The 72,089-nt window shown below is 46.2% G+C and overlaps 1 protein-coding gene across 1 annotated transcript; it reads left to right on the forward strand.

The window, feature by feature from the left end:
• Nucleotides 1-3,473: 3,473 nt before the first annotated feature.
• On the forward strand, nucleotides 3,474-47,761 carry TADA1 (transcriptional adaptor 1). The gene is made up of 8 exons (XM_073571519.1): nucleotides 3,474-3,674; nucleotides 5,839-5,930; nucleotides 7,694-7,759; nucleotides 7,842-7,924; nucleotides 14,892-15,101; nucleotides 25,325-25,476; nucleotides 45,808-45,970; nucleotides 47,444-47,761. Exons 1-8 carry the CDS (start codon nucleotides 3,601-3,603, stop codon nucleotides 47,591-47,593), a joined length of 990 nt encoding a protein of 329 aa, XP_073427620.1. The 5' UTR covers nucleotides 3,474-3,600; the 3' UTR covers nucleotides 47,594-47,761.
• The last annotated feature ends 24,328 nt before the right edge of the window (nucleotides 47,762-72,089 follow it).

A 72,089-nucleotide genomic window follows, 5' to 3' on the forward strand; every position in this document is an offset into this window, starting at 1 on the left:
CAAAGGATTACTGGGAACGGCTGCGCGGGACGTCGGAAGGTAAGAATAACACCATTTTTTATTTTTTTTTACATTTTATCTTTTACTACTGATGCTGCATAGGCGGCCACAGTAGTAAAAAGTTGGTCACACTTGTCAAACACTATGTTTGACGAGTGTGACCAACCTGTCAATCAGTTCTCCAAGCGATGCTACAGATCGCTTGGAAAACGCTAGCATTCTGTAAGCTAAATACGCTTGCAAAATGCTAGTTTTTCCGCAGGAAAATCGCGGGAATTTAAAATGCGATTTTCCCGCGGAATGGAATTCCGGAATTCTCGCGGTAATTTCCGCGAGAGTTCCGGTACGTGTGAACTTAGCCTTATACGACTAGGGGGAACTTTCCTCAGTCAAGGCTTGATCAACAAAAAAGGAGTAACACGGGTTGCTCTCGCAGGGGCTCGATACAAGCAAACACAAAACGTTAGAACACGACTACTCCCGGCAATAGCTGGTCACTATAGGGCCGCGGTATGGCCGACTACGGGTCCGTAATGTTACAGTCACTTAGCTGTCCAGACGTCCCACGCCATTCGGGATGGCGGTCCTTCGGCGTAGTAGTTGCTGGGCCCAGTTGCTGAGGCGTTGGCGGAATCTTCGCGCGCTCTGGCGTGCTGTTGACCCTGGAGCCCCACGGGCCCTGGCGGAGTCCTTGGACGGATAGGCCGCAGCCCCTGGACTGGGTCAAGCGGCAGCGATTTCGGGTGCCGAATGACGGGCCACCTCCGCAGCTAACGGCTGCGACGGGGAATCCGAAGCTAGCCGAGGCTCAGCTCCTGCTCTGGAGCGGGACAGTGGTGGCCGCCAACGACACTGTACTTGCCGCGGCCACTGGTGAGAGTGGGGCGGCTGTGGGTGGCAGGGGACAGGCCGCAGCCGCGTGCTGAGGAGAGGCGGCAGCGGCCACGGGCGACCGCGGGCAGGCCGCAGCAGCGGGCTGAGGAGAGGCGGCAACGGCCGTGGGTGACCGCGGGCATGCCGCAGCCGTGGGCTGAGGAGAGGCGACCGCGGGCAGGCCACAGCCTCGGGCTGTAGAGAGGTGGCAGCGGCCGCGGGTTGGACTGGGGCTGCAGTGGCCGCGAGCTGTAGCGGGGTGACGAGTCTCAGCTGTTCGTCTTGGCGCAGTCTCTCTGGGGCCCTCAGTGAGCGTCTTGCCTGGCCCTTGTAAGTTACTCTCGCTTGCAGTTGCTCCCTTCGTCTCCAGCTGCCTCTGTCCCGGGCTGCTGACTCATCGCCCGGGGAATTCCCTGCCCTCTTTATACTGGTCCCTCCCCTAGCTCTCCTGTCTGTCACAACGGTCCGTTCCTGAACCCTGTCCCCCAGGAACAGTTTCCCCCGGAACCTGGATGACGGCTCCTTGGGTTCTGGCCCGGACACTCGACGGGGGGGGACCGTTCCTCCCACACCAGCATCGCTCCGATGGTCCCAGCATCGCTCCGGTGGACCCAGCCGGTCTGGCATCAACTCCATGGTAATGCAGGGACGTTTTAATTTTGCCTCACATAGTTTTGGTAGCTATGAGTTCGCTATGTCACATGATTGCTGCAGCCAATCACTGGTGATATCCGCATGCCCATCATGTGACTGGGTGTCATTGGCTTCCGTGGGCAGGTAGATGGGACATCATTACCTCCGATGCTGTCCCTGTGACAGACAATTCAAATGACAAGAAATGGTTTATTATTTTTTTCATTTATTTATTTTTAAAGACAGTACACAATTTTCTGAAAAATCTGAAAACCCCTTGGGATCACGTGATGCCATGTGATTTGTACAGAACCTCTTTGAGGAAAAATAAATCATTGTTGGATTAATGTGCACACGTTGCAGATTCTGCTGCGTTTCCGCAGCGTTTTTGGCCCTGTGGAAACGCAGCAGTTCTGCAGACATGGTACAGTACCATGTTAGCCTATGGCATTTCAAATCCGCTGTGGTCACGCTGCGGTTTTTTCCACGCGGTTTTGCTGCGGTTTACAAACTGCAGCATGTCAATTCTTTGTGCGGATTCCTCAGCGGTTTCACACCTGGCTATGTGCCCACGTAGCGTTTTTGTCCGGACACTGAAAACCGGACTCCTTCCCAGAAACCGCGCGATTTCACCGTGATTATGTTCGCGATTTTCGCGTGCGATATTCAAGCACTTTCCAAGCGATTTGAAGCATCGCTTGGAAAGTGATTGACAGGTTGGTCACACTCGTCAAATATAGTGTTTGACAAGTGTGAGCAGCTTTTTACTATTGAGGCTGCCTATGCTCCATCAATAGTAAAAGCTAAAATGTTAAAAATGATAAAAAAATAAAAAATCGGGGTATATTTACCTTCCGATGTCCCGCGCTGCCATCCCGGCCTCAGCGTTCCCAGTAATGCCTTGCGAGACCTGTGATGACGTTGGTCTCGCGTTGCTATAGCGATCTCGCAAGACCACGTCATCACAGGACCTTGCCGCAAGGCATTACTGGGAACGCTTAGGCCGGGAATGCAGCGCAGGACGCCGGAAGGTAAATATACCCCGATTTTTTATTTTTTATTCTTTTTTTTTTTTTTTACAGGGGATTGGTACCCAGGGCCTGGAGGACAGTCTCCTCTCCTCCACACCGTGGGTACCAACCGCACATGAGACGCTTAACTTCCCGCATGGTGGGCATAGCCACATACGGGAAGTAAGCGATTCTCATGCATTCCTATGGGTGCGGAATTGCGGCAATTCTTTGCGATTCCGCACAAAAGAATGATCATGCTGCGATTTTTTCCGCGATGCGATTCCGCCACGGAAAAAAGTGCAGCATTAGCACAGCATGTGTGGAATGCCATAGGAATGCATGGGGGGCGTTCTGTACACGATTTTTAAATGTTTTCGCGCCGAAAATCACGGCAAAAACGCTTAAAAATTGCATCGTGGGCACACAGCCTTAACATAGTAGAGGTGTGAAACCACAGGGCAAAACCGCAGGCTAATCCGCAGCGTGTGCACATAGCCTTAGTGTGATCCCAACATCACGATGTGTGAAGCGATTTCACGCTCATGCTATGTGCACACGTTGCGGATTCCGCTATGGTTTTTTCCGCGCGGAACCGCAGGTAAAGTGACCTGCTGTTTTCCTGTGGTTTCACACCTCTACTATGTTAGGTGTGAAACCGCTGCGGAATCCGCACAAACAATTGACATGTTGCGGTTTGTAAACCGCAGCAAAACTGCGCGGAAAAAACCGCACCGTGAGCACAGCGTTTTTGAAACCCCATAGGGTTTCATTGTACTGTACCATGTCAGCGGAACTGCTGCGTTTCTGCAGGGCCAAAACCGCTGCGGAAACGCAGCAGAATCCGCAACGTGTGCACACAGCCTCTCAGTCTCCAATCACATTGTTCATTGTTCATTTTAATAAAGATTTTTCATTTAAAAAAAAGAAAAAGTGAGTTTCGTACATGTGTATGTGGGGCGCCCTCTCGCGGCTGTTGTCGGTATAGGCGGGACTCTGAATGGCGGCTCCTGTGGTGGTGGTGAGCCCGCACAGATGATGTCCTGAGCCGCCGGCCGGCAGCCTGCTCCATAGAGCTACCGCAATGGCGACGTTTGTCAGCGAACTGGAAGCGGCTAAGAAAAGCCTGAGCGAGGCGCTGGGAGAGAACGTGAAGCAGTGAGTGCAGTGTGTCACCCATCAGTCCGAGAACCGGAGGCCTGCACATCCCCGGACTAAAGTTACCGGGCACCCCGGGGTAGTGAGGGCGAGCTGGGCAGCCACTGACTGTGCGATATGTGACGTAATGGGGAGAGGTGACGAGTTATCAGCTGCTATATAGTGATCACATCCTGGACTGTGTGTGTGTGTATATATATATATATATATATATATATATATATATGTGTGTGTGTGGTCATATAACTATGCGTGTACCTTCTGAGCATAATGTGACATGAGCATCCGCCTTCACGTGCGGCCCCATGTGACGGGGGCAGCCGTCTCCGCCTTCACGTGCGGCCCCATGTGACGGGGGCAGCCGTCTCCGCCTTCACGTGCGGCCCCATGTGACGGGGGCAGCCGTCTCCGCCTTCACGTGCGGCCCCATGTGACGGGGGCAGCCGTCTCCGCCTTCACGTGCGGCCCCATGTGACGGGGGCAGCCGTCTCCGCCTTCACGTGCGGCCCCATGTGACGGGGGCAGCCGTCTCCGCCTTCACGTGCGGCCCCATGTGACGGGGGCAGCCGTCTCCGCCTTCACGTGCGGCCCCATGTGACGGGGGCAGCCTCCTCCGCCTTCACGTGCGGCCCCATGTGACGGGGGCAGCCTCCTCCGCCTTCACGTGCGGCCCCATGTGACGGGGGCAGCCTCCTCCGCCTTCACGTGCGGCCCCATGTGACGGGGGCAGCCTCCTCCGCCTTCACGTGCGGCCCCATGTGACGGGGGCAGCCTCCTCCGCCTTCACGTGCGGCCCCATGTGACGGGGGCAGCCGTCTCCGCCTTCACGTGCGGCCCCATGTGACGGGGGCAGCCGTCTCCGCCTTCACGTGCGGCCCCATGTGACGGGGGCAGCCTCCTCCGCCTTCACGTGCGGCCCCATGTGACGGGGGCAGCCTCCTCCGCCTTCACGTGCGACCCCATGTGACGGGGGCAGCCTCCTCCGCCTTCACGTGCGACCCCATGTGACGGGGGCAGCCTCCTCCGCCTTCACGTGCGGCCCCATGTGACGGGGGCAGCCTCCTCCGCCTTCACGTGCTGCCCCATGTGACGGGGGCAGCCGCCTGCGCGTACAGCAGTATGTGAAGGGGAGGACTGTATCATCTCTGAGTCTAATGCTGGGGTACTTACTGGATTTCAGGTCCATAATCCTCACTATTCATGAGCTCTGGCTAGTTCTGCTCCCTACTTTTTACTTGTGGCTTTCTACCTATGCGCAGGAGGTAGAACAAGTCGAAGCCTATGAGTTCTACAGGACAATGAGTGACGGAGCATTACAGTCAGGGGTTCTATCTCTACTCTATGCTGCTCTCAGATTAGGCAGCAAAAAACTGGTGACCGTTTCCCTTCAATAAAAGCAGACCATGGTTAGACATCTGGGGTGGAGTTCCTCTGTAAGACCTCAACCCTACGACATCCGTTCCCAGTCCTCTACAGCAGTCCATCCAGCTTTAATTGCAGAAAGATGCAATGAGGTCCCTCTAAGTTGTGAGTCAGTGAGGTTCTTTGTTACCTTGGGGTCCTGCGGCCTCTGGCAGCGCCCGCTGTGTGACAGGTCCTGCGGCCTCTGGCAGCGCCCGCTGTGTGACGGGTCCTGCGGCCTCTGGCAGCGCCCGCTGTGTGACGGGTCCTGCGGCCTCTGGCAGCGCCCGCTGTGTGACGGGTCCTGCGGCCTCTGGCAGCGCCCGCTGTGTGACGGGTCCTGCGGCCTCTGGCAGCGCCCGCTGTGTGACGGGTCCTGCGGTCCCTGGCAGCGCCCGCTGTGTGACGGGTCCTGCAGCCTCTGGCAGTGCCCGCTGTGTGATGGACCCAGCTCTGTGCTGTGGTTTTCATTATAAACAGACCAAGTGGTCTCGTAGCTGGAGAATCTGTTCACTGTCGTGTGTGGACCTAGATCAGCAATATCTGGATGTGTGTCCTAATTCACACATGATGGATTCAATGTGCCCCAAGTTAAAAATCTACAACTTCTTAAATTTCTGTTTTTACATTAATGGGCACATTGGGAGGTCTAGTTTCAAAGTAAGTATATTGTAAACTGTTATAGCCTACTATTTTGTTATCATAGATCATAATTTTGATTTTTACAGAAAAACCTCTTTTAATAGATTTATTTGTGTTTCAGATATTGGGCAAACCTAAAACTGTGGTTCAAGCAGAAGATAAGCAAAGAAGAGTTTGACGTTGAAGCTCGGCGGCTTCTCTCACAGGAAAACGGTGAGACTGAGTCTGCGCATTTATTACCTGAAGCCATATTGGGTTATCTGAGAGTGCTTACTCGCCTTGTTCCTGAGGAACAGAAGGTTCAGCCTTTACATCCACTCTGTGTACTTGCTTCATGCATAAAAATGTTGTGATCGGAGGTGTGATCCATCTTCCCCATGCTTTCAGTGTGTGTAAATTGGTCTGCACTCAGATGTAATCCGAGTGCAGACCGATGGTTTCTATGGACTTATTGACTTGCATGGCCGAGTGCTATCTGAATATTGGATGAAATCCAGGCATGCAGTGATTTTTGCCGTGTGCCCGGCCCTATAGAATAATATTGGTCCGAGTTCGATCCAATGGCTTGTAAAATCTCACTCTGATCAAAAATATGGTCATGTGCACAAGCCCTAAATATAGGTAATAATGTACTCAGATAGAAATAAGTCTTTTAAAGGGAAGTTGAAATAGAGAGGCAGTCGTGCATGCACCCTGCGTCCGGTCTCTATGGGAAGGATGGAAACAGATAACTTCTGCTCCATTTAGGGGGATCTGTCACAAAGTTTTACAATACACCATTTTGCTGTGGTTGTGCTGCATAAAGGGATATTGGTGTCTTCAGTTGTAGTTATTGGTGGGGGCTCCTGCAATCGAATCCCTACTGATCTAATATCATCACTCATCCAGTGGCTGGAATACGCCTCTAATAGTGATGAACGTGCTGGGATAAGGGGTTATCTGAGCATGCTTGGGTGCTGACTGTCTGCAACGTGCTTAAATAATATGTTTGAGTCCCTGCGGCTGCATGTGTCATGGTTGTTCTACAGTCCCAACACATGCAGGGATTTCCTGTTTTTAGGAAATCCCTGCATGTGTTACGGCTGTCAAACAGCCGCAGGGACTCGAACATATTATTCAAGCATGCGTCAGACAGTTGGTTAGCACCCTAGCATGGTCGGATATCACCTTATCCCAGCACGTTTGCTCATCACTAGTCTTTAACACTTAGATTTTAGACTTTAGCATAAAGGAACAATAAACAGGTGTCTGAAGCAAAGACCCACCTACAGGCTTGGGGGTTTTTAGGCACTAAGTCCATAACAGCCATTCTTGGTCCTACTTGCTGAGGTCAAACCGCACACTTGTGCAGACTTATACAAAGAAAGCTGTCAGTCACTGATAGGGACCGCTCACTGGACTGAAAATCCCAGAAAGAGCAGAGGATTAAAGGGAATTTATCAGCAGGTTTTCGCTATAAAATCAAAGAGCAGCACAATGCAGGGCAAGGAATCCTGATTCCAGGGATATATCACTTACTGGGCTGCTTGGTGCAGTTTTCATAGAATCTGTTTTGTCTGCAGTAGATGTAGCAGTGGTCAAAAGGCTGAGCTGTGTATATCCCGGCCCACAGCCCTTACTGGTGTTTTGTCAGCAAGCTGCTACTCCGTGGTGGGGGCGGGATTACACAGATTAGCTCGACTGCTAGTCATGTGAGCTGTAGTCCTGACATTTTCAGTCTGCTGATAAAACACTAATTGTACTGAAATGGTGACACACAGCCTACTAAGTGACACATCCCTGTAATCATGGTCTCTTGCACTATGTTGTGCTGCTCACAGATTAAATAGCAAAAACTTGCTGACAGATTCCCTTTAAATGATGAAAACGCTGGTTAAACTCCATTTCTCCATGCTCTATAACAAGCTGCCGGCAGATTGGGCTGCGTTTTCATGGTGACAAGTTCCTTTTAATATTAGTGTGTATTTTTGTTGCAGTTCACTCCCACAATGATTTCCTCCTGGCTATTCTTACTCGATGCCAAATTCTTATTTCTTCTCCTGGTAAGTGACTGGATGAAAAAGTTGAGTTGGTGATGTGGATGATATGCAGTGTTGTAACCACACAATATTTTGCTTGATTTAGAGGGAGCTGGAGTATTACCCTGCACCACCAAAACTAAGCCCAAGGGAAAGAAGAAAATCACATCTGTTCGCCAGAAGTTTGATGTAAGCCCATGTGCACACTAGAAAATGATGTGTTTTCTAATGCTAATGTAAAACAAGGTCCGGCTATTACTGCATCTCCATCTTCTCTTGGGTTATACTGTGCCCCTATTATTGTGAACGATCAGTCGGGTGGTGATGCCGATGTAAGATGGCAGGTCCTGGACACATTTCCCTGTAATGGCATTCCTGACCTTGACTGATTCCTACATGTGTAAACTTGTTGTTTTTGTGACTCTGGTGGCCAACCGTGCCCCCCAGAATCGATGATTAATAGCATCAATATAGTCTGATATGTGCAAAGCCTTTTTTTCCAGTTTGGCCACTTGAGAAAGAAGCAACGGTTTACTTATCTCCTGCCGCTATTTTACTTTTTTTTAGCTAAAGGGATTCTGTCAACAGGTTTTTGATACTCCATCTGAGAGCAGCATGATGTAGTGCTGACACAATCAGTGCTTTTAGATTTAGAATGAAGCAGAGCTGAGAAAGCTAACCTCGCCCACACCAGGCTCACACTGTAGAAAGTCCATAGACAGTGAGGTGTTTATCACAGGACGAGGTGTTGACAAGTGACACATCCCTGGATTCTGTTTCATCCTCTATCTCATGCTGTCTCCAAAGGATTTCGGTCACCATGTCTTTGCTACCCCATCTGAGAGAGAGCAGCATAATTACACCTCTTTCCTCTGCGGCCCATTTTCATTTTTGCATTCCTTGTTTTCCTTTCCTCCTCTTTTTTTTTTTTTTTTTTTTTTTTTTTTTAGTTTTTTTTTCAAAAGCCATAACTTTTTTTATTCTTCCGCCTACATAAAAAACATATCAAATGTAGTGAAATTAGAGAAAAAAATGTATTTCCGCCATTTCTTCTTTTTTTTTTCGTGCTTTGATTTTACGACGTACATTCTTTCGTAAAAGTTAGGATTCTCCAGGTCAGTACATTTATGCGACACCAAACTTGTATAAATTTTATTTTTTATAAGTGTAGAAAAATCAGGAATTTAACAAGGCAAACCTTTTTTCATTTCCGTCCCTATATTCCAAGACCCGTACTTTTTTTGTTTTCCCATCGGATGAGCAGGCAGAGAACTTGATTTGTTGTGTGATGATTGATACCATTTTTGACTATACAACATTACGATTTATTTTTATTGCATTTTTTGACAGATCGGACTTTTATGAACACGGCGATATCAAACATGTTTTTATTTATCTATATATTTTTTTTTCTTTCGAATGGCGGGAAAAGAGTGATTTTAAATTTGTTATATATTTTTTTTCACTTTATTTGTTAGTCATGAACCTGTGATCATCTGATTGCTTATACTATATACTGCAGTTTCATAGAATTTTGTGTAAGCCTTGGTCTCCTTTGAAGTGAACTTCAGAGATGCACCGAGGTGGCGGCACCTTGCTGGCATAGCGACTCAATGCTGATTATTTAACATAGCGAATATCTGCCTCGTGGTGAGAGCTTAGCTCCTGAGCGCTCTCAACACACAATTGCCCATGCAATCACATAAAAGTATGTGACATTCAGTTAAGGCCAGAGACCTCGAATAGAGATCTAGCAGTTCTCTGAATGCGGAGCTGTGTATAACCCCGCCCACACCACTGATTGGCTGCTTTTTGTGGTCACTGTGCAAAGTCAGAAGGCTGCTAATTAGTGGTGGGGTCAGGGTTATTCGGAGCTCCTAAAATTGGAGGACTACCTGGCAAACAGGGTTACTAGTCCTCCACTGATCTCCTACTGATAAAACAGATTTGTCAAAACTACTGCAAGCAGCCCTGTAAGTGATGCATAACTGGAATCAGGGTTTGTGTTTCTACATTATACTGTTCTAATTACATGATAAAAGCCTGGTAACAGTTTCCCTTTAATGGGACTGAGTCTGGAATTGCCTTCTGTTTTAAGACTTTCCAGATTTTGATTTTCGGTCATTCCATGTCAAGTGGACCAGTTTTAAAAATCGTCCCCACTCGACCTTCTCCGATTTTGTTGAAAATTTATAAGGATGTACATGTATGTTTGAAAAGAGGTTCTGTAAATATTTAGGGCCAGATCTCAAACACATTGAGCACTGTTGACCTTTCACTGGAGGTTCCACCAAGCCTGCGACTTCAGCTATGAGGATTTTGCAAACTTTGGCACATAGCCATTAGAGTTCTATACTGGCTATGATGCTGAAATTTGGCATACTAGCTCAACTTTTGCTGCTAAACACGATAAAATTATTACCGGCTATGACAAAACAATATTTCGGCCGCAATTTTGTGTCAAAGTAGCTTGAAAAGCGCGTCTCATAAAATTTATGCCTAACTTTGCCCATATATAACTCAAGACCAAAAACCAATAGTAACTGGTGTTTTGCCCTGTACACCAAACATCTACATGACTTTGCATTGCTGCAATATCACGGTCAAAGCATATGTATTTGTGGAAATATTCACACCCACATATGATGAAAAACTTAAAAAAAACAAAAAATGAATTTTACCTATTTTTAGGTCAAATTTCTCAAAAAGGGTACCCCTAAAATATATTAATTCTGATATCATTAGAAAGAGCACATTTTTCTCTACAAGGATCATTTTTTTTTTTTTTTTTTTTTTTTTTTTTGGAGTCTCTCAGTTTAAGAAAAGAAAAATGCCACTGAACATGGTGTTATTTATTAATACGCAATGAATGGTAACTGCACTATTCAAACCCTTGCGTTGGTCCATGGTGGTTACACCACAACCAATTCCCTAAGAATTGGTATTATAATCCTATTAAGAATTGTAATATTGCTGTCTTTCGAGAATTGGCAGCCCCATCGCCTAGGAGCCATGGCCGATAGCCGTGCAAGGCCAGCCGCGGGCGGTCTCTTTATCGCAGGTTCCGAAGCCTGAGGGTGGGTGTCTTTGCCTAGGATCCCAAGCCTAATATTGGGTATCTTTTGTTGGTTCCCAAGTGATAATGTTCAGTCTAAGTGGTCTGGAATTGTTGCTGAATTTGCAACATAATCGGTTCAGAGAAGCTGTATTGTCGGCCCATTGCTGTTGCAGCTGGTGCTGGAATTATTGCAATGATTGACTGCTCGGGAATCCAGCATGTATCATTTCTCACAGGCCAGTGAAAGAAGCTAGCTGGTCCATGAGGATGCATAAAATTTATTAATGCATCATGGTCGTCTACTGAAATTTCAGAAATATTTCCAATCCACCAGTTCCTATCGTAAATGCAGGCAATGTATTGCCCTGGCTGAAGGTTTGCAATTGGCACAAAAGGCATTTCTGATCTGACAGATCTATCTACATGGGCAATGAAAGATGATGGGTCATTTGACACCCTTGAAATGCGAATCTTTTTGTCATCAATTGGCACAAACTGGTGATTTTCTCTTGTTCCAGCAATTGTATGTCCATATTTGAACCTTTCCTCTTGAACTACCCGTATTTCGTCAATTTTTTCTTTTGGAACAAAAACAAAATTGATTCCATGCAGTTGCTCGTTGCAAAAGTTGAATAAATCCACCGGGGTCAGTATTTGGTTTTCAGTTGGGCGTTGAAGACTGGCATGAGCTGCCAACCTCTTTGTTGTCCCTCCAATCCCATCACAGGGCGACTTTCCATGACTGGTACCAAAAAAATTCCATTCAGCGCTGATATTGAAATCAGCATTGTGGTGGCACAAGTTGAGAAAATTTTTGTACTGGGCTGCAGATCCATCGCTGAAGTAGTGGATATGACGAATCCCATAGATGAGAGTCTTGAGATTCTTAACAGTATTTGTGGAGTAAAGGTACTGTCACACTTAGTGATGTACCAGCGATCCCGACCAGCGATATGACGCGGTCAGGATCGCTGGTGCATCGCTAAGTGGTCGCTAGTGAGCTGCCACACAGGCAGATCTCACCAGCGACATCGCTGGGGACGGGGGTCGCTACTTACCTGTCACACTAGGCGATCCTGCGTCCTCCCGCCCGGCTCCACGCGTCGCTCGCCTTCACAGCAGGAAGTGCCGCAGGAAGCTGACGGCGAGAAACGGTCCTGAACGTTCTCGCGCGATCAGCGATAACCAGCGGGGGAGCCGGTCGGAGGTAAGTATCAGACATAGCGATATCGCTAGCAATATCGCTATAACGTCACTAGTTATAGCGATATTGCTAGCGATATCTCTTAGTGTGACATGCCCTTAAGTGTGGACTGCAACTGTGTCATGTCGTGAACAATCACTGATTATGCACAAGCTGATGTTCTGCACAGCTTCACCATTTAACTCCTTGAAGTAAATTACAAATGGGTGTACTGTAGCTTGACTATTTTCCCAGTGGAAACCTTGAATGGCATCTTGAACAATAAATTAGTAATTTTCAGCAAAGTCCATGAGGATCACAAGCTCTCCAGGTCTCAGATTTTCCTTCAACGATTTCAGATAGCAACTTTGATGCTTGGCGATGTAGTGATGGCTACAAAGTTTAGAAATTTTCAAAACCAATTCTTCAATGAAATCTTCTATAGTCAGTTGTTTGGTATCAAGCATGTCTCGATCAGTGTGAATCCATTGTTTGAACTCAATAATATCTTCAGGGTCACTGTTGACAAACACATTGACTAGAAATTCTTTTAAAACTTCAGGACCCGGGCATTTATCACAACGGCCAAGCATACAGTCCTTGGATTCAATTCCACAGACCATTTTGCATATGAGCTCTTTGTAGTCATCATAGATTTTGCATGCTGCAAGCATTAGTTTGACATTTTGGTGAAGTGTACACACACAAACGGAATGTGTTCCAGCAGATCCAACGGTTACGCACCACTTTGGCCGAAGCTCACAAAACTTGGAATTTCCAATTTCAGGGCCATTCCGATCCCGATAGGCAACAAACATTTCCCTCATATTGCTCCGTAATAGTCGCTTTTGCATCTGCTTTTTTTCTCCTGCTATTCGCACTGATACATAGTCTTTTTTACCAGGGCACATTTGACTGAATTCATCATCCTCAAAAAATGCCTGCACCTTTTTCTTCACTTCCTCAGAAACTTTCTTGCCACACTTGATTCTAGGTAAGGCTAAGATCCCATGTTCACATTTAAGCTTTCAAGCTTGTTTGACCATTAGTTCAGAGACACCGAATTCGTCTGATATAGCCTTAATGGACCAACTTTTAGGTGCCAATGTCAAGATTTGGACCTTTTCTGCCCGACTGGACACCTGCAGCTTTTGCTTCAAATCTGCCAAAAGGTGATTGTAATCCAGACACATTTTGCACTGTGCTGTTTTTGTTTGCTCAATGTCTTTCGGCTCAAGCCCTCCAATTGAAGCAATCTTGCTAGAAAATGCATTTTGTACCTGGCTTATCTTTCTCCTTGCATATCCAAGTGAATCCCGCTGGCTTACCCGTGGATATTTCAGAGGAGAGATGTCAATGGATGTTAAGCTTGAATTTAGGCTTTCAGGAGAACATTCCATTCCATCTGGATCTGATTCAGAGGAAACTGGATCAGCTGATTTTTTCCTGTTAGCAAATTCTTTTCGACATGATGCACACATCTTCTGGCCAGGCTTCACATCATCCTTTGTAAATTCGTTCAACTGGTCAGCTGCTAACAAATTGATAGCTGGCAAATTCTTTTTGGTGTTATGACCTTTCTTCCCAAAAGGATTGCAACACGATTTTTGCAAATGCTCATATTTGGTCAAGAATGAAGCTTCATGGTGTAAACAGATTTGTGAATGTTCGTCAAAATTTAGTCCCTCTCGTCGACGCAGCAATTTCTGTTCATCCAATCCAAAGCTTGTAAACAATTTCAACTCATCCTTGCTATGGGTGAATGTCTTAAGGTGGCACTTCGAATTGTTCGCAAGGCCGATAGAGCACTGGGCTGATTCTTCATCAATTTCATTCTCCATCGCTAAAAAATAAATAATATATGCATTAAAATGTACCAATAGTCAATAACTTTTCATAAATAAAAAGGTTTATAGGTTTTTGATTATAATAGACATTGCTAGCAACAATACAACTCTGTAACATGTGATAAGAATCTGAAAATCAAACACAAAATCAATGCATTACGCGCATAAATAACACCATGTTCAGTGGCATTTTTCTTTTCTTAAACTGAGAGACTCCAAAAAAAAACCAATGATCCTTGTAGAGAAAAATGTGCTCTTTATAAAGATATCAGAATTAATATATTTTAGGGGTACCCTTTTTGAGAAATTTGACCTAAAAATAGGTAAAATTCGTGTTTTTTTTTTTAAGTTTTTCATCATATGTGGGTGTGAATATTTCCACAAATACATATGCTTTGACCGTGATATTGCAGCAATGCAAAGTCATGTAGATGTTTGGTGTACAGGGCAAAGCACCAGTTACTATTGGTTTTTGGTCTTGAGTTATATATGGGCAAAGTTAGGCATAAATTTTATGAGACGCGTTTTTTAAGCTACTTTGACACAAAATTGCGGCCGAAATATTGTTTTGTCATAGCCGGTAATAATTTTATCGTGTTTAGCAGCAAAAGTTGAGCTAGTATGCCAAATTTCAGCATCATAGCCAGTATATAACTCTAATGGCTATGTGCCAAAGTTTGCAAAATCCTCATAGCTGAAGCCGCAGGCTTGGTGGAACCTCCAGTGAAAGGTCAATAGTGCCCAATGTATTTGAGATCTGGCCCTAAATATTTACAGAACCTCTTTTCAAACATACATGTACATCCTTATAAATTTTCAGCAAAATCGGAGAAGGTCGAGTGGGGACCACTGGTCCACTTGACATGGAATGACCCTTTTCTCCTTTCAGTCCTCTAAGCCCTGCTACCTCCTGTCATAGGTGATGTACGGGGAGTAGCAGTGCTTTGTAGGGAGCATTGATTCCACCTTATTCCCACTGTTCTTACTCCCAGCATGTTCGTTTTCACTAATTCTTTATAGGGAATTGCCCCTGAACGCTGTAAGACACTTTATTCCCTTTTTTTCCAGCATCGTTTTCAGCCTCAGAATCCTCTGGCAGGAGCTCAGCAGTTTGTGAGCCGGGACCCTCAGGAGGACGATGAGCTCAAGCTTTGCTCGCACACTATGACGTTGCCCAGCAGGGGGCAGCTGGAGGCGCGGATGATTGTTACGGCTTTTGAACATGGCTTGGACAATGTAACAGAGGACGCAGTAACCATTGTTATCCATGCACTAGAGGTAGGGTTGTCTTGTATGGGTTTATCTAAACTTCACAAAAGTAGCACAGGCATTGCATACTGCTTCCATGCTGTCAGCAGGCTATAGGGCAGGGGTTTCAAACTCTGCAAGGTATATAGGCTGCGCATGGGGCCGCAGGAGGATGAAGTGACATATTTAGTGGTAGCATTTCTGTCTATACACCATTTGATAATTTTTGTAACATTTTTGGTGTATTTATTTAAGTTTTTTTAAACAGCATTAATCGTTTGAATTATGGTACAGTTTTATAACTTGGGTCGTTGTAGATGTGGCGATAACAAACCTGCACTTTTTTTTTGGTTTACTTTAGTTTATATAAAAAACAGCGTTTAGTGACAAAATATTTTTTCATGCTTTATTTTGTTTCCCCCAATTGGCCACATACAGTAATATTGTCTTATAATTAGCACCATATAATAATTCTGGCAAACATCATGTAATAATGTGCCCCATCCAGTTCCCCATATTGTAGTAGTGTTCCCATATTGTAGTAATGCCCCGTCCGGGTCCTCGTAGTAATGCCCCCGTCTGGGTCCTCGTAGTAATGCCCCCGTCTGGGTCCTCGTAGTAATGCCCCCGTCTGGGTCCTCGTAGTAATGCCCCCGTCTGGGTCCTCGTAGTAATGCCCCCGTCTGGGTCCTCGTAGTAATGCCCCCGTCTGGGTCCTCGTAGTAATGCCCCCGTCTGGGTCCTCGTAGTAATGCCCCCGTCTGGGTCCTCGTAGTAATGCCCCCGTCTGGGTCCTCGTAGTAATGCCCCCGTCTGGGTCCTCGTAGTAATGCCCCCGTCTGGGTCCTCGTAGTAATGCCCCCGTCTGGGTCCTCGTAGTAATGCCCCCGTCTGGGTCCTCGTAGTAATGCCCCCGTCTGGGTCCTCGTAGTAATGCCCCCGTCTGGGTCCTCGTAGTAATGCCCCCGTCCTGGTCCTTGTCTTGTGGTAATGCCCCCGTCCTGGTCCTTGTCTTGTGGTAATGCCCCCGTCCTGGTCCTTGTCTTGTGGTAATGCCCCCGTCCTTGTCTTGTGGTAATGCCCCCGTCCTTGTCTTGTGGTAATGCCCCCGTCCTTGTCTTGTGGTAATGCCCCCGTCCTTGTCTTGTGGTAATGCCCCCGTCCTTGTCTTGTGGTAATGCCCCCGTCCTTGTCTTGTGGTAATGCCCCCGTCCTGGTCCTTGTATAGAATCATAGAATCATAGAATCATAGAATCGTAGAGTTGGAAGGGACCTCCTGGGCCATCTGGTCCAACCCCCTGCTCAAAGCAGGATTCGCTAAATCCTACAAGGCATAATAATGGGGTAATGCCCCCGTCCGGGTCTTCGTAGTAATGCCCCCGTCCTGGTCCTTGTCTTGTGGTAATCCTATTGTAGTAATGCCCCCGTCCGGGTCTTCGTAGTAATGCCCCCGTCCGGGTCCTCGTCTTGTGGTAATGCCCCCGTCCTGGTCCTTGTCTTGTGGTAATGCCCCCGTCCGGGTCCTTGTAGTAATGCCCCCGTCCGGGTCTTCGTAGTAATGCCCCCGTCCGGGTCCTCGTCTTGTGGTAATGCCCCCGTCCTGGTCCTTGTCTTGTGGTAATGCCCCCGTCCGGGTCCTTGTAGTAATGCCCCCGTCCGGGTCTTCGTAGTAATGCCCCCGTCCTTGTCTTGTGGTAATGCCCCCGTCCTTGTCTTGTGGTAATGCCCCCGTCCTTGTCTTGTGGTAATGCCCCCGTCCTGGTCCTTGTCTTGTGGTAATGCCCCCGTCCTGGTCCTTGTCTTGTGGTAATGCCCCCGTCCTGGTCCTTGTCTTGTGGTAATGCCCCCGTCCGGGTCTTCGTAGTAATGCCCCCGTCCTGGTCCTTGTCTTGTGGTAATGCCCCCGTCCTGGTCCTTGTCTTGTGGTAATGCCCCCGTCCTGGTCCTTGTCTTGTGGTAATGCCCCCGTCCTGGTCCTTGTCTTGTGGTAATGCCCCCGTCCGGGTCTTCGTAGTAATGCCCCCGTCCTGGTCCTTGTCTTGTGGTAATGCCCCCGTCCTGGTCCTTGTCTTGTGGTAATGCCCCCGTCCGGGTCCTTGTAGTAATGCCCCCGTCCGGGTCTTCGTAGTAATGCCCCCGTCCGGGTCCTCGTCTTGTGGTAATGCCCCCGTCCTGGTCCTCGTCTTGTGGTAATGCCCCCGTCCTGGTCCTTGTCTTGTGGTAATGCCCCCGTCCGGGTCCTTGTAGTAATGCCCCCGTCCGGGTCCTCGTCTTGTGGTAATGCCCCCGTCCTGGTCCTCGTCTTGTGGTAATGCCCCCGTCCTGGTCCTCGTCTTGTGGTAATGCCCCCGTCCTGGTCCGGCAGGCTATAGCGTCTCGTATATTTCATGTTTTTCTCTAGTCTCTTGACAAATTTTCAGTGCCGCTGTGGGGAATTTACTATTTTCACAGCCTGGTCTGCAATTTTTTTTCTCCTGCTGATTACTGAAATAATTTTAATAGGCAATGGAATAGGCTATAAATAAGTGAGTGGGGGCACCATTCCAAGAACCTCTGCCACCAAAACAGGAAGTGCTTGGCCCTCACCGCATGTCACTCCTTACCATAATATGGTCCAAATAGAGACGCGTCTGTCACTCTGCATCTTCCTTGCAAATAAACAGATACCAATGACCTGGATGCAGTGTGACATGACTAGGCACAGGCATGCTCCACAATTTCGAGCCATAATATGGAAAAGAACGGCATGTGGTCAAGAAGATGGAGATGGGCCTCGTAACCAGGTGGCTGAGTCATCTGATGGAAAGAAAACTGGAGCTCTTATAAAGATATATTTATTACTCCGTTTATTTAATTCCTATTTATTGAGATTTTCTTTCATTGGCCAATCCCTTTTTAAGACCTATCGCTTTGTTCCAAAGTTGACCCCTTCCCTCATAAAAAAGCAGATGACTAGGGCTGGGTTTGCATCGATGTGTTTACATTCTGTTTTTCCCTTCTTTTTCAGACGCCGTATGTGAATGATCAGCTCAACAACCTGTTTTCAGCGGTGGCGGAAGTACTCAGTTGGTGTCATTTTAGCAGAACTGACACAAGCAAAACATTTCAATCACTCATTGAAATCCATATGTTGTTGAACTGATCAAAACTGATGAAAACATATGGCGGATATATATATTTTTTTTACATTAAAGTCTCTCCACTTAAATCTGTTTGCATCCATGATGGCCTATTCTTGTAAATTACAGCAACAGATGCAAAAGACACGCTAGTGTGAATGTGGCCTAAGCTCTTGCAGATAAATCTCAAGTGCATTTAAAGTTTGGAAAACATTTTCTGTGTTGAGGATAGAAGCCTCTTTTAGGGGTGCTATGTAGTCTGCATAAAATGGGTCCACCCTTACCTGTGGGTAGTTGGTGTAGCACATGTCCTGTGCCGTGCTAGCAAGGCCCTAATGCCCTCTACGATGTGATGCTGATTAAGGCTGTGTTCACACAATGAGCTTTTAGTGGGTTTTTGATGCTGCTGAATTACTCTGTCGCCTAATTGGGGGAAACAGAACCGTGGGTGTAATGCTGCTGTCCACTAGGAGGCGACACTATGCATAATATGAAAAAGATTAACTTTGGCTCCTCCTCTGCAGTATACACCCCTGGACGGCGTCAGCATTCTCCAGTTTTTGCTTAGTGTCGCAAGGAGGCACACCTAAGATTTTTTTTTTTTTTTTCTCTCTTCCGTTTTTTTCCTTAATTTTTTTCAACGGATTACAGATGAAGAAAAGCGGGTCTCCAGTGAGACTCCCGGCATGGCTCCCTCCTCGGTCCCCTATTAAGGGGTACCCGGTTGAGGTCGAGATGGCTCTTCCCCATGTCGCTCCTTCCCCAGTCCCTCGGGTACTGGTTCGAAGTCGAGGCCCCCCCCCCCTTCCCCAGTTCCTTGGGCTCTGGGTTGAGGTCGAGGGTAGGATGAAGCCCCCTGACGGTGACAGCAGCACCCTCCCTAATCTCCCTCTGGGGGCATTAGGTCGAGACACCGCAGGTAGGGCCTGTACCAGGCACCATTCGGCCACTTACATGTCCAGGGACCCCAGCCCAGCTCCGGACTCCTGTTGGGACTGGGGGAGGTGCAGGCAGGCATGGCACTTGTCAGAGACAGGGCTCCCTGCGCCCCTGTCTCTGCGGCAGCACCAGCTGCATAGCGCCTCAAAGGGACCCCCCACAGGGCCCAGGTGGCGCTCATGTCCCCACAGCTAGCCTACTGTTCAATCTGGGGGGATCTGGTTGGAATCCGACCCTCCCCCGGACAACCGCGCCGTCCTGGAGCCCTTCTGGGCATGAGCTATCAAATTTAGGCCTCGGCTTCGGCCTAGCCGAAGTCGCAGCCTTATTCCCGCCCCCCCCCCCCCGATGACGAAAAATGACACTGCAGTGTCATAGAAGGGGCGGATCGATACAGGAAGGGTGCGCTTTTACATAGCTCCGCGCGCCCTTTTCAGCTCTCCGCCCCCTTCCCCCTCCACCTCAGAATCCGGTGGCCATCTTGGTGCACCTGAAGAAACTGAAGGCAGCACAGCGGTCTCTGGGGGGCACAGGACGTGGGATTTATCAGCGCTGGACCTAGGGGGAGCACCGGTGGGGTAAGATCACAGCTGGGTTCTTTGTACTCAGCTGTGAGTTCCTGTAACCTATAACGCTCCCCTACTCCTCCTTTCCTCTGCGTAGATACCCCTGTAGGGCCTCTGCGAATAGGTACTATGTCAGGCTCAAGGAAAAGGACCAGGCAAAACTGCTTTTACGCAGTCTGCACAGCCTGCAAGGCCACTCCCCAGCGGCAGCACGTACCCGCACTGCCGGGACTGTACCCAAAAAACAGGATCAGAACCCCAAGAAGTCCCTACCAACGCTTCTGCGGCCGCTACTGCGCTGGAATGGGCTACTCAGATGTCGCAGTCTATGACAAAGTCTATAGATAACCTGACCTCCACACTACTGCAGGCTCTGTAGGGTCATGTCTCGGCTTTGAACGTTACCCAGCAAAGGGACGTCCGGTCTCAGGAACAGGCCGCTTCCGACAGTTCGAGACGTAAGCGGACCCACAGGTCGCGTTCATCTGCGTCCTCACATAGCACTAGGTCGTCCCCCTTTTCCAGGGAGAGGCACAGTGGCTACAGGTCACCGAGACCGTCCCCTGATAGAGAAACACAATGCGGATCTCCACAACGATCCCAGACCAAAGAACACCTCCGCCCTCATTCGCCCGCTAGGGAGCTCCTTAGCGATGCGCAAGACTCAGAGGGCATATGTGACTCCAACTCAGATAACGAAACTGAGAACGCTCTGCTCCCTTGTCCCCCAAGCAATACTGCGCTAGTTGAGGATATAATCTCTTCCATCCTTCGGGTGCTGGACATTTCTGATCCAACCCCTGAAGTACCAGAACACAAGATTTCCTTTGAAAGTGTTCAGAAACCATCTAAGGTCTTTCCTAATCACCCGGAATTTCAAAAAATACTTTCTAAGCATTTTTCGCAACCTGAGAAAAAATTCGCTAATCGCAAATACTTGGAGGCAAAGTACCCCTTCCCACAGAAGGACACTAAGGATTGGACAGATCCGCCTGAAGTGGATCCTCCAGTCTCTAGGCTGGCAGCACAAACGCTTCTCTCGCTGCCGGACAGCTCAACCCTCAAGGACGCAGCAGACAGACAGGTAGAACGCATGGCTCGTTCAATCTTCGAGGCGGTAGGTGCCTCTCTGGCTCCCGCATTTGCTTCAGTTTGGGCAGCCAAGGCCATTATGGCCTGGGCTAATCTATTACAACAGGGCCTCCAAGCTTCAAATCCTCAGCTGGCGGACCAGGCGGTGCAAATTGCAGTAGTGGCAGATTACATGGTCCATGCAGTGTTGGATTCTGCAAGAGGGGTAGTGGGAATAGCATCAAACGCCATCACAATCTGGCGTATTCTCTGGCTAAGAGAATGGAAGGCGGATGTGGCCTCAAAGTCCCTAACAAATCTCCCGTACTTCAGTGGCTGTCTTTTCGGTGAAAAGCTGGATACAATGATATCCAATGCTACCGGGGGTAAAAGTACTTCCCTCCCTCAGCTAAAACCAAAATGCACGTTTAAAAGACGTAATCAATCTCGTTTCCGATCCTTTCGGAATTCTTCAGGCTGGTCCGTCTCGCGCCCGGCACAAAATCGTAACCGTTCCCCTCGCAGGGACAACACACGGGCGGCACAGAGGCCGGACAGAAACTGGCAGTCAAAGGCAAGCCAGGCAAAATCCAAAGGAGGAAAAGCTCAGACTTTTCCTTCATCATGACTCATGCCCTCCGGAAAACACCCCACTTGTAGGCGGACGACTGCTACTCTTTCAGCAGGTCTGGCTGCCTATTACAGAAGACAGGTGGGTCAAGGAAATAGTGTCTTCAGGATACAAGATCGAGTTTACTACCAGCCCACCGCACAGGTTTTTTCTCTCTGTCCCTCAGAAACCTCCACTCAAAGCTCGAGCCTTCCATCAAGCGGTTTCATCCCTCCTGCAAGCAGGAGTTATAATACCTGTTCCAGCAGACGAGCGCTTCCGAGGGTTCTACTCCAACCTGTTCGTGGTGCCCAAGAAGGGAGGCAGCGTCCGACCCATACTAGACCTCAAGCAACTCAACAAGTATGTTCGAGTTCGTCACTTTCGCATGGAATCCCTCCGGTCAATCGTTGCGTCCATGGAGAAAGGAGAATATCTCGCCTCCATAGACATACAGGACGCATACCTGCATATACCGATTGCTCCCGCCCATCAGAGATTTCTCAGATTCGCAATCAACCAAGACCATTACCAGTTTCTGGCCCTCCCGATCGGTCTCGTCACGGCTCCCAGAACATTTACAAAGGTCATGGCAGCTACCATGGACGTTCTGCACTCCAGAGGCATAGTAGTCGTTCCATACCTGGACGACCTTCTCATCAGGGCCCCCACCTTCAAGGACTGCGAGGTCAACGTCTCAATCACGATCGACACTGAGTCGCCTGGGATGGTTAGTCAATTTACAGAAGTCCTCTACTACCCCGAGTCAGTCTCTGACCTTCCTGGGGATGCTATTCGACACCTCCAGGGGTCTGGTGAATCCTCCCTAGGGACAAGGCACTGGCCCTCCGTTTGGGAGTTCACACTTTCCTCCGCAGGTTTCCCCGATCTCTCCGGTATGCCATGAGGGTACTGGGCAGGATGGCAGCGGCAATGGAGGCGGTACCATTTGCCCAGTTTCACCTCAGACCCCTTCAACTGGCCATCCTCAAGTCCTGGGACAGGAATCCGTTCTCCCTCGACAGGGAGTTCCGGTTATCAGCGAAAACCAGGAGGTCCCTGCACTGGTGGCTCCAGCCAACCTCGCTTGCAAGGAGAAAATCCTTTCTCTCCGGTCACTGGAAGGTTTTGACCACCGACGCAAGCCTTATGGGTTGGGGCGCGGTACACCTACATCACAGAGCGCAAGGCAAGTGGTCACCAATGGAAGCGACCATGCCCATCAACATCCTGGAAATTCGGGCCATCTTCCTGGCATTGAAAGTCTTCCATCACTTGCTAGCAGACTCTCATATCAGAGTGCAGTCGGACAATGCCACGGCGGTGGCATACGTGAACCATCAAGGCAGCACCCGCAGCATCCAGGCGATGAACGAAGTAACACGTATCCTACACTAGGCGGAGGATGCGAGGTCGGTACTCTCTGCGGTCCACATTCCGGGTGTGGACAGCTGGGAAGCCGACTATCTCAGCCATCAAGGAATGGACTCGGGGGAGTGGTCTCTCTATCCCGAAGTTTTCCGTCAGATCTGCCATCGTTGGGGGACCCCGGACGTGGATCTGATGGCATCCCATCTCAATGCCAAGGTTCCCAATTTCATGGCCTGGACGTGCGATCCGCGGTCGCTCGGAGCAGATGCCCTGGTTCAGGACTGGACCCAGTTCCAGCTTCTGTACATTTTTCCACCCCTCCCCCTGATTTCCAGAGTCCTGAGGAAGATCAAACAAGAGGGTGTTCCCACCATCCTAATCGCTCCAGACTGGCCCAGGCGTACATGGTACGCCGACGTCGTGCAACTCACAGCAGACGCTCCCTGGCGTCTCCCCACACGTCCCGACCTTCTGTCACAAGGCCCGTTCTTCCACCAGAACTCAGGGGCTCTCAATTTGACGGCGTGGCCATTGAGACCTGGGTTTTGACCCAAGCAGGTATTTCACCGGACGTTGTTAAAACCATGATCAGGGCTCGAAGGCCAACTTCAGCCAAGATTTACTATCGTACCCGGAAGGCTTTCTTCACATGGCGCGAATCTCGTGGGCACATCCCACTCCCCTACTCTCTTCCAAAGGTCCTCGGTTTCCTTCAGTCAGGCCTGGACGCCGGGCTATCCCTGGGCTCGCTTAAGAGCCAGGTGTCAGCGCTTTCAGTGCTCTGTCAGAGGCGTATTGCTAACAAGCCGCAAGTGAAGACTTTTCTCCAAGGGGTCTCCTGATTGGTTCCCCCCTACAAACACCCGTTGGAGACGTGGGACCTCAACCTGGTCTTGACAGCACTACAGACACCTCCTTTTGAACCCCTTAAGGAGGTCTCACTCCGCTTTCTATCACAGAAAGTGGTTTTCCCGGTGGCATTCACCTCGCTACGCAGGGTGTCTGAACTTTCAGCTCTTTCCTGCAGACAACCCTTCCTGGTTTTTCATCAGGACAAGGTGGTTCTCCGTACAGTGCCATCCTTCCTTCCGAAGGTTGTGTCCACCTTCCACCTCAATGAGGAAATCTCACTACCGTCTCTTTGCCCGGTTCCCGTTCATAGAGTGGAGAAGGCTCTGCATACGCTTGACCTTGTCAGGGCATTGCGTATTTACGTGTCTAGGACTGCTCCCTTCCGGAAGTCTGATTCACTTTTCCTTCTTCCAGAAGGCGTTCGCAAGGGCCTACCGGCTTCCAAAGCCACCCTTGCTAGGTGGATCTAGTTCACCATTCAAGAGGCTTACCGCCTTAACAATTCTCCTCTTCCGGACGGTATCACGGCACACTCTACGCGGGCGGTAGGGGCCTCTTGGGCCATTCGGCATCAAGCCTTGGCACATCAAGTGAGTAAGGCAGCCACTTGGACTAGCCTGCACACATTTACAAAACACTACAGAGTGCATACCCAGTCCTCAGCGGATGCGAGCCTGGGTAGACGGGTCCTGCAGGCGGCAGTACCCCAAATTTAGGGAACTGTCAGTACAATATTCGTCCACTGCTTCCCACCCAGGGACTGCTTTGGGACGTCCCATGGTTCTGTGTCCCCCAATTAGGCGACAGAGTAAAGGAGATTTTTGTGTACTCACCGTAAAATCTCTTTCTCTTAGCCTTTAATTGGGGGACACAGCTCCCACCCTGTTGCCCTTGAGGGCCGTTGTTACGGTTGGGTTCTCATATTGTTTGAGCTGGGTTCTCATATTGTTTGAGCTTGTTTATAGTAGCCTTCTTACAGGCATGGTTATGTTTCTGGTATATTCCTCCTAATGCTTTTGCACAAAACTGGAGAAGGCTGACGCCGTCCAGGGGTGTATACTGCAGAGGAGGAGCCAAAGTTAATCTTTTTCAGATTATGCATAGTGTCGCCTCCTAGTGGACAGCAGCATTACACCCACGGTTCTGTGTCCCCCAATTAAAGGCTATGATAAAGAGATTTTACGGTGAGTACATTAAGTAAAATGGGTCACTTGCATTTTTTTAAAATTACGCATCATAAAAAATTTACCTTTGTAACATAGCCTGAGAAGCAGCTTACCAATGAGATATACACACCAATAAGGTGGATACTGCAGGTCATCACAATCTGGGTCTAGTACAATGAAAATACCTGAGGCCAATTATTTGACGACTACGTGATAACAAGAAAAATATCTTTGTACCATGTTAGCCAGTAGAAAAAAAATAAAATTAAAATTTGAAAATCCTCAGTGGTTGATAAGTTTTTAATGTCTAACTGAAAAGATGGTAATAAATAGCTTAAGAGGCTACTCTGGTCTGCATCAGACATAGTAATAGTACTATATAAGAAAAAGCATTTTTATATATGTATAGGACCAAAAAAACGCCTGGCATGTTTGAGGGTTTTGGTAAGACTGTCGGTAGCAGAAATGTTCCATTAAGGCAAATAAAATCAATCTGACCTTTGATCAGCAGTCCTTCCTTACTTAATAAAAAAAGCTGTAATTATTTTGTGTTTTATAGAAACATTTAAAGAATCTGTTGACCTCCGTGGTGTCGCGCAGACAAGCATATCGCCTTAAAGATGGACACTTCAGATACGCCTTCGGCTGCAATATCAATCCCCAGCCATACCTAAGAAACAGCGTGGCAACCTACAATCAACTTCTTGACTGGTAAGTGCTGCCCTTCTGGTCTGTCCAATTGTTCTGTACGTTTTAGGCCACCATCATACAAGCACATGTGTTTGCGTGGGTAAATGCCATAAATTCAAGTTGTTTATTTTTTCCTTTCGCTTTTTTTTTTCTTTTAAATCCGTAAGTTGTATTCTCCCCACCCCTACCCAAGTCTTGAAAAAGAAAAAAAAAAGACATTTTAGGAAAAAAGCTGATAAAATATAATGAAAAATAAATATTCTGCTTTTCGATCAAACCTGCATCAGTCCTAAACAGAAACCATTTGAAGCTCACACTGATGAATTTGGCGACTCTTGCAGGGCGGCCATGGGCTAGAGTCAGAAATTTGCTGCAGTCTGAGTTTCTTTCGTGATTTACATCTTCATTGCACAAATTCTAGTAAATTTGTCTGGCAGAGCCTAGCCAAGAATCTGCAGCTTGAGTAAAAATGCCAAAGTTGTAAAACTTTTGCATAACTAAGCTTTGCACAAAAATGTGCAACTTTTCTAATCTAGTATTTCTGGTGTGAACTATTTGATGAATTATTCCCCCGAAGTGTGTGAAACCATTCTTCCAGTTTCTGTCACAAGCTACATTTACCAGAGGTCTTAACCATCATGGAGTATCTGTTTTCTACATTTACCAAGAAAATGACTAAAATACCACATCAGTAAGGACCGTTGTCCTTGTTCACTGCACAGCATATGTTGGGGAAGTACATTGAAAGCCAGTGGAAAATACACTGATAAAAAGGGACTGTCGCTACCTGATAAAGCGACTTTACTCTTATTACAGGGGAACTCCACCCCAGATGTCTAGCCATGGTCTGCTTTCATTAAAGGGAATCTGTCACCAGTGTTTTGCTGCCTGATATCTGAGGGCAGCGTAAAGTTGAGGCGTAGACCCTGAGTCTAAGGACTCGCTCTCACCACCGTGTTACCGGTCTGAGTGCAATCCTACAAATAATCGGCTCACAGTCTGACTGTCAGTCCATGGGCTGAGCACATGTCTGTTTTTTTCCCATTATTTTGTATCCCTCTCAGTCAAGACAGTCTGAGAAAAAAGTCACAGCATGTTTGAGTTTGATTCGAAAGTCTTATTGCACTTGGCCGAGCAAGTCAATGAGGTCGTGGAAAACATCTGACTGCACTTGGTTGATGTCCGAATGCAATCAAATTTTCGCACACTGACACAATGGAGACAATGGAAATATTTTGTTTTCCATGTTCTCACACCGTGCTCAGGTTCTCTCATCCGAGAGACTCGTACCACAGTGTGCTGACACTCTGATCATATTTTGATCGGATTGTCATTAGCGTAATCAACCCTATTCTCTTGGATGAGAGAACGTACGGTCGTGTGACCCTCCCCTTACTAGGTTAACTTACTGGCTTCTTGCTGTGCAACCCTATGTATTCATGGGCTTAGTCTTGTTCTGCCCCTCTGTGCATAGGCAGAAAGCTGTAAGTAAGAATCGGGTCAGAAAGAACTAGTACTCATGAATACTGAGGATTACGCAGCAAGAATCTTGTTAGTGCCGCAGCATTAGGATCATGTTCTCTGTCCCTACATTATGCTGCCCACAGTGTACTATACTTGGTGACAGATTCCTAGTCCGTCCATCATGGTCTGATGCCATGTCCATGGAAGTTCCTGAATGCACTAAGGTATTACATGCAGATATTGATAGCAGGTAGGTAATAGGGAATTCTCTAGCGGCCATTGCAGCCTGTGTCCAGGATATAACAGCCCTGTCCAGGAGCCTGACACTGGGTCAGCTGTGCCTGCTGTGCTATCTACCTTGTTCTGGGTAAAATCTGAACAGAGATCCTTTATTGTTACAAAGGGAAAAATACAGGTTTATCAAATCCAATTTGCGATCCGCGTATGAGATGGTAACCAACTGCTGTATATTCAAGGATAAATTCCTCCTTGACTCCAAATCTACAAATCAGAAAAAAATCCCTTTATAGTAAACCCAGGCAAAGGGTGGCCCACGTGCCACGTCCGGCCCTCTGACTGTTCCAGGCTGTTAACAGTGGCCCATGTGTTACACCATGCCCTCTCACTGCCCACATTGCACAGGATGCAGACAGCAGTGAATGCATTGGTGGAGACTGTGCGACTGAGATGGCAGAGGCAAAGACTTCATTTCACTGCTTTTGCTGTGCAGATAGTCAGTGCATCGGAGATCTGAGCGCCTAATAGGACCCTGTAACCAAGATGCAGATCTTTCTAGTGTCCTGAAAGATAGACCCTCCAGCTGAGACCTCCCAATTGGGTGAATCCTGCAGGTGACCCTGCAAACCAGAGGTTATTCTGACCACCTTTTAGAGTAAATCAGACCTACCAGGTGAGGCTTTACAGCTGGGTGAATCCCACAGAAAACCCTGCAAACCCAGAAGTTATTCAGACTGCCTTTTTGAGGGAGTCTAACTATAGAGTGAATCAGACCTACCAGATGAGACCTCACAGCTGTGCAATTTCCACAGGTGAACAATTCGGGCACTAGGTGGATCACCTTCCACAGCATGTAAGGGGGTCGTTTCTCAAAGATGATTTTAAGATAGCACGCTGCCTCTTTCCTTGGTGAGTCAACCCCGCTGGATGTTCTTTATAAAGCGTACCTCATATTTGGCAATCTACATATGCTCTAACCTTCTTCCTCAGTGGCTCTCATCCCCCAGCAGAGACTTCATGAAAGAAAAGGGTGGCGCAGATGACCCAGTGTGAGTGGTACCGTACTGTGCTCTGACTACTTTCCATGGTTGCTCAGACCTACATCCAGATTGTGCCCTGAGGGGTGTACTGTCTAGGCCTCCGTGCAGAGGGCAGCTATGCTGTGTACTTCCTTGGAACAGTTTGGGCTACCATGCCAGACGATAGTCTGAACACGTCACAAGTGCTGGACCATTAGTTCCGCTTTGGCCCTATCTTATCACTCGGGGTACTCTATCTGTGTGCTCCCAGAGGGTCGGATTATCAGACACAGCTCTGCAAGTGAACCTGACTGCACTCGGAGTGAGTCTGACCTTTAACCAGTGTCTTCTTTCATTTGTAGGTCTTATCGCAGGGTAAATGCCTCGTCAGAGAGGAGTAAGTCAGATTTAGACCGCCAGTTTGACGTGTTGCACAGGCATTATTCTGACCATTTATTTTTTATCAGCAGGCAGGCAGTCACCAAAAGTGAGGCCTGTGCCTGATTATGCAGGTAATCCAGCTGGCACACGGACCACTGTCCGAGGCGAGTCGCTGGCTAGTGTGGACTGCTTGGTAGATCAGTTGACACACATGAACCAGGGAATACTTTACACCGGCGATTGTCTAAACGCTGTGTCTAACATCATGTCCTCACTATATCTGAAACTGAACCTGTCAAAGACTGAACTCCTTGTGTTTCCTCCCTCTACAAATGTACCTATACCCGACATTGCCATTTCTGTTCCACTTTTACTCCCCAGCAACATGCCCGATGACTTGGGGTCATACTTGACTCCGAGCTTTCCTTTGCCCCCCACATCCGATCACTGGCTCGCTCTTGTCATCTGCACCTCAAAAACATTTCTAGAATTCGACCTTTTCTTACTTTTGACTCTGCATTACTGTTTCTCTTATTCATTCTCGTCTCGACTATTGTAACTCTCTTCTAATCGGTCTCCCTCTTACCAAACTCTCCCCTCTCCAATCTGTCTTGAATGCTGCAGCCAGGATCATATTCCTCACCAATCGTTACACCGATGCCTCTACCTTGTGCCAGTCATTACTCTGGCTACCCATCAACTCCAGAATTCAGTATAAACTTATTACCCTCACCCATAAAGCTCTCCATGGCTCAGCACCACCCTACATCTCCTCCCTTGTTTCAGTATACCACCCTACCCGCGCCCTCCGTTCTGCTGATGACCTGAGGTTAGCATCCTCAATAATCAGACCCTCCCACTCCCGTCTCCAGGACTTTACACGTGCTGCGCCAGTTCTTTGGAATGCACTTCCCAAGTCAATACGATTAGTCCCCAATCCCCACAATTTTAAGCGTGCCCTGAAAACGCATTTATTCAGACTGGCCTATCGCCTCAACACATTAACCTAATCTATCCCTGTGTGGCACAGCTAAAAGTTTTACCATAACCAGGTTCCCCGCATCATGTTCCCACATGCTTTATGCATCCATTAGCCCCCTGTGTCTGTACTGTTACACACTTAACATTATGGCTGGTGCATACAATCAGGGCAACTGTTACCACCCACCTTTCATGTCTACCTCTTTCCTCATAGCCTGTAAGCTGGCGAGCAGGGCCCTCATTCCTCTTGGTATTTGTTATAATCTGTGATTATTGTTATGCTGTAATGTCTTTTGTCTGTACAAGTCCCCTCTGAAATGTAAAGTGCTGCGGAATATGACGGCGCTATAGAAATAAAATTTATTATTATTATACTTTAGCTTTGTCCTTGGTGAGTATGTCCAGCTAATTCAGACCGCTTGGATTTCGGGTGAACAACAGGTCTATGATCCCGTCCTAAGTGACTCAGACCTTTCGAGAAAGAGCTTTTGATTTGGTGCAGTTGCAGGACTTCTGTGCACTTCGTCATCTTGGAGCCAGTATTTTTGTCACAGTAAGAGACTTCTCAGCTTAATGTATCCCTTAAGCAGTCCAAGTAGCCCTGCTCCAGCCTTTCCGCTGAAGGATGATGGCTCACTTTGAATTAATGATGCCAGTCTTTAGTAGGAACATTGTCTTTAATTCTTGAGGCAGGGGTTACTGACTTACCCAGCACATTTCTTTTCTTGGGCAATGAGGGGTGCAGGTGGCTTACTCATCTAAGCTTCTTCAGCGAATAGGAGACCATTGATCAGGATACACCAGGATGGATGATTCCTGAGTAGGACGGTACTTCTTAGATGTATTAAGTGACTATTAAGTCCTTCCTTTGGTATGGCTAGTTCACTACTTAGTTTGATACTTTATACTGTGTCGGTCTCCACCTCATCCTAGTTCTTTTCACCTACAGTCCTTGAGGTCTGGATTTCAGGGTCTAGCTGTGCTTCCATCCTTTCAACTATTATGGGAGCCCTGACCAAGTTTGTCTCACTTGAGGGTTAAAGCAGATCGTTCACATTATCGACTTCTGATACGTTTCCGGGACCGCCAGTGTGTGTGGAGATCTTGGGTCTCCCAAGTAGTTTCAAGGCAGAAACTTGGCTATCCTGGTCTGGTAGAATGTATCTTTTAGGCTAGAGGTCAGAACTGCCCGCCCGGGCAGAGAGAACTGACGGCCACCGTAGTATTCCCTTGGAGCCGGTGGACCTCTAGGGGGACCAGCCGTCCTTCGGTGCTCACCCTTTGTGCTGATCAGAGGGATATCTCCCCTTAGTTTGTTTTTGTGCTTTTTCTCTTTCCTCCAGGACAGAGTATTCGCATGTTCGGCTCCCTCTTTTCACCTTAGCAGAACTCCTTGCTTTTCCACTTTAATGAGGAGATTACTCTCCCTTCTCTAGGTACTTCATCTCCCTGAGAGGTTCTTATTCTTTCGGATGCATTAGGGTCATCCCAGTATGCACTGGCAGAGGTCCGACTGCCTTTGGTGATCTTTGCTGATTTGATGAGACATTAGCAAGGCTTTTAAGGCAGGTGCCAGTGCTCCCCCTTTCATGGTTAGACCACACTCGGAGTGGACTACAAGATCTTTCCGGTCAGTTCCTCACCAGGTATCGACCTTGCAGCTCTTAAAGCAGCCACTTGCTCATCAATGTATTCCTTTTCCAAGTTTTGCAGTTTCCACACTTTTGCTTCGGCAAATCCAAATCTGGGGAGAGAAAGATGCTGCAGGCAGCAATTGCTCAGGCAAATACTTGAGGAACGGTGGAAGACGTTCTCTGGTAACTGTATAATGTTTAAGTTCTTCCCACTTCTGGGACATCTTTGGGACATCCCACGGTTACTGTGTCCCCCAATAAGACAAACGAGAAATAAAGATTTTTTTGTTTGCTGTAAAATCCCTTTCTCGTGGTCTTCGTTGGGGGACAAAGCTCCCACCCTTATTTGCCCGGTTGGGCGTCCATTATTTTTCTTTGGCTTTCTCTCACCGCTTATTGACTATATTGAGGAGCTTGGTGCTAGCAGGCAAGGTATAGTCTGCAGAGGGGGAGCACATTTAAATTAGTTGCATTAATAGTCTCGTCCTCCAGGTGGCAGCAGACTATCCCAAGGTTACTGTGTCCCCCAATGAAGACTACGAGAAAGGGATTTTACGGTGAGTAAAAAAAAAAAAAAAAATCCTTCTATTACTGTGACAATCTCGTCTGGAGCAGTATAGCGTGAAGGGGAGAGGATAGCGGGGCTCTCGCTGGTCAGGTTTTTATTGAGAAATATTTGACTCGCTTTCAGGGAGAATTTACATGAATATTCATTATGTGGTAACTTAAGTGGGCCATGTTTTGGATTAGTGAGGTATCCAGGATCTTTGATTTTGACTGCAGGAAGTAAAAAGAATGAGGCTGTGTATTTGTGACCCTCCACTTTTCTGATAAATGCCTATAGAGCAGGGTCTGGCAGCAGTCTATGAGCCTGCCACCAGAGGGCAGTATTTGTCTATTGAGTAGAGCAGCTCTCTGGAGACCTTTTACAATAACATATTACCATCTTCTTAGATGGGTATTGTCAGTGCCTCTAAAAATAAGCACTTTAACTATTTACTGGTTAATAAAATTCCCTTTTCTCCTTCAGATATGAACAATTTTTTTTTGTTTACAAGTTGTTGTCTAGGAGACCGACCACCACTGCTGTCTAGCTTGTAAGCACAGAAGTGAAGCTGGCCGGGATTAGGAGGTAACAGGTACGATCCTGGCCAGCTTCAAAATAGTGCTCAGCAGCAGAGCGTGTTTGAGCTCTGCACCTCTTCTGTTGTGTAGAAGCAGTTGTCGGTCTCCTAGGCAACGAGCTGTGTGTAAAAAAAAAAAAAAAAAAAACCACCCAAAATGTTAATATCTAAAGCAAAACTTAAAATGTAATAAATTGAAAAGTTCAACATTTCTAGTTTTTACAGGCAGTATTCGAGAATACCAATGTATGAAGATGGGAGTGACACTTTATCAAGACTGTCATAATATAGCTTCCAAGCATTTCTACTTCATCTTGTAGTTTTTGTGTGTTTTTTTTTTTTTTTTGTCATTTTTTTTTTTTTTTTTTACTGAAGTAATTAGATTACATAGATGTGTATATAAATTTTGCCATACGCATACTGACGTGACCGACACATCTGACAGATTTTGGTCTGTTTTCATATGAAGGAGGCAGAATGTGATTTCTGGAGCAGTCTGAGATCACACGCCCCCTGTAACATGGCATACTATCCAGCTAACCATTAGATAATTGGATGATTGTTTCCAAAGGGATCCACATGAGCAGGAACAACACTCAGGCCAAGCTCCGATTCTTCATTGTTGCTTAACATGTTGAGACATTTATCTGTTTGTGCCAAGAATACGTCTCCCATAATATTACATCATGGACACGAGGTAGGGTGGATCCACAAACTTGTGGTTTATGACAGCCTACATTACTATTATCCGGCTACAGAAAATGTGACGATCTCTCAGATGAGATGTATTTATATTTTTTTTTTTTTTTTTTTTTTTTATTTTCCAGCTGTGTAGCTGTTAGGGTGCTTTGACACTGCATTTAGCCACTCGTTCAGTGGCCCCATCGGGGCTTATGTCTAAACCTCCCCCCTGCAAAACGAGATTCAGGCATATGTGTCGACAGGGCCATAGACGTAATGGTGCTGACAGAGTGAAGGTGCGCTCTGCCGTGCATCATGTTTGGGTGTGTGCGCCTACTAGAGGTGGACACTCACTTTTGCAGTCTACTACGTCTGGATGTCTGCCTTCAGTAAGCATATACACCCGAAAATGATGCACGTCGGCTCACGTTCGCTATGCCGCCACCATTATAGTCTTCTAGCTACTGACCCTGATCTAAGCCCTGGTGGCGAGCATTTTTATAGGTGTATTTAGAAAGTGTCTTCAATAAAATGGTGCTGAGATGGCAGTGTGCACACTTGCAGACTACAGCGCCATTTTATCAAAGTAATGTAGCAAGGCACATGGGCTAGCCATAAGGATAATGGCGATGGCCGGCCGTGCGCACTGCTGTGTTGACGTTGTAGTAGATTTCTTCAATAAAATGGCTTCTGGGTCAGCGCGTGTGCATACCACGCCATCAGGCGCCATATTTTTTTTTTTTTTTTAAAGACCGAGTGTCTGCGAATTTCCCTATACAGTCCCTTCAATAAAATGGTGCCACAATGTGGTACGCACATGCTCAGACTCCAGCGCCACACTGCGCAGACAACATAGCGGTGCGCACAGGCCGGCCATAAGGATAATGGTGACGGCTGGCTTGTGCGCACTGCTATGTTGATGTTTTCAATAAATGTTTTAGTACAATTCTTCAATAAAATTGCTCTGTAGTCAACGTGTGCATCCTGTGATATTCGGTGCCATTTTGTTGAAGACCCTATCTGCGTATTTGCATGCAGTATCTTCAATATAATGGTGCGGTATGCGCACACTCTAACTCCGGTGCCATACTGCGCAGGCACTGCCCCCTGGCTTCGGACAGAAGGACGCATCCACTGTTATATAGATGCCCGTCAGCGTATACGTCAGAATACTGTTTTGTGGGGGGGGAGTTCGGACTCGAGCCTGACGGGACCCACGAGCGTGTAACTAAACGCAGTGTGAACGCATCCTTACTGGAACACTGTTCATAGGTTATCATTTTGAGATTGCAAGCACTGAGAGTTTTTCTGGCAATAAGGCACCAAACACAGCTCCAAAAGAGATTTTGAAGAATACCAGCTATGGGAAAAAATGTCAACGTCACAGGTTTGTTCATAGGAACTTATGGCACAAGCATCTGCATTCAGCTGTTACCTGAGTGTTTCATCATATTGCTGCTTTTTGTAACCCGTTAGGCCACGTCCACACCTTCAGTATTTACATCAGTGTTTGTAAGCCAAAACCAGGAGTGGGTGATAAATACAGAAGTGGTGATGTGTTTCTATTGTACTTTTTTATGATTTTTCCTTAAAAATACTGATCAAAAACTGAACATGTGAACTTGGCCTTAAATGTTTTTTTTTTTTTTTTTAACGTAACCATAAATGGGTAAAATTGGAAAGTGGATATATACACACGCAACTTTGTAGTTTTACCTTTTATTAAAAATTCCTCTTTTCTCATGTAAGGAGGGAATTTTAAACTCTTGGTGACCCAGGTCACATTTTTTAAATCTGACATTTGTCACTTTGTAGCAATAACTCTGGAATGTTTCAACATATCCCAGGGATTTTTAGTGTGTTTTGTCATGACACGTAATAAATAGTTTTTGTGATAAATTTAGGTCAATATGTTTTGCATTTTATTTATAAAAAAAAAAAAAAAAGTTGACAAGTTTAAAAAAAAAAAAAAAGTCAGTTTTCAATCTGATTATCCCTTTAGTTGTTAGTCATGCTACACAAAAAACGGTAATAAATATATTGTATCTGTCTGCTTCACATTGGCACCAGCTGTAAAATGTTCTATATTTTGTTAGAACATTAGAAAATTTTAAAAATGTAGCAGCGACAGTTCTACATTTAGTTCTATTTTTTTTTTTTTCAAGGGAATTTGCAAAATGCATATTTTCGGAGCCTATTTAGTTTTGAAGTGATTTCGTGAGACCTATATACAGGGGTGGATTAAGGGTAGCCAGGGCCCGGGGCAGTTCAGACTCTGTGGGCCCCCCTCGTCACGTGACGGGGGTCACGAATCGTAGAGCCACACTCTACATAGAGAATAATGGGGCCTCCAGCACCGACCTCCACCCGCAGAGCCGCACTCCACAGAGAATAATGGAGCCTCCAGCACCGACCTCCACCTGCAGAGCCCCACTCCACATAGAGAATAATGGAGCCTCCAGCACCGACCTCCACCCGCAGAGCCGCACTCCACAGAGAATAATGGAGCCTCCAGCACCGACCTCCACCTGCAGAGCCCCACTCCACATAGAGAATAATGGAGCCTCCAGCACCGACCTCCACCCGCAGAGCCGCACTCCACATAGAGAATAATGGAGCCTCCAGCACTGACCTCCACCCGCAGAGCCTCACTCCACATAGAGAATAATGGAGCCTCCAGCACCGACCTCCACCCGCAGAGCCGCACTCCACATAGAGAATAATGGAGCCTCCAGCACCGACCTCCACCCGCAGAGCCGCACTCCACATAAAGAATAATGGAGCCTCCAGCACTGACCTCCACCCGCAGAGCCGCACTCCACATAGAGAATAATGGAGCCTCCAGCACCGACCTCCACCCGCAGAGCCGCACTCCACATAGAGAATAATGGAGCCTCCAGCACTGACCTCCACCCGCAGAGCCCCACTCCACATAGAGAATAATGGGGCCTCCAGCACCGACCTCCACCCGCAGAGCCACACTCCACATAGAGAATAATGGGGCCTCCAGCACCGACCTCCACCCACAGAGCCGCACTCCACATAGAGAATAATGGGGCCTCCAGCACCGACCTCCACCCGCAGAGCCACACTCCACATAGAGAATAATGGAGCCTCCAGCACCGACCTCCACCCGCAGAGCCGCACTCCACAGAGAATAATGGAGCCTCCAGCACCGACCTCCACCTGCAGAGCCCCACTCCACATAGAGAATAATGGAGCCTCCAGCACCGACCTCCACCCGCAGAGCCGCACTCCACATAGAGAATAATGGAGCCTCCAGCACTGACCTCCACCCGCAGAGCCTCACTCCACATAGAGAATAATGGAGCCTCCAGCACCGACCTCCACCCGCAGAGCCTCACTCCACATAGAGAATAATGGAGCCTCCAGCACCGACCTCCACCCGCAGAGCCGCACTCCACATAGAGAATAATGGAGCCTCCAGCACCGACCTCCACCCGCAGAGCCGCACTCCACATAAAGAATAATGGAGCCTCCAGCACTGACCTCCACCCGCAGAGCCGCACTCCACATAGAGAATAATGGAGCCTCCAGCACCGACCTCCACCCGCAGAGCCGCACTCCACATAGAGAATAATGGGGCCTCCAGCACCGACCTCCACCCACAGAGCCGCACTCCACATAGAGAATAATGGAGCCTCCAGCACTGACCTCCACCCGCAGAGCCCCACTCCACATAGAGAATAATGGGGCCTCCAGCACCGACCTCCACCCGCAGAGCCACACTCCACATAGAGAATAATGGGGCCTCCAGCACCGACCTCCACCCACAGAGCCGCACTCCACATAGAGAATAATGGGGCCTCCAGCACCGACCTCCACCCGCAGAGCCACACTCCACATAGAGAATAATGGAGCCTCCAGCACCGACCTCCACCCGCAGAGCCGCACTCCACATAGAGAATAATGGGGCCTCCAGCACCGACCTCCACCCGCAGAGCCGCACTCCACATAGAGAATAATGGGGCCTCCAGCATCGACCTCCACCCGCAGAGCCGCACTCCACATAGAGAATAATGGAGCCTCCAGCACCGACCTCCACCCGCAGAGCCGCACTCCACATAGAGAATAATGGGGCCTCCAGCACCGACCTCCACCCGCAGAGCCTCACTCCACATAGAGAATAATGGGGCCTCCAGCATCGACCTCCACCCGCAGAGGAGCACTCCACATAGAGAATAATGGGGCCTCCAGCACCGACCTCCACCCGCAGAGCCGCACTCCACATACAGAATAATGGAGCCTCCAGCACCGACCTCCACCCGCACTCCACATACAGAATAATGGAGCCTCCGGCACCGACCTCCACCCGCAGAGCCGCACTCCACATAGAGAATAATGGAGCCTCCAGCACCGACCTCCACCCGCAGAGCCCCACTCCACATAGAGAATAATGGAGCCTCCAGCACCGACCTCCACCCGCAGAGCCCCACTCCACATAGAGAATAATGGAGCCTCCAGGACCGACCTCCACCCGCACTCCACATACAGAATAATGGGGCCTCCAGCACCGACCTCCACCCGCAGAGCCGCACTCCACATAGAGAATAATGGAGCCTCCAGCACCGACCTCCACCCGCAGAGCCGCACTCCACATAGAGAATAATGGAGCCTCCAGCACCGACCTCCACCCGCAGAGCCGCACTCCACATAGAGAATAATGGAGCCTCCAGCACCGACCTCCACCCGCACTCCACATACAGAATAATGGGGCCTCCAGCACCGACCTCCACCCGCAGATCCGCACTCCACATAGAGAATAATGGAGCCTCCAGCACCGACCTCCACCCGCAGAGCCGCACTCCACATAGAGAATAATGGAGCCTCCAGCACCGACCTCCACCCGCACTCCACATACAGAATAATGGGGCCTCCAGCACCGACCTCCACCCGCAGATCCGCACTCCACATAGAGAATAATGGAGCCTCCGGCACCGACCTCCACCCGCAGAGCCGCACTCCACATAGAGAATAATGGAGCCTCCAGCACCGACCTCCACCCGCAGAGCCCCACTCCACATAGAGAATAATGGAGCCTCCAGCACCGACCTCCACCCGCAGAGCCCCACTCCACATAGAGAATAATGGAGCCTCCAGGACCGACCTCCACCCGCACTCCACATACAGAATAATGGGGCCTCCAGCACCGACCTCCACCCGCAGAGCCGCACTCCACATAGAGAATAATGGAGCCTCCAGCACCGACCTCCACCCGCAGAGCCGCACTCCACATAGAGAATAATGGAGCCTCCAGCACCGACCTCCACCCGCAGAGCCGCACTCCACATAGAGAATAATGGAGCCTCCAGCACCGACCTCCACCCGCACTCCACATACAGAATAATGGGGCCTCCAGCACCGACCTCCACCCGCAGATCCGCACTCCACATAGAGAATAATGGAGCCTCCAGCACCGACCTCCACCCGCAGAGCCGCACTCCACATAAAGAATAATGGAGCCTCCAGCACTGACCTCCACCCGCAGAGCCGCACTCCACATAGAGAATAATGGAGCCTCCAGCACCGACCTCCACCCGCAGAGCCGCACTCCACATAGAGAATAATGGGGCCTCCAGCACCGACCTCCACCCACAGAGCCGCACTCCACATAGAGAATAATGGAGCCTCCAGCACTGACCTCCACCCGCAGAGCCCCACTCCACATAGAGAATAATGGGGCCTCCAGCACCGACCTCCACCCGCAGAGCCACACTCCACATAGAGAATAATGGGGCCTCCAGCACCGACCTCCACCCACAGAGCCGCACTCCACATAGAGAATAATGGGGCCTCCAGCACCGACCTCCACCCGCAGAGCCACACTCCACATAGAGAATAATGGAGCCTCCAGCACCGACCTCCACCCGCAGAGCCGCACTCCACATAGAGAATAATGGGGCCTCCAGCACCGACCTCCACCCGCAGAGCCGCACTCCACATAGAGAATAATGGGGCCTCCAGCATCGACCTCCACCCGCAGAGCCGCACTCCACATAGAGAATAATGGAGCCTCCAGCACCGACCTCCACCCGCAGAGCCGCACTCCACATAGAGAATAATGGGGCCTCCAGCACCGACCTCCACCCGCAGAGCCTCACTCCACATAGAGAATAATGGGGCCTCCAGCATCGACCTCCACCCGCAGAGGAGCACTCCACATAGAGAATAATGGGGCCTCCAGCACCGACCTCCACCCGCAGAGCCGCACTCCACATACAGAATAATGGAGCCTCCAGCACCGACCTCCACCCGCACTCCACATACAGAATAATGGAGCCTCCGGCACCGACCTCCACCCGCAGAGCCGCACTCCACATAGAGAATAATGGAGCCTCCAGCACCGACCTCCACCCGCAGAGCCCCACTCCACATAGAGAATAATGGAGCCTCCAGCACCGACCTCCACCCGCAGAGCCCCACTCCACATAGAGAATAATGGAGCCTCCAGGACCGACCTCCACCCGCACTCCACATACAGAATAATGGGGCCTCCAGCACCGACCTCCACCCGCAGAGCCGCACTCCACATAGAGAATAATGGAGCCTCCAGCACCGACCTCCACCCGCAGAGCCGCACTCCACATAGAGAATAATGGAGCCTCCAGCACCGACCTCCACCCGCAGAGCCGCACTCCACATAGAGAATAATGGAGCCTCCAGCACCGACCTCCACCCGCACTCCACATACAGAATAATGGGGCCTCCAGCACCGACCTCCACCCGCAGATCCGCACTCCACATAGAGAATAATGGAGCCTCCAGCACCGACCTCCACCCGCAGAGCCGCACTCCACATAGAGAATAATGGAGCCTCCAGCACCGACCTCCACCCGCACTCCACATACAGAATAATGGAGCCTCCGGCACCGACCTCCACCCGCAGATCCGCACTCCACATAGAGAATAATGGAGCCTCCAGCACCGACCTCCACCCGCAGAGCCACACTCCACATAGAAAATAATGGAGCCTCCAGCACCGACCTCCACCCGCACTCCACATACAGAATAATGGAGCCTCCGGCACCGACCTCCACCCACAGAGCCGCACTCCACATAGAGAATAATGGAGCCTCCAGCACCGACCTCCACCCGCAGAGCCCCACTCCACATAGAGAATAATGGAGCCTCCAGCACCGACCTCCACCCGCAGAGCCCCACTCCACATAGAGAATAATGGAGCCTCCAGCACCGACCTTCACCCGCACTCCACATACAGAATAATGGGGCCTCCAGCACCGACCTCCACCCGCAGAGCCGCACTCCACATAGAGAATAATGGAGCCTCCAGCACCGACCTCCACCCGCAGAGCCGCACTCCACATAGAGAATAATGGAGCCTCCAGCACCGACCTCCACCCGCACTCCACATACAGAATAATGGGGCCTCCAGCACCGACCTCCACCCGCAGAGCCGCACTCCACATAGAGAATAATGGAGCCTCCAGCACCGACCTCCACCCGCACTCCACATACAGAATAATGGGGCCTCCAGCACCGACCACCACCCGCAGAGCCGCACTCCACATAGAGAATAATGCAGCCTCCAGCACCGACCTCCACCCGCACTCCACATACAGAATAATGGGGCCTCCAGCACCGACCTCCACCCGCAGAGCCGCACTCCACATAGAGAATAATGGAGCCTCCAGCACCGACCTCCACCCGCACTCCACATACAGAATAATGGGGCCTCCAGCACCGACCACCACCCGCAGAGCCGCACTCCACATAGAGAATAATGCAGCCTCCAGCACCGACCTCCACCCGCAGAGCCGCACTCCACATAGAGAATAATGGGGCCTCCAGCACCGACCTCCACCCGCAGAGCCGCACTCCACATACATGGCTGCTCTCAGTGCTGTGCGCACAGGACCTGTGATGAGGTCACAGGAGGGGAGGAGACGGGTCACATGATCGGGGGCCCTGACACCTTACCTCCTGTGATCTCATCACAAGCCTTTGCACGCTACCAGCAGCATCAGCGTTCAGGCTACTTGTAGATGCTGCTGGTAGCAGAGCACATAATGCCGCCCCCACGGTCACTCACTTTTAGGTGGGGAGAAGATGGAGTGCCATTGCAGCAGCCAGCAGGAATGTGGTGGGGGCCCCCTTAGAAGCTCTTGTGGTGGGGGCCCCGGGGCTGAAGCCCAGCCTGCCCTGCCTATAATCCGGCCCTTCGCGGTGGCGGATTATAATGGGGCAATTTACTGGCCTGGGCTGTGGGCCCCTTAACCCCACTGGGCCCGGGGCAACTGCCCAAATTGACCTCATTATAGTCCGCCACTGCCTATATATATATATATTGGAAAGCCCCCAAAAGTGATACCATTATAAAACATCATCCCTAAACCTATTCACAACTGTTGTCGGGTAGTTTATTAACCCTTCAGGTTCTTTATAGGAATTAATGTAACGTGGTATGACAGAAAAAAAAAAAAATGTTTTTACCACCAAAATGTTCATAGCTTCTGAACAGACCACTGTAGCCGGCAGACTGTAAGGCCATTATTTGGCCAAGAATTGTCACAGTAACCATCAGAACCACACAACCATGATTTTGGGGTGTCGATGGGGTTAAAGAGGGAGCCCCGCCATGTTCCTTTAACCATCTGGATGCCGTAGTCACTATTGACAGCATCTGACGGGTTAAAAGGCCAAGGTTTTTGCTAAGGGGGCAGATAGACGGCCATATTTCTCGTGCGAGGATCGCGTTGCAATTCTGGGACTGACCGTCGGCTCTTCTGATCTGAGCTTGACAGCTGCATAGAAATACATCACGCTGTCAAGCTCAGGTCAGGAGAGGTGCCGGACCAGTCCGTGCAGTGTGATTCGATCCTTGCACGATAAATATGGCCGTCTGTCTGCGCCCTAACACTGTTCGTGTCTGATGCAGCACGGTGTCAGCTGTAGTGTACAGCCAACAGCTGCTGCTGATGCTATTCTGTTATCACTCAGATTAGTAAAAATATGTATTGGTGGTCACTAAGGGGTTATTGCTAATGTTTTACTTGATCGCTGCCTAAGTTTCTGACCACCTCTGTAGTCTTTCAGAAGGGGCCAAATTCCTAGACAAGAAGCACAGAGTTCCCAAGCTCTTTTCTCTAGATCTTGCATGCGCTGGTCAAATCACTGGATCCGTCTGGCATCCGACTCTATGCTCCCCCAATGCTGCAAAGGTAAAGCTGCCTGTTCTATCAGCATTGGAGAGCAAGCAGCTCAGGACAGCGGCTCAGCCATGCCGCTGGCCCCTGCTGGCTTCAGGAGCGTACCACTGCCAGAAAAACAGAAAGCCAGGAGTCAAGAGTGTACTGTGCTCCCAAAGATTAAATATGAGAATAACCATTTGATTATCCATTTATCCTCCCACCCTTGCCACCTGTAGGCCACACTCACACGTTCAGTATTTGGTCAGTATATTACATCAGTATTTGTAAACCTAAAACAGGAGTGGAACAATCAGAGGAAAAGTATAATAGAAACACGTCACCACTTCTGCATTTATCACCCACTCCTGATTTTGGTTTACAAATACTGATGTTAAATGCTGACCAAATACTGAACATGTGAACATGGCCTTATCGGGATATTATTAAATTGCTTTAGTTAGACGGCATGATAATCAGCATGTTTGCAAAAGACTTGTGTTATATCTTCTGTAATTCTCCTGCTACGAGAGCTTTTATTGTTTATAGTGTACAGCTGGTTTCCATGGAACTCTGCCACCAGTTACATTACAGAGGAGGGGTATACTACCAATATCCCAGCCACCCATTTCCAGCCCATTGATTTCCATACAGTAGTTATTGAATTTCCTCCTCTATCAGCTCTTGACAAACTGCTGTTATAAATTTAGTTCAATCACTAGCCCCTACCATAGGCAGCTTTTACAGCAGGTCTAATCACAGCTCTCACTTTCCTGGGTCATGCCTTGTTCAAATGCCCTGTTATCTCTGTATGTAAGTATAGTAGTCATCAGTGTAGGCTCCACAACAGACCACTGCTAGTTGAAGTGTTACAGCAGAACTTGTGCTGAGCCTTATAGCTCTACTCATACTACAACTCTGCTGCTTACCAGAGCTGTCAATCAAGGAAGAGAGCCCGCCCGGCTAGAAACCAGGAAGTGAAGAGACTGTGAGCTGCTCAAGAGACAACTTGAGAATACCCCTTCACCTGTACTTGTGAAAAAGTAATCTAGCATTAAGGAATTATAAGATTTACAAAAATCAGAGATTAAGTATCCAATGAATCACAGCTTTTCAGCATCAGTACCCAGTTGGTCTTGCTGATCTTCGTATTTTCCTGGAGGGGTAACATGTGGATGTCCCCATGACTACTGCAGCCAATCACTGTCCTCAGAGGTTGCATGGTGTGATTAGCCGCAATGATTGCGTGGCTGTGCTGCATGACATCGCATCATGAAATAAATGAGGCATGATGGGGGCGACAGGAGCTTTTGCAGAGTATGTGTTTTTCATATGAAACTATATTACAGCAGGATGTATGTAGTCCTGCACAGCCATGCACAATAATACACAGACACTCGTCATCAGAGAACGTTCCTGTAGTGGACATTTATGGTAAGAACTGACCAAGTAAATTTTTCCAACCTTTACCTACTTACTCTATGAAGTGTAATCTCATCTCCAGTAACAGTCATATGTTACTTTTAGCCAAGTCCAGGCCTGGCCATCCCCTTACTGAGAGTGGTGGTAATAGAGCAGGGACTGTCCACTTGTTCTTGTTTCACCTGTTTTTTTTGTTGTTCGGTGGGGAAAGCATTACTCATGTGTGCTGATTTCGCTGTTACACTGAAAGATGTTATTGCCCTGTGGTGATGATGCTGCTTACAAAGAGGAAGTCTTACTCATGCCAATCTGCAATGAATGTATTCACTAGGTGCTTTACCTAGACACATTTTTTTTTCTCTTGTAGGTCTTCCATGAACTTTCTATTAACCAACTAATATTACTTAGATCAGAGAAAGTGAAAATTCATTTTTACATTTCTTTTTGGGATTTTGAGATGATCAGAAAGCACAATACTTCTCATAGCAAACCAACATTCGGCATTGTTATTTCTGTACCGAAAAAATGAACTTAAAGAGAATCTGTCAGTAGGATCTACCATTCTAAGCCGTTTATATGGACATGTAGGTCATAGAAAGTTTCATAAAATGATACCTTGAAATCTGCAATCCAATGTCTTATTCCATAGAAATCCATGTTTTTCTTAATATGCAAATGAGCTGATTATATCTATAGGTCAGACATAGATCTCCCCAAGACTCTGCCTCCAGCGCTTGTTGTAAATGAAAGGGGGTGTTACCAATGTGAGACAGGTAATGACTGACAGAATGCCCTTCTGATCTCACTGCCAAGTATTGTGATTATGGCTAACGCAGTTCATTAGAGCTGAGCTTTCTCATTACAAACATATCTGCAGTTGTAGCTCTCTTCTCATGCTGTCAGCTCAGCTGTTCTCCACCCGCGCTAGCTACCTGTAAGATGGAAGCTAAAGAAGTATTCAGTGTTAGTGATGAACAAACGTGCTCGGATAAGGCATTATTCAAGTCTGCTCGGCTGCTAATGGAGTGACTTTGGAGCGCTCGAATAATGTGTTCAACTCCCCGCGCCTGCATGTCTCACAGCTGTTAGCCGCAACACATACAGGGATTGCCTGACAAACGAACATATTTTTCGAGCACGCCAAAGACACTATTAGCAGTCCAACATGCTTGGATAACATCTTATCCGAGCACGATCGCTCATCACTATTAGGTGTAATCAGTTGCAGCTCAGCGCAGAGCTGACCACACTATGAGAGGAGAGCTACAGCTGCACAGGTGTTTGTAGTGAGACATAGTTCAGCTGTGCTGCACTGAATTAGTCTGTTCTCCTGATCTCACTGCAGATCTCTCATTACAACTGTCAGTCATTACCTGTCTCACAATGTTATCGCCCCCTTTCATTTATAATCATCTCCGGAGACAGATTCTCAGGGAGATCTATGTACGGCCCATAGATCTTAACAGCTCATTTACATATTAAGAAAAACGTGGATTCCTCTGGAATAAGACATCAACAGTGCAGATATCATTTTATTCTGCTTCCTATGACCTGCATGTCCATGCAGATGGCTTGGGAGGGTGGCTTGATTCTTCTAACAGATTCCCTTTAAGACATAGTATCACAGTCAGACAAAGGCTAGTTTCACATTAGTGTTTTTTAGCGCTGCGCTTCGTGTGCAATAGAAACGCATGCAAAAAACTCATCATGCGTTTTGCATGCATTTGCTTTTTTTTTAGGCACATGCGTTTTAACCAGTTTCTAGCCATGTTAACTCTTAAAATGCATGCGGTTTTAAACGCAGGCGTGCGCATGTCCATGCACATGCTTGCGTTCCCATAGACTGTAAAGTGATTTTTTTTTTGCGCATTCCGTGCGCAAGCGTACGCATGCATTTTTTTGACACAGGTTGGACGGACCAAAAATGCAACAGGTTGCATACGGCGCACACTACAAAAAAAACGCTTGCGCACGAAAACGCATGCAAACGCTAGACCATGCGCCCCCATGTTAAACATAGGGGCGCATGTGCATGGACGCGCACGATGCGCTGCACTAAAAAATGCTAATGTGAAACCAGCCAAAGAGCAATACATAATTTATTAGTTTTGTGTTTTTAGAGGGAATGCTTCTGAATTAATTTTTGGACATATTTTCAGCAGTTTTTATTTTAATATCACATTCCTTACTGGAAATTTGAATTTGTTCCCTTTTTGATAAAATTGTGTTTTCTGTGTTTCAGTCCGCCCATGATCCCTGCTCACAATGGAACTCAGAATCCTGGAACAAGTGTACATCCGGATGATGCCGAACAACAAGCTGCCCTCTTATTAGCCTGTTCTGGGGACAAACTACCGCCCAGCCTGCCTCCTGTTAACATGTATGATCTTTTAGAAACCTTGAAGGTAATGCCAGTGCATAATTTCATGGCCTTTAAAATATCTGTGCCATCTCATGAAAACATAATCGTCTCAGAAAATAGATTATAAAGTCATGGATCCAAGCTCACCGTAACAGCTTAATCCGGCTTACGCTCTTCCTATCTGGAGTCTGATAGACGATTCTGGGTGAATGCCAGGAGAACATTACTTTCCAGACTACATTGTGTCAACTAGAAAGTTTGGTGGTGAATGGATAATGCTATGGGAATGTCTTTCAGGGGTCTCAACCTCTGCCCTCTTGTTCCAATGAAGGGAAATTTTAATGCGTCAGTACATTAAAGATGACCTTTCACCAAATTTTTTGTGTTGAACTGGACACACCATGTAATAATGGCTATAGAGCAGAATAAAACTTATTTTTTTTTTGTTTGGTAGTTTTGGTTTCCATTGTGGGGATATTGGCAAAGTCTTTGACTCCTAATGAGTTAACTGTAGCTATGTCCGAGTGGGTGATTTCACTGGTGGTGTGGACTTCTCCCTGTATGAGTTGCTATCTGATAACACCCACTTGGACTTAAAAGATCAGACCACACATGAGGCCTATTCCCACCAAAGTAGTTATGATAAATTCAGACTATAAGACAGACCCTCACTTTCAAATTTAATTTATTTTTTGCCTGCTTGCCTATTATAAATTTGCGGTGCGTCCTACAATAAGAGTAGAAACTGGACACTCATCCTGGTGAACGTTTCTCTTGAACCTCTACCTGACATACTAATATGTCATACGTCTGATCCCGGTGTTTGGTGCAGGCTCACTGGCTGAGACTGCATCATACCTTGCACAGCTCCTCTCACTGCCGGCTATATAACAGCTAGAGTCTCCCAGGTGAATGCTGCAGGATCAGCTCCTGAACCTGCATTATATATGGGTAACAGGCATAGGAAGTGCTAGTCCTTCCAGTTTTGGGAAGTGGTTAAAGGGGTTGTCCATGGTGGTACATTCTTTTTTGGAAATCCTCACCATGTTGTAAAATCAGAGATAAAGCAAACGCTCCTTCATGTCTTCTGCCACATTACTTTGAGCGCTGCCTGAATCCTCCACTATTCATTACACTTCCCCCTACTTGATGGGCATTTGATGGGGCCAGAAAATGAAGTACAGGAACTGTTGGAAGGGAAGCCTCAGGGGACATGAAGGATGCATGTGCTTAATTTGATTTTTTTATTTTCTTTCTTTAATTTACAGCATGTGGGAAAGACATGAAAAACGTTTTTTAGGTGTGAACAACCTTTCTAATGATGTCTGGATTAGTGAATTGAATAGGGAAAGGCCCCATATAAATCCATATTTACTACTTGCATGCACACCCTATGTATGCATAATTGATGGTTAATAATGCCTTTCACGTGTGGATAGCTGGCACTTTTGAACACAACTTTCTGATTTAAATGTGGAAGTGAAGACCCTGACCTCGATTTTTGCCTCTTTTTCAGATTCACAGAGAAGTCATCCCTTCTCACACTGTTTATGCACTGAACATGGAGCGAATAATTATGAGACTTTGGCACCCAAGCCAAGAGGAGCTTCAACAGGACCAAATTCATCGACAGAGGTTAACAGCCAAGGAAGGACTATTCAGTTAAACACCGAAGCTTTTTTATGGATAAACCTCCCCATATCACATACTTTTTTCTGAACTGCTATGCCCTACAACTTAGGGACTGAAAACATTTTTAAGACCAATGTACAACTTTTTCAACTCAGGCTTATATCCACTTCATCATTTTTGTTAAATAAACAAAAAAGCATAATTTTGTACATCAGTCTTTAATTAAAAATTCTAAAATCAGATCAAAACATTGGCAAAACAGAAAAAAACAGTCCTGGTAAGAGAGAGCAGGCTGTAGCGGTAACTGCTATTTTGTCCCTAAAACATCCAGAATTGTGAATGCTGCATTTTTTTTTTTTTTTTTGTTCCATGTGGAAAAACTTTGATGTGCACTAGCACATTGTATGTAATTGGCCGTTAGTGGACCGAAAACATGCTCGTCTGAACTAGTAAATAGGGCTGGGTAGTTGAGTGAGTAAATTCAATTAATTTGTCGTTTAATGTCATCCTCAATTCTGGGTTCGTCAAGAATTGTGTATTTGATTGCAGCTATTCCCCAGTTCAGGAGGGGTGGAGGGATTTCGTTATCTGCACCACAGTATGTGCGGCCTCCTCGCCACAGTATGCGGCGCGGCTTCCTCACCATGAGCTGCAGCCTTAGTTTGGGAGGTTTTAGTCTTGTGAATTATAATGACCTGAACACTCTCAGAATCCATCCTAACCCATCCAGTGTGGGCTGCATTGTCTGGGCAAGTGTCCCAGCAGGGAGCATGGACATCTGGGTTCAATAAGTAGAAACTGATATTTTGCAGCTGGTCATTTAGTTCACATTGGGGACACCCTTTCCCTAGAGACTTCTTCACACATGTGGCAGCATAAATCTGAGCACTGCAATACTACCTCCTCATCGTGAGAGCAATGTAGTGTGTTCTGGTAAGCAGGGCTGTGGAGTCGGAGTCGTGGAGTCGGAGTCGGTGCTCATTTTGGTGGAGTCGGAGTTGGAGTCGGTATAAAATGGACCGACTCCGACTCCTAAAATATATAATAAATTGGGTACAGTAATTCAATGCAGGATGTGCTGAATATTTTTTCATAGGAGTTTGGGAAAGTTATGAAATGTCCTATAAATGGCTGTTATATTCCTGATCTAAGGCTACATTCACACACAACGTTTTTCCTGTGTTTTTTGAGGATACGTTTTTCAGCTGCAAAAGCTGATCATCTTTTTAAAAAACTGCATCACCTGAAAGGTTTTTGAGCTCATAGATAATGTTTTCAATAGCAAAAGCAGATTAGAAATCTGCTCTATCTATCCATTTATCCATATCTGTCTATCCATATCGTATCTGTACCAAAAAGAATGAAAACCGGGTAGTACACCAATATATATTCTGTTCTATCTAAATATCTTGATTATTGGATCATAAAAATGATTAAATGTCTGAGGTTCACATTGTACTACAATAAATTTTTCACTTAAATATAAGCAATATGTATGGGAGTCGGAGTCGGTGTAAGGGAAATTGAGGAGTCGGAGTCGCAGGTTTGGCTTACCGACTCCACAGCCCTGCTGGTAAGTGGCACTTAATCATATATGTTGCACAGCTAGCTTTCCAAATATCCCTACTGACTACTAGGAGCTGCCTATATAATTGTACTGTTGATATTATGGCTTCATAGCACAAATATAGCTATTCAGTGTCCTTCACAGCGAGTAAATGGCAGAGACTGAATGCAGAGGAAAGACAGAGGGATCTGATTCCCTTAATGAACAGAGGGAAGATCAGAGAAAGTCCAGTTTCATACAAGGATAATATGTTCTTAAAAAATCTTGAAACTTTATTTGTGCTTCTCAAAAATATTATCTTGTGCGGTGAAACTCCATAATCAGTGTGCATACAGGGAATCAAGCGACGTGTTTCGATCTGGAACAGATCTTTAACAAAGCTCTATACCTCCTCACAGTCATGGATACTTAAACGGTGCAAAAACCAATCAAACTGAGCTCAATTTCAGCTAATTATCTCACAGGTGCCACATAATAGCGGCTTGTAGAAGGTATCAGTTCTTGAGTGGTTTCTAAACAATTACTAAAACAGACAATAAGATAACATAAAATAAAACAACATATACATATAAAATGATGATACTTTAATAATGAAACATGATCTCGTTGCGCTTGTGTAAGCCATTTGGTGCTCTAGTATCCAGGTGATATATCCAGAAGGCGTCCCGTGTAAGGAGACGTCTTCTGATATTTCCACCACGTTCAGACCTGACAATTTGTTCTATCCCACTAAACCTGCAAAGAAGCTGTGCTTCCTCCATGTTCTAAAATAAAGTGCTTTGCTTCTCCTGACAAATTGCAATTTATTATTTATATCTCTCAAATGCTCTGCCCTGTGCGTCTTTAACCTGCGTGTTGTACAACCTATGTATGATACACTGCAGATAGAACAATGTATGAAACATAGGTTGTACAACACACAAGTTAAAGACACAATGCAGAGCATTTGCGAGATATCTAATATAATGCTAGGAGCGTCACTCTGTCAGAAGCCTTTATAGACTGTGCAAGCGCGACGTACCTACGCAGTCTGGACCCCACAGAGTTACACATCCAGGGATGTGGGTTGTGGCCCAGGAGATCACAGTATGTGAAAGCACTGAACGCATACCGTGATCTCCGGCACAGCACCACATGACAGGATGGGGATGCAGGATGAGAGCACCACATGACAGGATGGGGGCGCAGAATTAGAGTAGCACATACCAGGATGGGGGAGCAACATGGGAGCAGCACATGACAGCATAGGGGTATAGAATGGGGGCACAGGATGGGAGCAGCACATGACAGAATGGGGGCGCAGGATGGGAGCAGCACATGACAGAATGGGGGCGCAGGATGGGAGGAGCACATGACAGAATGGGGGCGCAGGATGGGAGCAGCACATGACAGAATGGGGGCGCAGGATGGGAGCAGCACATGACAGAATGGGGGCGCAGGGTGGGAGGAGAACATGACAGGATTGGGGCGCAGGATGGGAGCACATGACAGGATGAGGGCACAGGAAGAGAGTAGCACATAAGATGGAGGCACCCAAAACTGGATGAGGGTGCAGGGTGGGGGCTGCACAGGACTTGAAGGGGGCACAGGATGGGAGTTACATATGACAAGATTAGGGCGCAGGATGGAAGCAGCACATACCAGGATGGAGACCATATACCAATATAAATGCTCGCCACTTGGGCGTAGAATGGGTTCAATAGCTAGTAAATAAAATAAATCGCAATTTGTCAGGAGCAGCAAAGCACTTTATTTTAGAACATGGAGGAAGCACAGCTTCTTTGCAGGTTTAGTGGGATAGAACAAATTGTCAGGTCTGAACGTGGTGGAGATATCAGAAGACGTCTCCTTACACGGGACGCCTTCTGGATATATCACCTGGATACTAGAGCACCAAATGGCTTAAACAAGCGCAATGAGATCATGTTTTATTATTAAAGTATCATCATTTTATATGTATATGTTGTTTTATTTTATGTTATTGTCTGTTTTAGTAATTGTTTAGAAACCACTCAAGAACTGATACCTTCTACAAGCCGCTATTATGTGGCACCTGTGAGATAATTAGCTGAAATTGAGCTCAGTTTGATTGGTTTTTGCACCGTTTAAGTATCCATGACTGTGAGGAGGTATAGAGCTTTGTTAAAGATCTGTTCCAGATTGAAACGCATCGCTTGATGCCCTGTATGCACACTGATTATGGAGTTTTACCGCACAAGATAATATTTTTGAGAAGCACAAAAAAAGTTTCAAGATTTTTTTTAAGGAGCTGGAACACTCTTCCTTTTTCACTGTTGGAATCATGATATCAAGTCAAGATGGAGTTCCGTGCACCTGCGGGTCTAGTTGGTGAGCTGGCTGTGGTTTTGTACCACTTTTTTTTCCTTTTGTATAACATGTTCTTAGTTTTGCCCTGTAGTATGGCTGCAAGTGCCAACCTTGACTGCAGGTCTAGTGATCTGATCTGACCGCATCATCGTATGATACTGTAAATCAGATTATTAGGCGCTAGGTGCGGCTGGGACTTACGGCCATACTAGAGCACAAAGATTCCCTGATTACTCTCATGTAAAAATGACCAAATACAACATTGGCTCATATGACTTGGGTTCAGTTCACACAAACTTGTGAAGTCTCAAGATTATGGTGTCTGCAAATTGCGTATGTGAGTGCATTCATGTGGTTAGCCATGTGCTTGTCTGCATTGGAGATGGTTGCTCATGTGAAGTGGTATTCATCATAGTTGAAACTAGTGGACAAGACTATTGCATGCTGCAATTCTTTTTTTGACTTGAATTCATCTGTGAGCTTTCCATGTGTGATATTAGTGTCCACATGGATCAAAATTACGGTTGGCAAAAGCTGGTCCTTGTTTTGTAGAAAACTGGTAAGCAACACTAGTCCTCCATAGGGCTTCATTCAGATGTGGCTGATTTGCACTGCAAAATACAGTAGAATACTTGCAGATGGGGTTTCAGAAATTTTGGTGAAATGTGACTATTGGTGTGTCATCAGAGGCACGTTCATTGATGCTCCGTCCCACTCACCTGACCTCTACATCTAACTGCGGGCTCCAGCAATCTGATCCACAGGTAAGTGGGTACAAATAGTCAAGAAGGTCTGAAGCTCATAGTTCAAAGGAGAAAATAATTTATGAAGAGGGCAGGTGGTTCTCTGTAATTCACTTTATTATACTGTCTATAATTGAGGTATATGTGATGGCACCCCAAGACTCCGACTCCCATATTTGATTTTTAAGCTTTTTATTTTAGGCAAACATGAAAAATGTTTCAATCAAATTCGTTATGTACTGTGAGTCTGAGAGCAATTAATTTTCTAACATCAACCCCAACCCTATTACCCGCTTGTTACGAAGAGCGAGGCTAAGGGCCAGATTCGGCACATCTTATTAATGTGCCATTTCTGAGGCCGCTGAGGGCTGATGTTATTGGAAGAAGGGGGGACACTATCTATGGCGTCTTCCCTGGCTATTCTCAGCTGTCTAGCCTTTGTTGATTAGAATTTGTAGGGAGAACCTACATAGCTTTTTTTTTTTTTTTTTTTTCTTTTAAATGTGGTGGATCCTGGTAAGAAGTAAAGGCTAAGCAAACAGCTGTGCGCTGTTATTAAAGGGAATCTGTCACCCTTTTTTTTTTTTTTTTTTGCCTTTCAGCTGCCGGCATTGACATCAGGGGCTTATCTACGACATTCCGTAATGCTGTAGATAAGCCCCCGATGTAACCTGAAAAAGAAGAAAAACACGTTGCAGAATTGGCAAAGGAAATAAGAAAAGCTGGAACCCTACCCTGGCCAACTATTTTTTTGGCATGTTTGTTTTTTCATTTAGTATAATTTTGGAATCAGTCCTGTGTCTCTACAGCGAAATCTATTGGACAAGTGCTTTATATAGAGTATGCAGTTTTTGTTTTTTTGTTTTGTTTTTTTTTTTACTGAGAAATGGGAGTATCCAGCTGGCAAAGCAGTCAGTAATTCTCCATTGTTCAGATTTACTCCTCTGCTCAGGCAGGAAGACGGGTAAACGAAGACCCGTTTCACACTTCAGTTTTCTGGCGTCAGTCAAAATCCGCCGTTTTGACGGAATGACGGATCATATATGTTGCACAGCTAGCTTGAATGGATGCAACCGGATGCAACTGATCGTGTTTTTTTTCGACTGATCCGTCTAGCGGATCCGCCGAAAGAATGGATCCGTTTTATCGGTTGCATCCGTTTTTCCATCCGTTTGTTCCATTTTTTTGACGGATCCATTCAAACTTCAGATTTTGGAATTTAAAGGAACATGATTTGAGAGAGAATTTTTTGGTGCCAGAAAGGCTTTTGGGGTTAAATTAAAGGTACAGAAATGAAAAAACTGACTCCGAAGACGGATCCGTTTTTTGACGGACAGCAACAGATCTGGCGGCCATTCTAGCTGACGACGGACGGCGACAAATCCGTCACTGCCTTTTTGACTGAGACAAACGCTCCTGGGGACGTTGTTTTCGGCCGACGGACAGGTATTTTCTGACAGATCCGTTGTACGACGGATGAAACTGAAGGCCATCCGTCACTGAGACAAGTCTATGGGGAAAAAACGGATCCGCCAGGCAAATCTGTCAGATCCGTTTTTTTCTGCTAATGACGGATTGTGACTGACGCCAGAAAACCGAAGTGTGAAACAGGCCTAAGTAGAGATGGATCCAGTGAACTTTTATTTGTTCATATTATTAATTCCTCAAAACATCAATTGTCCAAAAGTGAAACATCACCTTCCCTGGTGCAATTTTTTTTTACTGACACCAAAAGACAGTAGAAACCAAATTAAATTGGGGTAGACTTACTAATCCTTAATGGAAAAATCAACTATTGAAAAAAATGTTCAGTGTTAATGGTTTAGTTTTTAACATTTCACAGGGTGATCAATGAGTGGAACAGGCTGCCACGAGAGGTGGTGAGTTCTCCTTCAATGGAAGTCTTCAAACAGAGGCTGGACAGACATCTGTCTGAGATGGTTTAGTGAATCCTGCATTGAGCAAGGGGTTGGACACGATGACCCTGGAGGTCCCTTCCAACTCTAACCTTCAAGGATTCTATGGTTTATTTTAATAGCATAAGATAGTAATATTTTTTTCTATTACTTTTGATATTTTCAACTTTTAAACAGTAAGGAATCAACTGCTGACATTTTCTGTGAAAATCTGGTGTACTGCTAGCTTTCATTATTACTGCAGTAAATGTAAGTGGGTTCTGCTCTATGTGTTTGTCACATGTACCCTCCCCTTCTGGGTATTGGCAAAAGTAGGAAGAAGGATAAAGTTTAGGATCACAGAGCAGAGACATTTTGTGAGTGACTGCAATGTGATACCGAGATGTGGACATAGTCACCAAGCAAAGCTGGCAGCACCGATGCTGTTACTTGGCTCGACCCTGCTCCCTGCTCTTTACAGAGATCTGAGCGTAGCAGTCATATCATTATACACAGTAGTTATATAGGTTTGAAAAAAACAAACGTAGGTCCATCAAGTTCATCCTTTCTCCACCACTTATATATTTTCTATTGCTAGATTATAACCCACAATGCAGTTTGTTGTGAGAAAAGCATCAAACCTTTTCTGGTCTGGCATTCCGCAGTACTGCTCTAACCGTAAAGAACCCTTTCCTTCACATGTATGTAATGAGTGCCCCCTGGTCCGCTGTTTGGCCTTTTGAATGAATAAGTCATGTGCCTGTCCTTTTTGTATGGACCACACATGTATTTATGCATGCATGAGATCCCTTCTGAGGCATCTTATTTTTCTAAGCTAAACAAGCCCATAATAGGATTAGATACATTGCTCAGCAGACTGTATAGCACATGATAGCAGAGCCATGTCTCTGTGGTTTTCCTGATGAAGAAGTAGTATACTTTGAAACGCGTTGATGAATAAACCACTTCCATCGGATTGTCATCCTCCATTCTTTCACTACCCATTTTGTTTTTTCCTTTTATGCTTATGTCTCTAATCCTATCACACAATCAGATTAGAGACATGGTTCTGTGGAGTGTATCACGCATGATAGAATTGGATATACAGTTCAGCGAATAATTACTGTGATCTTAGTCAAGCTGTCATGTCATTGTGGCTGCAGCACTCATATCACAGTAATGAACGCTCATTAGGTAACATAGTTACATAGTTTTGAAGGCTGAAGGAAGACCTTATGTCCATCTAGTTCAGCCTATTTTTAGTGCAGCTGTTCTGCATTGTTGATCCTGGGGAAGGCAAAAAACCCACAGAGTAGAAGCCAATTTTCTCCATAGGGAAAAAAATTCCTTCCCCTAAGCTGGGTCAACCATCTACCTATAATATTCTGTTATTCATAACCTTCTATACTGTTACAAGAAAAGCATCCATTCCTTTCTTAAATTCATTCAGTGAGTTGGCCATCACCACTTCCTCAGGAAGAGAATTCCAGAGCCTCACTGCTCTTACCGTGAAGAACCCTCTTCTATGCTGGTGCAGAAATTGTCTTTCCTCCAAATGAAGAGAATGCCCCCTTGTTCTTGTCACAGTCCTTGGTACAAACAGTTCATTGGAGAGATCTCTGTATTGCCCTCTGATATACTTGTACATATACAGTGGGGAAAAAAAGTATTTAGTCAGTCAGCAATAGTGCAAGTTCCACCACTTAAAAAGATGAGAGGCATCTGTAATTTACATCATAGGTAGACCTCAACTATGGGAGACAAACTGAGAAAAAAAAATCCAGAAAATCACATTGTCTGTTTTTTTTTCATTTTATTTGCATATTATGGTGGAAAATAAGTATTTGGTCAGAAAAAAAATTTCATCTCAATACTTTGTGATATATCCTTTGTTGGCAATGACAGAGGTCAAACGTTTTCTGTAAGTCTTCACAAGGTTGCCACACACTGTTGTTGGTATGTTGGCCCATTCCTTCATGCAGATCTCCTCTAGAGCAGTGATGTTTTTGGCTTTTCGCTTGGCAACACGGACTTTCAACTCCCTCCAAAGGTTTTCTATAGGGTTGAGATCTGGAGACTGGCTAGGCCACTCCAGGACCTTGAAATGCTTCTTACGAAGCCACTCCTTCGTTGCTCTGGCGGTGTGCTTTGGATCATTGTCATGTTGAAAGACCCAGCCACGTTTCATCTTCAATGCCCTTGCTGATGGAAGGAGGTTTGCACTCAAAATCTCACGATACATGGCCCCATTCATTCTTTCATGTACCCGGATCAGTCGTCCTGGCCCCTTTGCAGAGAATCAGCCCCAAAGCATGATGTTTCCACCACCATGCTTTACAGTAGGTATGGTGTTTGATGGATGCAACTCAGTATTCTTTTTCCTCCAAACACGACAAGTTGTGTTTCTACCAAACAGTTCCAGTTTGGTTTCATCAGACCATAGGACATTCTCCCAAAACTCCTCTGGATCATCCAAATGCTCTCTAGCAAACTTCAGACGGGCCCGGACATGTACAGGCTTAAGCAGTGGGACACGTCTGGCACTGCAGGATCTGAGTCCATGGTGGCGTAGTGTGTTACTTATGGTAGGCCTTGTTACATTGGTCCCAGCTCTCTGCAGTTCATTCACTAGGTCCCCCCGCGTGGTTCTGGGATTTTTGCTCACCGTTCTTGTGATCATTCTGACCCCACGGGGTGGGATTTTGCATGGAGCACCAGATCGAGGGAGAATATCAGTGGTCTTGTATGTCTTCCATTTTCTAATTATTGCTCCCACAGTTGATTTCTTCACTCCAAGCTGGTTGGCTATTGCAGATTCAGTCTTCCCAGCCTGGTGCAGGGCTACAATTTTGTTTCTGGTGTCCTTTGACAGCTCTTTGGTCTTCACCATAGTGGAGTTTGGAGTCAGACTGTTTGAGGGTGTGCACAGGTGTCTTTTTATACTGATAACAAGTTTAAAACAGGTGCCATTACTACAGGTAATGAGTGGAGGAAAGAGGAGACTCTTAAAGAAGAAGTTACAGGTCTGTGAGAGCCAGAAATCTTGATTGCTTGTTTCTGACCAAATACTTATTTTCCACCATAATATGCAAATAAAATGAAAAAAAAACAGACAATGTGATTTTCTGGATTTTTTTTTTCTCAGTTTGTCTCCCATAGTTGAGGTCTACCTATGATGTAAATTACAGACGCCTCTCATCTTTTTAAGTGGTGGAACTTGCACTATTGCTGACTGACTAAATACTTTTTTGCCCCACTGTATATTAAGTCTCCCCTAAGTCTTCTCTTTTCTAGAGTAAATGGACCTAAATTTGATAACCTTTCTGGGTATTGTAGGGAACCAATTCCATTTATCATTTTAGTAGCCCGCCTTTGAACCCTTTCAAGTTCAGTAATGTCTTTCTTGAGCACCGGCGTCCAAAATTGCACACAGTACTCCAAGTGTGGTCTGCCGAGTAATTTGTACAGAGGGAGAATTATGTTTTCATCTCGTGTCCCCAGACCTCTTCTAATGCATCCCATGACCCTATTTGCTTTGGTGGCAGCTGCCTGACACTGGGCACTCCAATTTAGCTTCTTATTGACAAAGATGCCTAAAGGCCCCGTCACACTAAGTGATCTCGGTAGCGAGATCGCTGCTGAGTCACAACTTTTGTGACGTAACAGCGATCTCACCAGCGAGATCGCTGTGTGTGACAGCGATCAGCGAGCGGCCCCCCCGTCGGTATCGCTGATTGCTGGAAGAAACCTCTGGACATTTCTTTGGTCGCTGGTCTCCCGCTGGCCAGCACGCTTCGCTGTGTGTCACAGGCGGGAGACCAGCGATCAGGTGTAAAAAATAATAAAAAAAATATAGTTATTCTCACCTTCCGACGTCCCGTTCAGCCATCCTGCCTCTCTCCACGCTCCGGTCCCAGTAATCCTTTGCACGAATGACCGCGAGACTTTGTTATCCCTCGAGACCGTGACATCTCGCGGTCATTCTTGCAAAGGATCACTGGGACCGGAGCGTGGAGAGAGGCAGGATGGCTGAACGGGACGTCGGAAGGTGAGAATAACTAATATTTTTTATTTTGATTCTATTTTTTACAGGGATGGCCAGCGATGCCGGGCGCTCGGCATCGCTGTGCTGATCGCTGGTGAAGCTGTCTGTGTGACCGATCACATAGCGACTTACTAGCGATCCTGACACCTTGATATCGGTGTCGGGATCGCTGGTAAGTCGCTTAGTGTGACGGGGCCTTAAGTCTTTTTCCATGTCTGATTTCCCCAGCAGTTTCCCATTTAGTAAGTAATTATAGCATCTGTTTCTCCTTCCCATGAGCATAACCTTACACTTATCTGTGTTAAACCTCATTTGCCATTTTTCAGTCCAATTCTCCAATTTACTCAAATCTGTCTGTAGTTGCAAACTGTCCTCCTTTGTGTTAACTACCTTACATAGTTTTGTATCATCTGCAAATACTGATATTTTACTGTGTAAGCCATCCACTAGATCATTAATAAATATATTAAATAGTAGGGGGCCCAATACAGAACCCTATGGTACCCCACTAGTAACCCTGGCCCAATCTGAGTATGCAGCATTAATAACCACTCTTTGCTTTCTATCACTAAGCCAGCTACCTACCCATCTACACACATTTTCCCCTAGCCCAAGCTTTCTCATCTTACTTACCAATCTTTTATATGGGACAGTGTTAAATGCTTTAGAGAAGGCGAGATAAATGACATCCAATGATTCTCCTTGGTCCATTTGAGAGCTTACATCCTCATAGAAGCTGATCAGGTTAGTTTGACAGGATCGATCCTTCATAAATCCATGCTGATATGGAGTTAAACATTTATGAACATTGAGATATTCCATAATGGTATCCCTTAGAAACCCTTCAAAAATTTTACCCACAACAGATGTTAAGCTTACCGGCCTATAGTTTCCAGGTTCCCTTTTACACCCCTTTTTGAATATTGGTACCACATTTGCTTGCCGCCAATCAAAAGGAACAGACCCTGTTTCTATAGAGTCTTTAAATATAAGGAATAGAGGCCTGTCTATCACATTACTTAACTCCCTTAATACCCGAGGGTGAATGCCATCAGGGCCTGGTGATTTGTCAATTTTAATCTTACTAAGGCGGTTCTGCACTTCTTCCTGGGTTAGGCAGGTAATACTTAATGGGGAGTTTACATTATCACTCTGCATTTCCCCTGGCAAATCCTTTTCCTGTGTGAACACTGTTGAGAAAAAAGTATTTAAAACATTTGCTTTTCCCACATCGCTCTCTGATTTTACCCTCGTTCTTTAAAGGGCCGACACCATCAATTTTAATCTTTTTACTGTTTATATAATTAAAGAATAGTTTGGGGTTTGTTTTACTTTCCTTAGCAATGAGTCTCTGTTTCCACTTTTGCTAAATGTATTTGTTTTTTTACACATTTTATTTTTTTCTCTTTAACTTGTTAATGGTTCTTCATCACCTTCTTGTTTTAGCTTCTTAAATGCCTTGTTCTTCTTATTTATTGCCCTTTTTACATCATTATTTAGCCACACTGGTGCTCTCCTGTTCCTAGCCCTTTTATTTCTGTACGGTATGGCTAGCTCGCAGTGGGTGTGTAAAACTGATTTAAATATTTCCCATTTATTTTCTGTGCTCCTATTTTTGAGGACATTGTCCCAATCAATTCGGCGAAGGTCCTCTCTAAGCTGATCAAACTTTGCTTTCCTGAAATTCAGCGTTTTTGTAACCCCCTTCCAGGGCACCTTACTGAAGGACAAGTGGAATTGTATTATATTGTGGTCATTTTACCCTAGGTGCCCATCGACTCGTACTTCTGTTATTCTATCTGGCCTGTTGCTTAAATTTAAGTCCAGAAGGGCTGTCCCTCTAGTTGGGCCCTGCACAAGTTGTGACAGATAATTATCCTTGGTCACTGACAGAAATTGGTTTCCTTTCTGAGATACGCAGGTTTCAGTTTCCCAGTCTATGTCGGGGTAGTTGAAGTCCCCCATAATAATCACCTGATTGCGATTTGCTGCTTTGTCTATTAGTTTCAATAATACATTTTCAGTGGTTTCTGTTATATTTGGTGGCTTATAACAAACCCCTATGAGGATTTTATTACTTTTCTCTCCTTGTATCTCCACCCATAGAGACTCCACCTCTTCATTTCCCTCTTGTATATCTTCTCTTAGTGTGGGCTTTAAAGTGGACTTTATATATAGACAGACTCCACCCCTTTTCCTTTTTTTACGATCCCTCCTAAGCAAATCATATCTTTGCAAGTTAGCCGCCCAGTCATAGCTGTCGTCTAACCATGTCTCAGTTATTCCTACTATGTCGTATTTTTCCTCATACATTACCAACTCCAGATCTTCAATCATATTGGTCAGGCTTCTTGCGTTGGTCAGCATGCAGGAAAGACATTTTGCTTCACTTTTCTTAGCTTCCTTCTGAGTACCCTGTCTTGGGTCCTCTTTACCACATCTAGTATCCTTGATTAGTTTGTCCTTCTGCTGCATGTTCTTGTCTGTTGTTTTTCCTCCCATCCCCTCTTCTAGTTTAAAGCCCTCCTGATGTGTGTGGCAAGTCTTCTGGCGAATGTGTGTTTCCCAGGTTTTGTGAGGTGTATCCCATCTCTTGCGAGAAGTCCATCGTAGAGGTAATTCACGCCATGGTCCAAGAATTCAATTCCTTGCTGTCTGCACCACCGTCGTAGCCAGTTGTTCACCTCTAGTATCCTAGGTCCTGAAACCAGCACTGTGACAGTGATTTCATACTGTGACATATACTCTCCACTGGATGAAGTTATTGCCGCAGTCCTGGTGCTTGGATCTGATAAGTGTTTACCGGCAATTACTGTGATGAGTGCCGCAATGACATGATAGCTCCACCAAGATCAGTTACAATCAGTGAGCAGCCAACAGAGCTGTGGCGGTAACTTTACACAGATTTGAGTATACGTCACACAAATCACTGATTCTTGGACCTGTGCTCACGATTAAACTAGAGCAATCTGAGTGCAGCAATAACTCGAGTCCGAGACTCACTCCAGCTCTGTTCATCGTCCAGCACCATCGCTTTCTGCTTGACTTGTCAGCTTCTATGCCATATGACTTCAGGCAAAGGAGCTGTCAGTCAAGCAAGAGTAGGCAATGCTGGGCACGGAATAGAGCTGGAGTGACACAGGCTTCAGATTTCCAAATGGTTCTCCATCCTCATTTGCACATCAATTGAAATGCTGATTTCTCAGTAATGGAGGAACGGACTGGCCATGTAAAAGTATCGGTGGACTTGTCTTTGACAGAACTACATGTGCATATAAATAGTATGGGAGGTGAAATTATACTAATAAACTTCATTAATATTTTGTGTAGTAATGAACTATATTTTCTGCATCTATCAAACTTCTCTCCAAATACCACTTAATGGGAGAAACTCTGAGCTAAATAAAGGATGGTGACTTTAGTGGAAAGTTTTGTGTTCACTGTAATAGCAGAAAAGAAAGGTCAGAAAGATAATCACATCACCGCCCCGTACTACCATAATCGAGTGAAGTGATCCCACTAATCTATGGGTGGGGTGGCAAAGCAAAGAAAAAGGGGATTTGGGAATTGTCAGAGTATCTATTGTGAGAAATAAGTTACGTGGAATGACTAAGGCTATGTGCCTATGTTGCATGTTAAAACGCACACAGAAAACCGGACTCCTTCCCAGAAATCGTGCGTTTTTTTCCGCGCGATTTCACCGCGATTCTGTTCGCGATTTTGCCGCGATTTTCTCAAGCACTTTCCAAGCGATTTGAAGCATCGCTTGGAAAGTGATTGACAGGTTGGTCACACTCATCAAACATAGTGTTTGACAAGTGTGAGCAGCTTTTTACTATTGAGGCCGCCTATGCGGCATCAATAGTAAAAGATAGAATGTGAAAAATGATAAAAAAAATCGGGGTATATTTACTTTCCGGCGTCCCGCGCTGCATTCCCGGGCCACAGCGTTCCCAGTAATGCCTTGCGAGACCTGTGATGACATTGGTCTCGCGTTACTATAGCGATCTCGCGAGACCACGTCATCACAGGACCTTGCCGCAAGGCATTACTGGGAACGCTTAGGCCGGGAATGCAGCGCGGGACGCCGGAAGGTAAATATACCCCGATTTTTTATTTTTTATTTTTTTTTACAGGGGTATGGTACCCAGGGCCTGGAGGACAGAGTCCTCTCCTCCACACCGTGGGTACCAACCGCACATAAGACGCTTAACTTCCCGCATGGTGGGCATAGCCACATGCGGGAAGTAAGCGATTCTCATGCATTCCTATGGGTGCGGAATCGCGGCAATTCTTTGCGATTCCGCACAAAAGAATGATCATGCTGCGATTTTTTCCGCGATGTGTTTCCGCCACGGAAAAAAGCGCAGCATTAGCACAGCATGTGCGGAATGCCATAGGAATGCATGGGAGGCGTTCTGTACACGATTTTTAAACGTTTTTGCGCCGAAAATCGCGGCAAAAACGCTTAAAATTCGCATCGTGGGCACACAGCCTAAAGGAAATACCGGAAATGCAGCTGCCGCCCTGACATTGTGTTAAACTCCTTGTGAGTAAATCATTTTCTATCACCAAGGGGTTGTCCAAGATCATTAAAATTAGCCTACATACAGAAATCCTTATACATCTGTTCCAGCTCTGTGACCCTGATTATTCTCCCTGGTTTTCTATTTTCATTGGTAGAAGCCATCACAGCCTGTACAGCACAAATCACAATCACTGGCCTCCGTGATCCTGCGCCGGATACTGTTGAGACCAATGATTGGCTGCAGCAGTCATGTTGGGGATATAGACTGTGACGTCTGTAGCCAATGAAAACCCTAAGACCAGTAGGGAGGATTGGGTTTGCAGGGCGGGGATGAAATATGTGAAAATATCATATTTCAGCCAGGGCTGTGGAGTCGGTAAGTCAAACCTGCGACTCCGACTCCTCAATTTCCCTTACACCGACTCCACGACTCTGACTCCCACATATATTGCTTATATTTAAGTGAAAAATTTATTGTACAATGTGAACATCAGACAGTTAATCATTTCTATGATCCAATAATCAAGATATTTAGATAGAACATAATATCTATTTATTGGAATACAACTTTAGAACACAAAAAACTGTAATAAATTGTAGATATGTAATACACTGTGTACATGTATACGGTACAGACCAAAGTTTGGACACACCTTCTCATTCAAAGAGTTTTCTTTATTTTCATGACTATGAAAATTGTAGATTCACTCTGAAGGCATCAAAACTATGAATTAACACATGTGGAATTATATAATTAAAGTGTGAAACAACTGAAAATATGTCTTATATTCTAGATTCTTCAAAGTAGCCACCTTTTGCTTTGATTACTGCTTTGCACACTCTTGGCATCCTCTTGATGAGCTTCAAGTGGTAGTCACCAGAAATGGTCTTCCAACAGTCTTGAAGGAGTTCCCAGAGATGCTTAGCACTTGTTGGCCCTTTTGCCTTCTCTCTGCGGTCCAGCTCACCCCAAACCATCTCGATTGGGTTCAGGTCTGGTGACTGTGGAGGCCAGGTCATCTGGCGTAGCACCCCATCACTCTCCTTCTTGGTCAAATAGCCCTTACACAGCCTGGAGGTGTGTTTGAGGCCATTGTCCTGTTGAAAAATAAATGATGGTCCAACTAAACACAAACCGGATGGAATAGCATGCCGCTGCAAGATGCTGTGGTAGCAATGCTGGTTCAGTATGCCTTCAATTTTGAATAAATCCCCAACAGTGTCACCAGCAAAGCACCCCCACACCATCACACCTCCTCCTCCATGCTTCACGGTGGGAACCAGGCATGTAGAGTCCATCCGTTCACCTTTTCTGCGTCTCACAAAGACATGGTGGTTGGAACCAAAGATCTCAAATTTGGGCTCATCAGACCAAAGCACAGATTTCCACTGGTCTAATGTCCATTCCTTGTGTTCTCTAGCCCAAACAAGTCTCTTCTGCTTGTGGCCTGTCCTTAGCAATGGTTTCCTAGCAGCTATTTTACCATGAAGGCCTGCTGCACAAAGTCTCCTCTAGTCTTAACAGTTGTTGTAGAGATGTGTCTGCTGCTAGAACTCTGTGTGGCATTGACCTGGTCTCTAATCTGAGCTGCTGTTAACCTGCGATTTCTGAGGCTGGTGACTCGGATGAACTTATCCTCCGCAGCAGAGGTGACTCTTGGTCTTCCTTTCCTGGGGCAGTCCTCATGTGAGCCAGTTTCTTTGTAGCGCTTGATGGTTTTTGCCAATGCACTTAGGGACACTTTCAAAGTTTTCCCAATTTTTCGGACTGACTAACCTTCATTTCTTAAAGTAATGATGGCCACTCGTTTTTCTTTACTCAGCTGCTTTTTTCTTGCCATAATACAAATTCTCACAGTCTATTCAGTAGGTCTATCAGCTGTGTATCCACCAGACTTCTGCACAACACAACTGATGGTCCCAACCTCATTAATAAGGCAAGAAATCCCACTTATTAAACCTGACAGGGCACAACTGTGAAATGAAATCCATTTCTGGTGACTACCTCTTGAAGCTCATCAAGAGAATGCCAAGAGTGTGCAAAGCAGAAATCAAAGCAAAAGGTGGCTACTTTGAAGAACCTAGAATATAAGACATACAGTATTTTCAGTTGTTTCACACTTTTTTGTTAATTATATAATTCCACATGTGTTAATTCATTGTTTTGATGCCTTCAGAGTGAATCTACAATTTTCATAGTCATGAAAATAAAGAAAACGCTTTGATTGAGAAGGTGTGTCCAAACTTTTGGTCTGTACTGTGTGTGTGTATAATATACACACACTATGACTTATCTTGGCTAAGATAAAGCCTAGATCCTCAGGCTACATTCACACTATGGGCGTAGCCAGGATCAAACCTGGGGGGGGCAGAATCTCATACTGTTCCGCAGAATTTCATACTGCACACCTCAGCTGCTGCAGATCCTCATACTTCACACCCCTACACTTGAAAATAAAGCCTGCACCTTAAGAAGATGTGGTGATGAATGCAGTCTATTTATTCCAACTATCAGTTGATGTTACTGAAGACGAGCAATGCCTGTCCTGGGCGGCCTTTTGGGCAGCTATGAGGTGTACCTGACTGGTGCTAAAAAAAAGGAGTGTTAGGCTGTGTGCTATCCGGCTTTCATTCTTTTTGGTACAGATATGATATGGATAGACAGATATGGATAAATGGATATATAGAGCAGATTTCTAATCTGCTTTTGCTATTGAAAACATTATCTATGAGCTCAAAAACCTTTCAGGTGATGCAGTTTTCAAAAAATCTGATCTGCTTTTGCAACTGAAAAACGTATCCTCAAAAAACGCAGGAAAAACGCTGTGTGTGAATGTAGCCTTAGATCAGGAATAGAACAGCCATTTATAGGACATTTCATAACTTTCCCAAATTCCTATGAAAAAATATTCAGCATATTCTGCATTGAACTACTGTACCCAATTTATTATAAATTTTAGGAGTCGGAGTCGGTCCATTTTATTCCGACTCCACAGCCCTGATTTCAGCAGTATTGCTGTTTGGGCAGATTTTATTGTTAAAATTGTTTCCAACTCTTTAAAGAAGTTGTCCACTACTTATTCATTTTCAATGTCTTATTCGACGGGGCCCGACACCCGGCAACCCCACCAATCAGCCATTATCGGTGTCAGCGGCTGCCTTTGGCCGGAACCAGCCACTTACGAAGCTTCACTGTCTTTTGATAGTGACTGTGGCTTCGTACTGCACATCCGAATCCTATTCAAATCAATGAGAGTCAGATGTGTAGTACCCTGCAGTGGCCAATATCAGAAGACAGAGCAGCTCGGCAAGTGAGTACTTCCGACCGGCGGCCACCACTGTTAATCACTGATCAATGGGGGTGCCGGGTGTCTGATACCTTATGATCAGATATTGATGACCTGTCCTAAGGATAGGTCATCAACAAAAAAGTAGTGGACAACCTCTTTAATACCTTCACATCAAATGGCAGGCATTTATGTCACTTACAAGGTCTATTTCTGGCAAAATGCTGAAAAATGCACATCAATGTGACACAGCTGAGCTCGTGCTGCTCCTCCTGGGATTGGTGATAACCCCTTAGATGTCACAGCCAGTAGCAAAACATCAAAGAGATTAGACATAGGGAGCTTCGCCCTATTAACTCAAAGAACCTCCAACCCCATCCCTTTCTGTGACACAATTGGAGGTTCTTAATGGATTCCTTCAGGATCCGGTGGCTTAACAATGATCACAGATCTTCTATCGTACTACACGTATTAGGCCCTAGGAGGACAACTACTAGTGCAATTAACAAACCAACACTTTCAGACAAGTTCAGAGAGAAGAGGACCCTGTAGGCCGATGGGGAAGGCGACAGTGGGTCGGGGGATTTCAGGTTCCGTACGAAAGTGCCAAACATGGGAGGCAATTGGATGTGATGGGGCACGAAATTTCTGTCAATGGTGGATGATAGAGAAAAATCTTGGAGACGATTGGATGGGGATTATAAATGAGCGTAATATGTAAAAAATAAAGTACACAATTAGTATAGCGACCTTCATAAAAATTTTAACATTATTGAACCCATCATTGAAACAAAACATAATGCAAGAATTGCTATTATTTATTGTTCAGCACGATAAATAATAAAAAGCAATAAAAAAATCGTAGGCGTCCCAAACGGTAACAATAATTCAACTTTACGGATCTCATGGAAAAGAACGCCTTCACACAGCTCCAGTGCTGAAAAAATAAAATTGTCATGGCTCTTAGAATATGGTGACACAAAAACTAAAGTTTTTTTTACTTTTGAAAGTTTCTTTTGTGCAAAAGTAAGATAAAGACATGGAATTAGGCAGCTTTAGCGTAGCTCTACAGAGGTCAGAACAAGAACAGATTATTTTAGTCTCAGCAGACCTGAACATTAGGGAGTTAGGTCACCATAGAATAGAAAGTGTCAGCCTGGATAGAAAACTGCAAGATTTCAACATTTTTTAAAATAGATAATGTAAAATAAAAAAAACCCTTTAACTCCACATTATTTTTCACATTATAACTTTTTATAGAAAACGTTTATTTTTTTACAATGAGTCTTTTTTTGATAACACAATCCTTCTTAAAGCTATTCTAGTTATACGGTAAATCAGTAAAATCTGCCTTAGTTTTGACATATTGCAGGTATTTGATGGCATCTATGAGCTCTGAGACCACACAGTAAAATGTACAGTAAGTGATGGACATAAGATTGTAAAACTCAGACCGCTGTCATTCTGTATTTCATTGTCCGCACACTCCATTGCTATGTGACAGATTTGTTTTGCCATTGACTTCTGTGCAATGTGTTTTTTTTTTTTTTTTTGCTGTTTGTGAAGAGGATGACATATTCATTCACACTTGGAAGCACAGCTACAATAGGTTGTTGGGGTCTTGAAACTATCATTAATTTTTGCTTTCTTACAGAAACTTATTATTGTGTACAAAACCCATGAAGAAAGCAAAATGAGCATAATAGTACATGTAAATAAGAGAGTACTTAGTACAATATTTTGATTAAAAACTAGCCCACCGTGACAAGGTGCACCCAATCGGGAAAGTTCTATACTGGCTCTAGTATTAATACCTTACCATGTGTCAGCCGACATCTATGTAGATGTCCTGTCCTCACTAAATGAACCGGGATTCATATAGCTTAGCAAGCAGCTAAACCGCTATACCGGGGTCCAATAAGGGAGACTGTAGTTGAATCTGTGCTTTATTGAATGTAGGGTATATAGATGGGGTGAAACTATAACAGAAACACATGAACACAATCAGTGCTGGGTTCATAGAATACATATACAGTACACATAACATACATGTCTACACTACAAGCTGAGCAGGGGAGCTAACTAAGCTTGCTAAAGTGGGACAGGGATATATATATATATATATATATCTCTCTCTCAAGGGAGGATGTTACCTACCAGCGATGCTGACGCAGGGGAAGTAGAGAGATGAGGTGCTTCCAGCATGCAAGCCGAAGGAAAGTGGTGGACTGGAGGGAAAATAGGCTCAGCTAACCATGATCCCTTGCAAACTTACCCAGGATACATTGAGAATTGGAGGGAAGCAAAAATGAAACCAAAAATAGAAATAACACTGTAGTTATTACTTTGGTCACTAGATGGAGCCAAAACGATGACCATTAAAATCTATGGAAAACTGAGCATTATCACTGAATATACAGTATGTTATCAAAATAGACAGTCAAGAGTCATTAATTATGTCAGAGACAGAACACTCCCCATCTGTCATTGAACGGATGCCACCATTCCTATTATCCGAGGACAACAAAGGACCAGCCCAGTCACCGGCTTGGAGAATGTCCTAAGTTCATCTCCCCCGGCCATCCCAAGTTCGACTTTGCGGACATTGTCATCTTTACTTGGGAATGTTGCAGTCAATAGTCCAAGTGGCCACTGGTTCCGATGGGCCTGACAGTCTTTCACAAGGACGAGGTCACCAATCCTCAGATTAGGCCTGGTAGATTGCAACTTCGTCCGTGGCTGCAGGATAGACAAATACTGTTTGCGCCACCTGTCCCAGAATGTATTGGCAAGACTTTGTACCAGTCTCCATTGGCGCTTGCAGAGGTCCTAGGTGTTGAATCCTCCTGGAGGGGCACTGGATAGTCCTGTTTTCTGGGTGAGGAGAGTAGCTGGAGTCACTGTATGAAGTGTAGACACCTGAGGGCGGATTTCAGCACCTAAGTCCTCTCTCACAAGTTCAAAGGTATCTGGACAACGTTCCTCAGTGTACAATAGTTTTGGTCCTGAGAGCCATGTTGTGCTTCCTAGGACTAATTTGCTGTCTGAGTAGATCTTGGCCTATGTCGAGTCGATGTCCATCTCGGATGCGATGAACTCTGCTAATTCGACGGCTAAGACTGCAGCACAAAGTTCTAACCTTGGTATGAAGTGCTCTGGTTGTGGAGCAAGTATGGCCTTCCCCATGACGAACCCAAGGTGGCTCTGACATTTGGAGTCCACAATTTTGAGATAGGCAACAGCAGCAATTGCTTTGACAGAAGCATCTGCAAATACATATAGTCTTTGGCTCTGTATCTCTGTAGACGGCACAGGGGTGTATGGCCTTGGCACATTCAGGTTGGAGAGGGCTGCTAAAGAGTTCTTCCATACATCCCACTGGATTCTCTTATCAGGTGGCAGAGGTGTATCCCAGTCGGATGTCTCCTTAGTTAAATCTCTTAGTATGGCTTTGCCTTGTATAGTAACAGGAGCTGCAAAATCTAAGGGATCATACAGGTTGTTGATGGTAGACAGGACACCTCTGCATGTGAAAGGTTTTTCTTCTTGGCTGACCTGAAAGGTAAAGGTGTCTGACTGTAGATTCCAGGGAAGCCCGAGGCTGCGTTGCATTGGTGTGGGGTCTGACCCCTGGTCTAGGTCTCTGAGACCATTACAGAAGTCTTGTGAAGGGAATGCTTTCATGAGTTCTTGGATGTTTGAGGCTATTTTGCGAAGCCTGAGGTTAGAGCAAGCAAGCATCTCCTGTGCTCTCCTGAGAAGACTGATGGTAGTCTCATTTGAAGGCATGGCTTTCAGACAGTCATCAACATAAAAGTATTTTTCTATGAATTGTCTGACATCTGATCCATATTCTGTCTCTCCTTCTAGAGCTGACCTTTTGAGTCGATAGATGGGGACTGCAGGAGAAGGGCTGTTGTCAAAGATGTGCACTCTCATGCGGTACTCTGTGACCTCTTTGGTAGGATCATTGTCTCTGTACCAGAAGAATCTTAGGAAGTTCCTGTCTCTTTCACAAGGAAACGGTGGAACATTTGTTGGATGTCAGCGATGAAAGCAGTGGAATCCTTACGGAAGCGCATAAGTACTCCCAGCAGTTTGTTATTGAGGTCTGATCCTGTAAGTAGAACATTCAGGGAGACATCATCAAACTTAGCACTGGAGTCAAACACCACTCTTATCTGGCCCGGTTTCTTAGGGTGGTATGCTCCAAACATGGGTAGGAACCAGCATTCCTCAGAGTCTTTGAGAGTGGGAGCTAGTTCTGCATGGCAGTTCTCAAATATCTTTGACATGAAAGAGAAAAAGTGATCTCTCTTCTTTGGCTTCTTTTGCAGATTATGTTTGAGAGAGGAGAAACATTTGAATACCTGATCTTTGTTGTTTGGTAGACGTGGTCTGTGGGTTCTGAAGGGGAGAGGTGCGACCCAGCTGTTGATCTCATCTTTTATGAGCCCCTTGTCCATTACCTCTAAGAACAGCTTATCCTCTACCGACATTGCTACTTGGTTGTCTTGCTTAGTTCTCTGGAAGACTGTGCACCCCAACTGATCCTCATAGCTTCCTGACACCATACTGCTGTCATGAGTAAAGTCTATTAAATGATTGGGCAGTTGGATGCTGTGTAGTAGTTCCTTGACATGGAATTCGCTGCTGCAAGGTTGAAACAGAGATGGGCGTTCTTTCTCCAATGTATTTGTCAGCATACTTGTCACAGAAGATGGGGCGTGCATGTGTCCCAAGCATACGTTTCCTATTATGACCCATCCTAGGGCCTTTGGGCATAGGGAGCATTGTGGAGTCCATTGATATGACTTTACACTTTATGAACCTGTAGGATATCTCTTCCTAACAGCAGTATTATCTCTGCCTGAGGGTCTAGTGCCGGTAAAAGGTGTGCTATGCGTTTCAAGTGAGCATGATGGATTGCCACATCTGGTGTAGGGATTTCAGATCTGTTGTCTGGGATCTGATTACATTCGATGATTGTAGGTAGTGGCAGGCAGAATTGTCCGTCTAGGAATCAATTTGGTAGTCGGTGGCTTTCCTACCTGCTGTTGTCACAGTACCTGCACATGTCTTTAATGAGTAAGGAGTGCTTGGTCATTTGATGTTGAATAGGTCAAAGAATGTTGATCTAGCCAGGGATCGATTACTTTGATCATCCAAGATAGCATACAGTATCACAGCTTTGTCTCTATGACCCTTTGGGTACACTCTGACGAGGCATATTTTAGAACAAGACCTGCTGTCTATTGTCCCTTTACAGACTTCAGTACATTGTGAAGTGATCTCTGGCGTAGCTGCATAAGTGCTCCTTTCCTCCTCGCCATGCTCACTGTCAGCCGGCGTGTTTTGTGCACTCCATGGAGCTGGGCCAGGGTGTAGGGCAGTGTTATGATCTGTGGTGCCACATTCTGTGCATTTCACAGTGACCTTACAATCCTTGGCGAGATGAGTGGTGGATGAGCAGCACTTGTAGCAGATACCGTTATCTTTCAGGAAGCTTCAGCGTTCCGGCATAGATTTTCCTCTGAAGGCTCTGCATTTCAGGAGAGGATGAGGCTTCTGATGAAGCGGGCACTGCACCTTTGTCTATGATTGAGAGCGGCCGGCAGACCTGTAACTGGAAGTTGGAGAAGAAACATAAGTCTTGTGCACTGCCACAGATGTTCTGCGTGGGTTTGCAGCTGCTGGTAGTGCGACATATGACATTGCAAAGTCAAAGCTGGGATCATTTCTGACTGTTGCTTGTTCGTGTATAAAGTCTACAAAAATGGAGAAGGGAGGGAATGAAACACTGTTTGTATTTGTACGTGGAACCATGTGTGAGCCACTTCTCCTATAGATTGTAGGGCAACTTTTGGACTATAGGGTTAACACCTTTGGCTGTGTCAAGGTATGCAAGTCCTGGTAGGTCACCTTCACATTTGGCAACTAGGACCTCCTGTAGCAGGTCACCTCTAGCTCTCTAAGTTTTGGGAGACCATTGTTAGATATTTTAGGAAAGTCATCGATTCCTTTGAACAAAGCTCTCTCTATGACCTCTGCAGAGCCGTAACACTCATTCAGCCTCTTCCAGATCTCTTTGAGGCTGATTTGAGGGTGGTTTATGTTAATGTCTCTGATCCTTACTG

Source organism: Dendrobates tinctorius, unplaced genomic scaffold, assembly GCF_039654945.1.
Source record: "Dendrobates tinctorius isolate UK_male_01 unplaced genomic scaffold, ASM3965494v1 ptg000029l, whole genome shotgun sequence".
In the NCBI taxonomy this organism is placed as follows: Eukaryota; Metazoa; Chordata; class Amphibia; order Anura; family Dendrobatidae; genus Dendrobates; species Dendrobates tinctorius.

Excerpts from the sequence above, each read along its gene's own strand:
- TADA1 (XM_073571519.1), top strand. The coding sequence starts at position 3,601 with ATGGCGACGTTTGTCAGCGAACTGGAAGCGGCTAAGAAAAGCCTGAGC. Across the intron at positions 7,760-7,841 it reads AATTCTTATTTCTTCTCCTG|AGGGAGCTGGAGTATTACCC; the intron begins GTAAGTGACTGG and ends TGCTTGATTTAG. Across the intron at positions 25,477-45,807 it reads TACAATCAACTTCTTGACTG|TCCGCCCATGATCCCTGCTC; the intron begins GTAAGTGCTGCC and ends TCTGTGTTTCAG.